General features: G+C 37.9%; 2 protein-coding genes across 3 annotated transcripts; both read right to left on the reverse strand.

Annotated features, from left to right (window-relative positions):
• On the reverse strand, positions 14,641 to 20,816 carry LOC109229329 (protein DETOXIFICATION 40-like). The gene is made up of 7 exons (XM_019394732.1): positions 20,205 to 20,816; positions 18,938 to 19,569; positions 17,108 to 17,164; positions 16,785 to 17,023; positions 15,859 to 15,977; positions 15,691 to 15,777; positions 14,641 to 14,882 (listed from the first exon to the last, which is right to left on the reverse strand). The coding sequence occupies exons 1-7, from the start codon at positions 20,538 to 20,540 to the stop codon at positions 14,817 to 14,819; spliced, it is 1,536 nt and encodes a 511-aa protein (XP_019250277.1). The 5' UTR covers positions 20,541 to 20,816; the 3' UTR covers positions 14,641 to 14,816.
• Positions 27,033 to 31,221, reverse strand: LOC109229330 (uncharacterized GPI-anchored protein At1g61900-like). Of its 2 annotated transcripts, none has more exons than XM_019394733.1 (8): positions 30,987 to 31,221; positions 30,176 to 30,361; positions 29,462 to 30,067; positions 28,943 to 29,188; positions 28,790 to 28,801; positions 28,066 to 28,209; positions 27,862 to 27,912; positions 27,033 to 27,391 (listed from the first exon to the last, which is right to left on the reverse strand). In XM_019394733.1, the coding sequence occupies exons 1-8, from the start codon at positions 31,039 to 31,041 to the stop codon at positions 27,321 to 27,323; spliced, it is 1,371 nt and encodes a 456-aa protein (XP_019250278.1). In that variant the 5' UTR covers positions 31,042 to 31,221; the 3' UTR covers positions 27,033 to 27,320. The 2 variants fall into 2 exon arrangements, with proteins under 2 accessions (XP_019250278.1, XP_019250279.1); XM_019394734.1 differs by lacking the exon at positions 30,987 to 31,221 and adding an exon at positions 30,676 to 30,969.

Here is a 59,881-nt window from a genome sequence, read left to right on the forward strand (position 1 = left end):
AAACCCATTAGCTAGGGTTGTGGCTCAACCCTAGTGTGGGTAATTAATGGGTGTGATTGTTTAATGCTTGAATGATGTTGGGTGTTTGCTATTTGGGTTAATTTTATGATTTAACTAGGATTTGGTGGTTGCAAACACTAAGTCTAGCTTAGTGGGTCTTGACTCTTCTTGAGAAAGAGTGTCATGACTCCAAAATTAACCCAACAAGGGTCCATGAGAATGGTAGTCCCAATTAATGGGTTAAACCTCGAGAGAGTAATTACCCAACTTGAACCCTAAGTTGCTTGGGCTTGTTGGCCTACCCAATTGGTCTCGAGAGAGTCAATTGGGCAAAATCACTCTTTCTACCGAAAGGTGTGAGAGTGAGTGCAATCGTGCAACGGTTATAGCATAAGCCCCATAATCATCATTCTTGTATTAGGAATCTCTACCCGTTAGTTGACCACCTAGGTAAATGCCACGACCCTAGTGTCTTTCTCTATCTTGCATACAACCTAGAATTAATATCTTAGCATAATTTAGTTATAATTAGTAGTTGTTAAATTGTAGTTGATAATCATAAAAACCCAAAAATGATAGAAGATCAATTAGAAGCAAACACGCATTTCTAGACTAAGCAAATATCCAACTCCCTTTCTAGCTCCCTGTGGAAATTGACCACGATACCACTATTGGGTAAAAGTATTAGCGCCCACTCTTCCTAAGGTTAAGTCCACTGCGATCAACGATAGGAGATGAATAAAGAGTAGTCTTTCCTAATACACTATAGCCTCTCGAAGATAAATACAGACGTCTCCGTACCGATTTACAAGACTCTATTAGGTTTGCCCATAACTTGTGAGACCTACGTGAACCTAGTGCTCTGATACCATATTGTCACGACCCATTTTCGTAATAGATCACGATGGCGCCCAACGCCATCGCTGGGCAAGCCAACGCGAAAAAATACAAATTTAACTTTCGATCACTTTAACCTCAAAATAGTTGAAATAATTCCTTAAGTTGGAAATAGATTAGAAATGATGATAAAAATCATGATAATCATACAACTCCAAAATAATAACGTCTACTAATGTGTGTGCCAAGACCCGGTGTCACAAGTAGTGGGCAACTAGTAGAATGTACAACCCAAAATATGCTACCCTACTGTCTGAACAGAATAGACAGCATAAATACATAAGAAAACTCCTTCAAGCTGTTGCACGGCACGGAAAGGAAAGCAGCTCACCGTAGGAGTGTCAAATCTGCTCAGTGGTGCGCGCCCGACTGGTAGTCAGATGTACCTGCCTCAGACCCTGTACAATTAAGTACAGAAGCATAGTATGAGTACATAAACAACATGTACCCAGTAAGTATCCCGTCTAATCTCGAAGAAGTAGAGACGAGAGGTTGACTCGATACTTACTAGGGTCAATTAATATGAGAAGAGTTTATAATAAGCATGGATATCTCAAGTTATTTACATTTAATAATCCTGGAGTAACAGTTCTTTCCCGAACACTAACAAGGATGCTTGTCTATAGTCTAAGCAATTATGTAACTCATCCCTTGAATAATTTCTAAGCAAAACATGCGCAAATAATCACCGTGGAACGCACGGCCCGATCCAACATAAAATAAACTGTGCACTGCCGAGGGTCGAAAGGCTCGAACCATAGATGCATCTATTACTCCGCTCGCGAATCACCCGCGCGACGCGGTCAAATAGAAAATAAGCTCATTAACAAGCAACAATAACAATTAATATATATATGAGGAGTAGTCATACACGGAAATACCAAGTATTCTCCTTTAAAAGACCAAACACAGGATAAGGGTCATTCTCTAGTCCCATTCTTCTTACTCAAAATAGTTCATACAAGTCCGAATTAATCAACACGTACTAGAATATCACGTAGAGCATGCTTATGGGTCCTAGACTACCCGGACTTAACATAATAGTCGCTACATACGGACTCTCGTCACCTAGTGCGTACGTAGCCCCGAATATAGTGACAATTAATTCAATTATTATACCTATGGGGACAATTCCCTCTTACAAGGTTAGAAAGGAGACTCACCTCGCTCCAAAGTGCACTCCAAATGCCAAGAACGAGTCCAAGCTCTCAATTCGGAGCCGAACGATCCCAAACTAGTTAAACGAAGTAGGAACTAGTTAATATAGGCTCATAGGATCGAATTCTAGCTATTTAAGAAATTTTCCAACCATTAACACAAGTTTTCTAAAAATCCAACCCCGGGCCCACGTGCACGGATTCCGAAATTTTTCGAAGGAAGTTGTTCTCTACAACCTAAGGATCAATAATATATGACTTCTAATTAATTCCATAACAAATTTCGTGGTTAAATTCAAGTTTTAGCAAAACCCTAGGTTTAGCTCAACCCCTTTGATTTTGCCTAAGTTCTAGTGTTTAATCCACCTAAAATACAAGTATTAAATTAAGGATGGGTGGAACAAACTTACCTCTTGATGCTAGGTGAAGACCTTCTCTCTAAAGCTCCCAAATCACCCAAAGGAGGAGTGAAAATGTAAAAAAAATGACTAGAACTCGTCTTTAATGAACCTCACTGGTTCAGTAATTTCTGCTTCTGCGGTCCCGCATCTGCGAGATTTCAACCGCATCTGCGGAAAGGGGGAGGGAAGGCTGGGACCGCATCTGCGGTCTGGGAGCCGCATCTGCGGCCTAGGATCCGCATCTGCAGTTCCTGGCTTGGCCCCCCCGGGCCGCTTCTGCGATCGAAGAACCGCATCTGCGGTCCAAGAATCGCAGATGCGGTTATGACAGAAGCAGCAGTTCTTCAGCCCTCTTTCAAAATTTTCACTTCACTTGAGCCTCGTCCGATTGACACTCGGGGCTCCCGGGCCCCGCCCGAACATACCGACAAGTCCGAAATCACGAGAAGGACCTACTCGAACCTTCGGAACACCCAATACAACACTAATTCTAGAATTCACCCCCTAAAATCAAATGAATCAAATTTATAAACTTCAAGTTCTTAATTTTCCTCCACCGGGCCAAAACGCCCTAAATCTACTCGGATTGACACTAAATTTTACGGGCAAGTCTTAAATGATATTGCGGACCTGTACCAGGCTTCAGAACCAAAATACGAGCCCGATACCTAGGAAATCAATGATTTCTTAGTTTCTTTAAATCCTTAAAAACTTCAAATTAACAATTTCTAATAAAAATTCACTACTCGGGCTAGGGACCTCAGAATTCTATTCCGGGCGTACGCCCAGGTCCCATATTTTCCTACGCACCCTCCGGGACCGTCAAATCACGAATCCGGGTCCGTTTGCTCAAAATGTTGACCAAAGTCAAACTTAGTCTTTTAAGAAATTCCTAAGGAATCAAATGGGCATATTTCACCCGAAACTCTTCCAAATCCCAAACCAACCATCCCAGCAAGTCGTAAATTAGCTAAAGCAAGCACGGGGAGATTTATTTAAGGGAACGGGGTTCAAAAAGGTAAAACGACCAGGTGGGTCGTTATAGAAGATCAATTTTAACTTAGTCTATTATATATATGGTGACACTAACATACGTAAGAAATAATGAACTTGACAACAAACATGTACGGTAGAAAGGCAATTGATATTAAAGTATTCAAGTATTCTTCTTGGTAGTTATTATTGGTATCATCTTCTGTTGAGTCAAAACTAAAAAATATTTTGTTTTTACCATAAAACTTAGCAATTAAACATTTATTTAGTTTATTAACATATTCATTTGTGCTAGCTAAGATAGCTCTTTAATTTCTATCATGTAATTTGCACAAATTGCATTTTAATCTAATGATAAAAGTATTTTTCTTATTAAATGCACTACTATTACCATTGAGGTTGATAACCAAGTGTTCTAGAAGAATCAAAACATCTTTTATTGGATGCTTGTCTTCATTTTCGACACGAAGCAATAAGTCACTGAATGTTGGATCTGCACTTACTTTTATATTTGCCATTTGAATATTTTTCATTTGAGGTCCTAAGTATAATTTTGGCAAGCTAGCTTTTACAGTTTCTGCTTTGATTAATTTTGGAACTACTGATCGTACTTGACAGAAATCACCTCCCAAACTATTAGTTTTCTACTAAAGGGTTCATTGATATCTAATATATCACTAAAACTTTGGGCTATTGTTTCGACCATCTGACGCTTAGCCAAAAGTACTTCATCCCATATTATCACTTTTACTTTCGTTATAAATTTAGTACTATTGATCTGATTTAATATATTTGTGATGGTTATTTCAGTTATTTGAAGAGGTATATCAAATCTAAAGTGAGTTGCACGACCTCGTACTAAAATCGTTGCCGGTACACCACTTGTTCGTATTGCTAACAATATCATGCCTCTTGATCTGACATTTACAAGTAATGCATGACATAGGAATATTATTTCGATTCACCGGAGGCATCTACAATGGATAATCTCGGTGTACAAGGATCAATTTATTATAATATAGTCTTGAAAGCTTAGTCTTGTTCAGGATTTAGCTTTTATTGTGCTTCCTCAAACACTTGTATGGCCTTCTTAATATTATATTTTTTCAAATTGAAAAATAATTTTACTCATATGATGAATTTAAAAAATAATTTAATTGGATTCTCTTGCTAAATAATTAATTGAAAGATTTAAAAATTTGGTTTTAACATAAAATATAATTTATTTTCTGTTGATTTAGATTCTTAATATTAGTTCATCTCATGTTTGAATATTTAACTGTCATTATAATTTTATCCACATAAATTTTATTTTGAAAGAGTAAAAAGATCGATGACATTCCACTTTTAGATCTTTCTGTTTGCAAAATCATTAGTAGTATTAGCTCTTACCAACATTTTTCTTTCTTTTCTCACACATTTATATTCTTAAAAAGTTTCTTAGTTGTTCTTTATTAATTGGGTATAATTTTCTATATTACACGAAAAATTAATAATAAAAAAATTATTTAAGTAGGAAAACAACTCAAATATAATATAATAATATATTATCGTGGTATTTTTTTCTCAATTTCAACGCTTTATGCAGTTCGTTTAGCATTACTTTTTTTTTGGTATAGAATATTACAAAGTGGTAATATATTACCAATATGGAAGATTCTTATGAAATTGATTTTATTAAACCTTCCTACATATTTTCAATAAGAATTTAATAGACAAGTATTAATTTTAAAATCTTAAACATTAAAAAGATTAACATATAAATTATTTTAGTTCAAAAAAATAAGTTATTGCAGCTATGTTCTTTCCCTATGAGTTGTTCTGTTTAATATTTTAGTGTTATTTTGGTCTATCAATATTATCTTCGTGCTTTTATAATAATATAGATTCTCCTATTTCTAAATGGATTTGGACAATATAATACGTTTTTAAATTAAATTAGTAATAGGAATTTTTTAAGAAGTATATCCTAAAACTAATAGGATTACAATGCTAATGCCTAAAATTTTAATTATGTCCTTTTATTGTGAGTTATTATGCTAAATATTAAAAGGTTATTTTTGTAATCCAATATTTTATTTATGATTTTATAATAATTGTAACGACCCGACCGTTTTGAACTCTATTGTGTCTTTCAGCAGTTTGAGGCCATGAGCAGCTTTAATTCAGGCATTATGACTTGTACGCGTGGTCGGAATTGAATTTCGGGAAGTTCGGAGTTGACTTGGAGAGAAAATTCTCATTTCGGAAGCTTTAAGTTGAGAGAATTGACTAAGATTGAATTTCAGAGTAAACGACCTCGGAATCGGGATCTAAAGGTTTCAGTAGGTTCGTATGATGATTTCGGACTTGGGCGTATGCCCGGATCGGGTTTTGGATGACCCGGGAGCGTTTCGGCGCCTATCGTGGAAGTTAGCATTTTGGAACAAATTTTATAAGTTTGGGTTGAAGTGCATTTCAGCGTTATCGATGTCCGTTTGGGATTCCGAGTCTGGGAGTAGCTCCGCATGGTGATTCTGGAGTTGGGAGCGCGATCGGAAGTGAATTCGGATGTCCGTGGAGCATTTTGGAGCCATTTGGCTAAAGATAGAAATTTGAAGGTTTTTAAGAAGTTTGACCGGAGGTGGACTTTTTGATATCGGGGTCGGAATCCGAATCCGAAAGTAGGAGTAGGTCCGTAATGTCAAATATGACTTGTGTGCAAAATTTTAAGTCAATCGGACATGATTTGGTAGGTTTAAGCATCGAAAGTAGAAGTTTAAAATTCTAAAGTTCATAAAGCTTGGATTGGTGGTCTATTCGTGATTTAGCGTTGTTTGATATGATTTGAGGCCTCGAGCAAGTCCGTAATGTATTTTGGGACTGGTTGGTAGTTTTGGTTGAGGTCCCGGGGGCCTCGGGCGTGTTTCTGATGCTCAACGGGTCGATTCTTGCCTTGTGAGGATTGCTGGTTTTCTGGTATGAATGCAGCAGGTTTTTACTCTATGTGATCGCGTGAGAGGGCCTGCGATCGCATAGTGCAGGATTTGGAGGCAGGTGGTATTGGCTTATGCGATCGCAAGGCTGTATATGCGATCGTGTAGAGGAAGAAAATTGGAGGGAGCTGGAATTTGGCCTATGCGATTGCAGGAAGTGCAATGCGATCGCGGAGGAGGAAAGGCTGGGGCTACAGGTTGAAGGCTTATGCGATCGCGGGGTTGGAGCTGCGATCGCACAGTGTGCGTTTGGAGGCTGTGATGCGTTTGGCCTGTGCGAACGCGGGAGCTGGCATGCGAACACACAGAAGGAATTAGGGAGGCAGCATAGTTGGCCTATGCGATCGCGAAGCATGCCATGTGATCGCATAGGAGGGTCGCCTGGCCAGTGCCATGTTTTAAACGGGAAATTTTCATTTCTTCTCCAAATTTCATTTGGTGTGAGCGATTTTGAGGAACTTCAAGAGGGGATTTTCATCACGCATCACTGGGTAAGTGACTTCCTTCCATTCCTAAGTTAAATATGTGATCTTACATGGAATTAGACTTGGAGATTTGTATAAAAATTGGGATTTTAAGGGAAGACCTAGAAATTTATATTTTGGATTTTTACCGCGAATTTGAGCATGAAAATTTGAATAAAATATATTTGAGTTAGTAAGGCTATGGGTAAAGTATATCTTCGAGAAATTTTGGAATCCGGACACGTGGGCCCGAGGGCATTTTGGTCAATTCATTGAGCGAAGTAGGGAATTCATATAGTTCGAATTGTTAACAAGTATTAGAGTATTTCCTCATTGGTTTGCCGTTATTTGGTTATTTTTGGGGTGTTGTGCATCAATTTGAGTCTTCGGAAGGGCGTGGAAGGCCGGTTATGGATCTTCGGAGCGAGGTGAGTCTCCTTTCTAACCTTGTAAGAGGGAATTGTCCCCATAGGTGAAATAATTGATTGTGTGCTCCTATTTGTGGAGGTTACGTACGCACGAGGTGACGAGAGTCCGTGCGTAGCTACTAATATGTGTAAGTCCGGGTAGTCTAGGACCCGAAAGCATGCTATACTTGGAATATTCGTGATCTTATTGACGGTTTAATTTCTTAAATCCTATCGAATTGGTAAATGAATTTCTAAGAGGATTAAACTTCACTTTCTTAAATCATTAAAAGATAATTGTCTTTTATTTGGATAAATGTTCCCCGATAAATTCTCAATTTGTTATTTGAGCATGTATTCGCGTCGCATGTATGGTACGCGAGCAGGGTGATTGTTTGTTTAAATCTGACTGTGCCGCATGTATGATTCGCGAGCGGGGTAATAGATGCATCTATGGTTCGTGCCGCTCGACCCTCGGTAGTGCACATTTTACATTTATGTTGGATCGGGCCATACGACCTCGGCATGAGTTGCACATGTTTGAATTACTTGTCTTGAGATTTATTGATATTGCCATCTGCTCTCCCCGACTTGAGGTAATTATTAATTAATGGACTATGAATCCGGAGACTTTTAATAAAAAGGAACTTTTACCTGTTTAGTAATTCATTTGAATCTACTGTTGTCCTTAATAAATCCGTGAGTCATCGCTTTAATAATATTATTATTTGACCATTAGTAAGTGTCGAAGTTGCCATCTCGTCTCTACTTCTTCGAGATTAGGCGGGATACTTACCGAGTACACGTTGTTTTCGTACTCATGCTACACTTGTTGTGTATTTTGTTGTACAGGTACAGATATTTCTATTGGCCCATTGGGCGTAGCAGCACGGGCGACCCGGAGACTAGGTGAGCTGTATTTCCTCGAGGCGACCCGCAGCTAGTATAGTCTCTCTCTCAGAATTCTATTTACTTTCTGTCCAATTGTGTTCCGGACAGCTGTTGTACTTTATTCAAATTCTTAGAAATTGCTCATGCACTTGTGACACCGGGTTCTGGGATGGTTACGAAGTATTTTGTATTAATTGCTTATCATTTAATTTGAATTGAAGCGATTATCTTTTATTTGGTAAATTGGGAGGAAAATCATAGATTTCAAGAGTATTAAAAAGAGAATTTAATTAAGTATTTTGGTTGGCTTGCCTGACAGTGGTGTCCGGCGCCATCACGACCCTTAGTGAATTTTGGGTCGTGACAATAATACTAGTTCTGAGCACGCGTGTTGCGCGTATACCTCATATCAGTGAGTATAAACCTTTTTAAAATCATATAAATATAAATTTTGAGGTAAAATTCTATAGATACACATGTAAAAATATATATGAATAGTTTTATTTGATGAAATTAAGAAAGTGGGGAGATAGAGAGCAAAATGAACACGAGGGGATGAATATGAAGTGTTCCTAAGGTTATTCGACAATTGATATAGTTCTATTTCAATGAAAAAAACAAGTAGGAATTTGCATTTAACTGTAAGCCCATCACATGAGAATTAAGAGTAACAACCTAATATATTTTTTCTGTTAAAGGCAACAAATATTTATTAAACAGCCATTCCAAAATAGTTTTGCATCATAGAAACAACATTGTTCTCTAAATGAGAAGCCTAAAAAAACTAAACATGAAGGATAAAAATCCCAAGTTTACACCTAATAGTATCTCTAAAGAACAAGAAAATGTTCAATGTTCTAATAGAATGTGCCTAATATCGAATTAATGTAATAAAGATGAACACACATATATATACACACGCGTGTAGGACTAAAACTAATTTGAGGCTTTTGCTTCACACCAAGATAACGTATTCAAGAATAGATACAAATAGAAAAGAATAGTATGAAATATGAATAACAATGTTTACACCTCTACACATGAGGGAGGATAGTTCTTCCTAGGTTATAAAAGAGCGAAGAGCAGAGATCTAGAATATAATGAAAAGATTATAAATTCACCTTAAATTGTCGGAGACTTTCATCTTTGAAAAATGTTGAATATATAGTTCAAGAAGTTGCATGTACAGCCCAAAGTGAATTTTGTTTGCTTCTTTTCGTCTCTGCTATCAACTTCATATAATGCTTTTAATGTCTTTTTCTATGTAGAACAAATCTTTCAACAATAGTAATAGTTGACTGAAACTGCAACAGTGTCACGATCCGGATTTTCTACCCTCGGGAGTCGTGATGGCGCCTACTAGTGATAGCTAGGCAAGCCAATCAACTGAATTATTTGCCTTGTTTCTATTTTTAAATCTATTAACAGTTATAATCCAACAATTAATAATCAACAAAATTTAACAAGCGAAAGACTTAATTTCAAGTTTAATAATACTGCTAATACCATTCCGTAACAACACTACCCAAGATTGGTGTCACAACTTCACAGACTGTCTAAGATTACTACAAATAAGGGTCTGAAAGAAATAATACAACACTGTCTCTGGAGATACAAGAAAGAAACAGGAATAATAGCTAGAAGGAGACGCCAAGGCCTGCGGACGCCTGCAGGACTACCTCGGGTCGCCTGATGGACCAGAAACAGCAACCTCACTGCTGTTCGAAATTTACAACACTGGGATCTGCAAAAAAGAGTGCAGAGTGTATTATCAGCACAACCGACCCCATGTGCAGGTAAGTGCCTAGCCTAACCTCGGCGAAGTAGTGACGAGGCTAGGACCAGACTACCAACAATAAACATGTGCAGTTAAATCATATACAGCAGAACAATACAAGCAGAAATGAACAGCTAAGGATGGGAGGGGGAAGCATGCTGCGGGAACATTGAATAATAATAGAAGAATAACAAATAAATATAAGGATCACCACAGTTCAATTGAAGATAGGAAGGGGATCATGATGCGGGGTACAACAAGTATCAACAAAAATCAAACAATTAAATGTAGAGAAACCATAACTCAGTTATCAATAAAAATCAGGAAATCAAAGACAAGTACACGGCATCACCCTTCGTGCTTTAACACTCTCTCACCAAAACAATGCACGGCATCACCCTTCGTGCTTTAACACTCTCTCACCAAAACAATGCACGGCATCACCCTTCATGCTTTAACACTCTCTCACCAAAATAATGCACGGCATCACCCTTCGTGCTTTACACTCTTCCTCACCCAAGCAACAATCACAAAGAAATTTGGACAAGGGAATCAATAACATCACAATAAAATCAAGTAACGACAGAAAATCGGTAAGTAAGCGTAAAGAACACCATAACTCAATTACCAGTAAAATCAGGAAAATCAAGGACAAGTGCACGGCATCACCCTTCGCGCTTTTACTCTCGTCCTCACCATGAAAATCAGTATAATTGGCACGGCATCACCCTTCGTGCTTTTACCTCACATAATCACTCATATAAAGGAACGGAATGGTACATCGTGCGGCACGGCATCACCCTTCGTGCTTTGCACTCTGCCTCACAAAATCATACACGGCATCACCCTTCGTGCTTCAACACTCTCTCACCAAAACAATGCACGACATCACCCTTCGTGCTTTACACTCTTCCTCACCCAAACAACAAACACAAACAATAAGGGCAAGGAAATAAATGAATCATAATATAATCCCGGCAAGGGAACAACATCAAAACAACAACATCCCGGCAAGGGAACAATATTAAAACAACAACATCCCGGCAAGGGAACAATACCATAATCCTCTTCTCGTTTTCATATTTACTTCACAACTCGATTCACAATTTGAGCCAATGCTCTATAAGGTTCAATTTCTTTCACAATCACGACTTGAGCCAACGCTCCTCAATGTTCAAATATTACCATTTCTTCCACAAACTTTGCCCAACAATAGCAATCATCACAAAAGGGCATAAACAATACAAACGGAGTCATAATAATCATAATATAAGACTCACGGGCATGCTTAACACCAACGTATTGATACTCGTCATCATGCCTATACGTCGTACTCAACAAATAACACATAGCAAATAGGACACAACTCCTAATCCCTCAAGCTAAGGTTAGACCAAACACTTACCTCGATGCCACGAATACAATTCACGTCTCAATTATCGCTTTACCCCTCGATTTCATCACCAATTCGCTCGTATCTAGTCACAAGTTACTTAATTACATCAATAAACGCTAAATGAATCAATTCTAATGTATGAAAATGAGTTATCTAAAGTTTTACACAAAAAGTCAAAAATCGCCCCGGGCCCACATGGTCAAAACCCGAGGTTCGAACCAAAACCCAATTATCCATTCCCCCACGAACTCAAATATATAATTTGTTTTGAAATCGGACCTCAAATCGAGGTCCAAATCCCCATTTTTTGAAAAACCTAGGTTCTACTCAAAACACCCAATTTTTCCATGAAAATCATTGATTTTAAGTTGAAATCATGTTAAAAGATGTTAATGATTGAAGGAAACGAGTTAAAATTGACTTACAATCGATTTGGAAGAAGAGTTGTTCTTGAAAAATCGCCCTAGGGAGTTTGTGTTTTGAAAAGATGTGAAAATGGTTGAATTTCGGCTAAGTATAAAAGTTGCAGGTCGCAGATTTGGGAAATGCGAACACAGGTTCACAATTGCGAACCCCGACCTCTGCTAAGTTGGGAATTGCGAAAGAAGTGTCGCATTTGCGACTGAGGTTTCGCATTTGTGACTAAGAAGGATCCAGGCCGGTGTCGCATTTGCGACAAACACTTCGCATTTGCGAAGAAGGCTGCCCAGGCCACCTCTCGCATTTGCGATACATGGCTCGCATTTGCGAGAAAATGCGAAGCCTGCAGGTCTAAAGCATACCACTAATTTCCTAAGTTAAGATTTCACTCCGTGGCCTATCCAAAACTCACCCGAGCCCTCGGGGCTCCAAACCAAACATGCACACCAACCTAAAAACATCATACGGACTTGCTCGTGCATTCAAATCGCTAAAATAACATCATCAACTATGAATGTGGCATCAAAATCATGAAATTTCCTTAAGAACTTCAAATTTCCAATTTTCTCAAAAACGATCCGATTCACGTCGTTTCAAGTCCGTTTCTTACCAAATTTCACAGACTTATCTTAAATCACATATAAGACCTGTACCGGGCGCCGGAACCAAAATACGGGCCCGATACCATCAAGTTCTAATCACAATTCATTTCCAAATCTCATAAATAATTTCAGAAAATAATTTTCTTTAAAAATTCATTTCTCGGGCTTGGGATCTCGGAATTCGATTCCGGGCATACGCCCAAGTCACATATTTTCCTACGGACCCTCCGGGACCGTCAAATCACGGGTCCGGGTCCGTTTACCCAAAATGTTGACCAAAGTCAACTTAATTTATTTTAAAGCCGAATTTCATCATTTTTCACAGATTTTCACATATAGACTTTTCAGCTACGCGCCCGGACTGCGCACGCAAATTGAGGTGATGCTGAAAGAGGTTTTAAGGCCTCGAAATGCAGAATTTAATTTAAAAACAAGTGATGGCCTTTTGGGTCATCACAGACAGCAACATAGTAACACTTGTTACATTCTTTTTTCCATTTTCTATGAAATAGACAAATAAGCATATAGAAATAATATTTAAAAACATGAATAAAATATTCTTTTGCAAGTCATATGAAATAAGCAAATTAATAGCAGTTACATAGAAGGTTAAATATCAACCAGTCATATAAATACAATCAAAATTGGACAAGATTTTTCTAGACAAAAAGAAAGGTACTCACTCGATTAGAATTTCCATGTATAATAAATGAGTCAATATATAGTTTCACTGAAAATACATACAAGAACTATAAACTACCACAACACTCACAAAAACTAACAGTAAAAGAAAAAAGTTACCTGATTTAACATTTGTAGATTGATTGCGTGCAAATAGTAAGTAGCTTTGCCAAATAAAAGAATAATATTCATTTATTGAAAAGAAATTCCAATAGACAATGATTTGACGGGGGAAAGAATTATTTAATTGATTTAGTTTTATAGAGTGACAGAAAAGATGACAAACGAATGAATACTACTCCCTCCGTTTCATATTATATGAGGTAGTTTGACTCGGCACAGAGTTTAAGAAAAAAGAAGAAGACTTTTGAAATTTGTGGTCTTAAAAGCTTCAGGGGTAAAAAGTTTGTGGGGTCATGACATTTGTGTGGCTATAAAAGCTTCTCATTAAGGGTAAATGGGTAAAACTAAAAAGTTTAAAGTTGAATTATTTTCAAATTTAGAAATGTGTCATTTGTTTTGGAACAGACTAAAAAGGAAAGTACCTCAATTAATATAAAACGGAGGGAGTAATAATTATTAGAAGCCGAAAAGACAAATATTGAATGGAATTCTAAAGGTTTGGGAGAATTTAAACATTTTTGCAATAATGTAAGGAAAATGAAAGGGCATCAAGGATTTGAATTGGCTTCACTAATTGATTGTACGGAAATTCACTCTTCTTATTTATCAAGGTAATGCAAATTTATTATTTTTGAAAAGTAATTTACTTTTTAGTACAAGAATATTATAGGAATAGTATTTAAGTGAAGGGTAGAATGATCATTCAAATTTTTATGAACATTTTCATCTTTCAACTTTTGACCTTAGCACCTTCCCACTTTTTGTATGATACATACATACATACATACATATATATATATATATGATAAATAAATAATAAATAAGTAATATAAATATAAATATAAATATAATTAATATAAATATAAATATAAATATATGATATATGATAATATTGTGAATTTTTTAAAAGGGAATTAAGTACAAAATATCATTTAATGAGAAGTAATTTTAATCTTAGATAAAGGATAATTTGGTCTTTTAATTTTTTGAAGGTTATTATAGTAAATTAACTTCACCTAAAAGTTTTCATACTTATAATATAGTATGATATCTACTAAGGAAGGAGTTGCTTGATTATGATAAAAAATAATTTCGTAACTTTTTTGTGATAAAGTAAAAAGTGGAATGACCATCCTTAAAATTATCAAAATTTGGAGATCACTTTTCTTTAGATTTTGACTTTTTCATATGGAGTTTTATGAATTAAAGAATATTTTAGCTTGCATGTTAATTTGACCAATTTGGTCGTGTGATGACAAGATGATGGACGTTAACTAACTTAAAACTATTCCTTTTCTATTTTCCTGTAGAAGAAAAGGCCAGCATATTTTGTTTATATTGGTAATTGTATACATGTACAACAATTGTTTTAGAGCAAGCTGGGTTATCTTTAGGGCGTTAAATTAATGAGGCATTTCTCTTTTAACGAAAAATAAAATAAAATTGAAAGGAGTTGTAGAAGGAAAAAGATTTCATTTCGAAATGGTTTAGCCAATTGAGATAACTATCATCTACGACTCAAGTCATTTAACAATTTCTCATGGCCAATTTAAAACATGATAATCATCGAAAAAATATGTCTCCTATTTGGTCACTTTTTTTTGCAAATGTAACCTTACATTAACGCTTTTCCTACTCCTTTGGAACAGGTTCTTTATTGTCTTCCCACTTATTCAACCTCCCTTGAGCTGCTTCAACCTGCAATTGATGAAATATACTCACTTTTAATTAGTTCAAGGAAAAGAATGCTTATGGTCTCTACTTTCCAATGGTATTTGCTTTCTTGCCATTACTATTTACTAGATACCCCTTACTCAAGATCCTAGTAATGGCCAGTCCATTGCACGAAGTATTTCAAGTTCATGTAGGCACAGGGATGGCCGGCCGCCGTCCAACGAGTGTGATGTAGGCATCCTACCCTGATGCAAACATCAGAGGCTGATTGCACCGATCGAATCGTGATCCAGTGGCGGAGACAATTTTTTTACCAAGGGGATTCATAATATTAAAAAGTAAACATACAAACAAGTCATGAGGATACAAAATCTACTGTTAATTATGCATAAAAAGTACTTTTGACCTTATATATACACGGTAATTTTTCGGCGAAGGAAATTCGGATGAACTCCCCTCTGCCACCTTAACTCCGTCCCTGCCGTGACCTATAGGTCACACGGAGACAATTTTACTGTTGCTCCAAGACTCCCTAATGACTGCCCATAAAGTTAGAAGTTTCCAAAATTGGTGTCAGATTCAAGGTATCCTCATAATGCAAATTATTCTCTATCTACAAATAATTCTCTAAATGTAGTGCAGGATAAACAGTTGGACGAAAGTTTGTGTAGCATTATGCAAACACCATCTAAGAGTCTGGACGTACAAAAAAATACAAGAAAGCAGAAAACTTTCGACTAAGTAGTGAATATGGAATCTGCTTCTAACAAAATCATACAATTACAAAACGCCACAAGGAAAAAGAAAAAAGAAAAAGGTAAGAGAGGTTTACCTCTTTGTTCCAATCAGTTCGAAAGGTGACCCACACCAAAATAATTGTTTGCATAAGTGTACCGCCCATCATTCCTGACCAGATACCCTGTATACACAAATAAAAATATCATTATTAGAATGGACTAGCAAATTTATTTTGCAAAAAGTATAAAATGTTGAAAATTACCTTAGCACCCAATTTGAAGTAAAATCCAAGAAGACAACCCAATGGGACTCCCACAATATAATAGCAGCCCACGTTAACATAAGCCACAAACGTTTGCCATCCACACCCAACAGCCACACCTATATAACATTCATAAATACGTATACTTTAATCTAATATGTAGCACCACAACAAAATTAATGTCAATCATGTTGTAAACACAAGTAATCTAAGAGCCCGTTTGGACATAAGAATTTTTTCACTTGAAATTCTTTTTCATTTTTTTTTGTTGAAAATTTTCAATTCTTATGTCCTAACGCCCACTAAATCTAATACAGGGGCGGATTTATAGGGAAGATTATGGGGCACGCTAATAAGGGCGGAAGGGGGTTCACCCGAACCCCCTTCGCCGAAAAATTACACTGTATATATAAGGCAAAATTTATTTTTTACCTTTATATATTATGTTTTGAATCTCCTCGACACAACCCAAAAACATAGCTTAGTGGTCAAGGGGATTCAAAATCTTCGTGAACCCATGGTTTCTCCGTAAAATTAGATATTTTATATATATATTTTTTAAAAATGGTACAGTCAAACCTCTCCATAACAGCGTAGTTTGTCCCGAATTTTTGTATGCTATAGCGAAGTGTTGTTATAGAGAACACATATTATAACATAACATAAAAATTGGTTCCGGAAAAACCTATCTTTTATGGTGAAGTGTTGTTATAGGGATGCCGTTATAGAGAGATCTGACTGTATAATATTAACTGTTGACACCCATGCTCGAAGAAGGCTGAATGGTGCATATGGATCAACTCCCACTTAATATATTTTTTGCTCTTTTTTTTTAGTAGCGTATTAATATACTAGAAATCCTAGATCTGCTTCTGATCAAATATTTAAGAATTTACAGAGTAAGAAGCTTAATGAAACTCTTTTACCAGATAAGACAGGCTGAATTCCATTAAGTAGAAGGGTGAGAGCAAGCAGAGGACAAAGATCTGAGACAGCTTCAGCCACAACTTCACCTCCAGTGAAGGCATAGCTAATGACGTGACGAAATGCAAGAACAGTAATTGCAGCAATGACAGAGATGATGCAAGCGCATGCTGTGACTATTATAACAGAAAATGCTGCTGATTTTGGATGCCCTGCTCCTAATTCATTGCTCACTCTCACACTGTTCACCATCATTTAACATTTTAAATATGTCAATAAACTATGGTTTTACTAGCATTTTTCTAGATTGAAAACTAAAACTGACCTTGCTGCTGCATTGAGTCCAACTGATATCATGAAAACCCAACCAGAAATTGTCATGCTTTTGTTGTTTTCCACCAAAATAAAGGAAAAAAACAACAAGGTTAGCTAATTGAATTTCTCTAACAACAGCAACAAATATAAGTACATGTGCAATTACTTCCAGACTCATGTTGCGCTATAATGACCAAATAAGTTGGAAATAGGTAGACTTTTGAATTTTTTTCCTTCTTTTAACAAAACATTCATGTCCCAAAGCATAATCTATTACTATGATTTATGATACTCAAACTGTCTCTAATATATACGGTGGTTTCACATATTGGTTCATCAACTTTTTAAGAATAGAATTAATAAACTTATAAATTATAGATGTAACATATAACAGTATTATATAATATTTCAAACTTTATTACTCCTATTTGTTAGTCTCCCCAAATGTATATTTCCTTCTTACCAATTTGTTTAAAAAATTTTTGTTCATTAAGCATCAATTTAACTAGTTCAAAGGCTGAAAAGAATATTAAGTAAAATTTGGATATTCAAAATCCTATACAAAAGCACTATAAATTGAGATCAAATCATTGATCTGAAGTTTCTGATAAGTTAAACCAAACGTGACAAGAAAGAGATAATAGAGTAAAATAAACTTGAATTTTTTTTCAACGGAATACGCAAAGTCCAAAAAGGTGTGTTCCTTTTTAACAGTGACATGGGGCTGCTTTTTATTACATTATGCTGCAGCCTACAGTGTTCTGGGTCTTTTAAAAAGGCATGTTTTTGGCTTTTGTGTGGGCTCAAAATGTGGAGTATATCAACTTTGTAGTTGTCGCAATTAGTACTGTTTTCATGTCATAGTCTACGATTTACTCTAAGTTTTAGCCACAATGATAATTTGTTTTTCTGTTTACTCCAGTATTGAGGATTTACAGAGAGAAAAAAAAAAAGATTTGAGTTTTTCCATAGCATGGAAAGCAGTTACTGTATCAACCATTGTAGACTGTCAATATATCAGCCATTCTTCACTATTAAAATATAGATAAACTGCAATGTATTAGCCATTTTTCTCCATTAGAATATAGATAGACCGAGACAAATATTCTCTATCACTAGAATATAAAAATAGTGAAATACTGTCAAAAGTGTCAGCCATCTTTCTTTATTACTACAACACAGAATGTCAGCCATTTTGTCTATTACTACAACATAGACGCAGACCTCAAAAGTTTGTTCACTAGGATAAGTAAAACAAAGAAAGACGACTGACCAGAGCACAGATTTCCATACAAAACAAAAGTTAGATCAAATCAATGTTTTAACTATTTTTTGTGGTTACTGCTAGAAATTTTGGCTTATGGCGGGCTTTAATAACATGTTTGTCAAAACTTCTAAAAATAACTTGTGCTTTTGGAAAAAGTACTTTTAACTAGAAATAATTTGTATTTTGACAAATTAAACAATTAGTGTTTGACCAAGCTTTTAAAAGTATTTTAAAAAATATTTTTCTTGAAAATATTTTTCAAAGAAATGTTTTTGGGAAGAAGTTATTTTTTTTGCTTCTACTCAAAGATATTTTTTTCCTTTTAAAAGTTTAGTCGGGAAAAAAATACTTTTGACAACAGAAAAAATAATTTTGACCAAACAGAAGTTTGGCCAAAGACGGTATGAGAACCAAAACCCTCCCAATTAAATGTAAATCAATGAAAAAAAAAAAACAAAGACCTTTGTCCACACTCAAACAGTCATTATAGCAGAACAATTAATGCTCAACAACGAGATATATAGGGGAAAGTGGGAATATTAGTATTAATTACGTAGGAAATATTTGGCTTACCAAATAGAAAGCGAATCCAAAGCTAATTCTGGATTTTCAAGAAGACCAGCTAGAAGAACAAGAACCTGAAAATACCATGTCTCTAAGCATAGCATCACCGCTGAAGCTGCTGATAACTTGAAGAATCCGTACAACCCAGAAAATGCCTTCAAACTGAACCCATTCCATGTTTGCTTACATTTCTCACTCTTCAAAATATATACAAATTGAGCTATCACTATAATCCACCACGACAAACTCAATACTAATGACGCCCCTAATAACCCGAGCCCAATCTTGTAAACTGCAACCCAACTGATCACTAAATGCAACACCAAAGTCGCAGCAGAAATGTAGGCACTTGGTAACACAATACTCTGCGCTTGAAGGAATTTCTGGATTGGGAAATTCACAGCGTAGGCGAAAATTTGTGGTATTAAACCATATACAAATAAGGCTGCTGCTGATGCAATTTCTGCCGATTCGCCTAGAAATATTAAAATTGGCTTGCAGAAAACGTAGACTAAAGTAAGTAACACTCCTGTTAGAGTGAGAAGAATTGTTGATCTTTGAAGATATACTCCTAACATATCGTATTTCCTCGCTCCATATGCCTGACCACATAGTGTTTCAACTGCACTTCCCATCCCCAACTGTTCAAACAATAACAAGCAAAAGTAAATCTTTAAGTACTAACTATACATAGCCCATAGGACTAATAAGGTTAAAAAGAAAACAGGATATATTTCGACGAAATACTCTGTATCATAAGAGGACTATAATAAGGAGCGGGGGCGTACCTAGCCTTCTAATACAGGGTTCAATTGAACCCATAATTTTTTGATGCGGTGCATGAATTCATGTATAAAAATCTACTAAAAAGTAGAACAAATAGCATATATGAACCCGTAATTTTAAAAAATACAATAAGTCAATGGTAAAAACTTTTTCTAGAAGTAGGGAAAGTAAGAGAAGAGTGAACTAAGACCCCCACGGATTGATAAGGAGATCGATGAGTTTTTAATCTTCCTCTACATGTATGAAATTACAGACGCACCCATTTCACATCTTAGGCCTAGCTGGTGTAAAAGGCGGCTCCCTAGTTAGTGCTATGCATGCTTCCCCGATAACTTCGAGTTTTATCAGGAAAAGCACAGAAAATGAATCTGCTAATGAAGGTTACAGATTTGGTCAAGGCTAAACCCATAGAATTTCAATCCTGGATCCGCCTCTAATAAGAAGGACGTTAGAAAACCAAACCATAGACAAGAAATGTTATGGATCATACCAAGAGGCCATAGGCGAAGATTTGAATGCCATTGTTACCAAGAGAAGCAGCTGCAAGTTCAAGATTACCAAGGTGGCCAGAGAAGATTTGCGTAGACATAGACATAAGATAGTTAATCATGTAAACCATTACAGCAGGAGCAGCAAGGAAGAAGAGGAGTTTCGTTTCGATCCACGTGGCAAGTCGCAGGCGACTCCAGAGAGGTAATGAAGTGTCCAAGAGTACCGTCTCTAGCTCACTACTGGATTCATGATTTTGCTCTGTAGACGGTGATAAAGCTGATGCCCCGTTGTTTTTTAGAAATGGTTGGTGAACTTCGCTCTTAGAGGAAGTCATAGTGGTGGGCTGGTGGTGGCAGGAGCTATGGAGTGGAGAATTTAAAGTGAGAAAAAGAGCGAACTTGTGGAAGTTGTTTAATTAGAATGGGTGTGTGTGTGTTTATAGACGATTGGATTTGGAGATGTGGGAAATTTTACATACCAAAACAACCAGCTGTCACAGTTGCATCTTTTCAACTTATGGAATAATTTGTATAGGAAATATTTCTAAGACAATGTCTATAATAACTGTACGGTAAAAGTTACTTGGCAATTCAAAAAAGAAAAAAGGATAAATTTCTTTACACTCATGTCAGTTTATTAAATTTGATCTTATTTAATACTTATGCGTGACTTACTCCAATCACACTCCTTGAATAGGTGTGAATTGGTTCCCAACACCGAGCATTGCATAAACAGCTCCACCAGAATAGGGATAACAATACAAGTTGCTGACGCATTAAAAAAGAAACACCGGAAAGTGTTTAAGAAGGAACTGGTAGAAGCCATATATGTGCAGGAGTGATATATCTTACTTGGAGAGCTAGGAATTGGAAGTTGTTTCGTGAAGTAAATGTACATAGTAGTGAGGTGATACGACTAATAAAGAGGGAGATTAAGGAAAGAGAAGAGATGATAAGTGCATCAAAGAAAGCACAGAAATGTAGAGTTGGTGTTACGACCCGGATTTTTCCCACTATCGGGAGTCGTGATGGCGCCTACTAACGGAGCTAGGCAAGCCAAACATTTCAGTATTCCCTGATAACACCTCAACAATATAAATATTACGAGTCATTTAAATAAAAGCGGAAGTCTTAAAAACATAGGTAAATGAAAACCAAAATACGGAAGTTTAACAGTTCTCTACCCAAGATTGGTGTCGCTAACTCACGAACTACTAAGGAGTGCTAAAAACAAGTCTGAATAGAAATACATCAATGTTTGTCTCGGTACAATAAAAACAAACTAAAACATAGAAAGGGACTCCGGCCTGCGAACGCCAGCTAGGCTACCTCGTAAGTCCCTGGACTGAAGTCAGCTCCCGATCAATATCCTACTGCTGTGGTCCAAAAGCTGCTCCGGTACCGTGATCTGTGCAAAAGAGCACAGAAGTGTAGCATCAGCACAACCGACCCCATGTGCTGGTAAGTGCCTGGCCTAACTCCGGCGAAGTAGTGACGAGGCTAGACAGGACTACCAAACCAACCTGTGCAGTTCAATATATATATGCAATAAAAGGAAAGAACAAAGAAATTAAACAGTTAAGAGGGAGGGGAGCATACTATGGGGGACTACAGTCCAGATATAAAGTCAACAATTTAAGTAAGAAACAGGGCAATAACAATAACTAATGAGAGCAGGAAAATCAACAGTTGCACGGCATCAACCTTCGTGCTTTTACCCTCATTCTCACCAAGAACAACCAAATAAAGTGCACGGCATCACCCTTCGTGCTTTTCCTCACATAACTCTCACATCATGGCACGGAATTTCCCTTCGTGCAAATATCATCAAAAACATGGCACGGAATGACCCTTCGTGCAAGTATAATCAAACATGGCACGGAATGACCCTTCGTGCAAATGTAATCAAACATGGCACGGAATGACCCTTCGTGCAAATATAATCAAACATGGCACGGAATGACCCTTCGTGCATTATCACTCTTCCTCACCCAAACAGTAGTCACAACCGAACGGGGCGAGGGGATAACAAATAATAAGAAGTGTCCCGGCAAGGGAAATACACAATTAAACAGCTAAATCCCGGTAAGGGAGCAACAACAATAACTTCCATATCCCGGCAAGGGAGATAATCAATATACTCAAGCCATCCCGGCAAGGGATTAATCATATCTCTTTCTATTTCTTTCATTTCTTACTCAATAGTCTTTTTTTTTTATCGTTTGAGCCAACACTCCAAAGAATTTACAATTCATACTTAATCCTCATACTCTTCACATTGCATATAATTCATCAATTAACATGGAAGAGTCATAACAATATCAGAATAAGTACAAACAAGGACCCACGGTCATGCTAGACACCGGTGTATAGATACTCGTCACCATGCCTATACACCGTACTTCACATTTAGCAATTAGCAAACAACACTCTAATCCTATTCCCTCAAGCCAAAGTTAGATCAAACACTTACCTCGAATGCTCCAAACTCAACTCAATCCTCTAGTATAGCTTTACCCCTCGAATTCACCACCAAACCGCTCGAATTTACTTGAAGGTATTAACAATGCTACTTGAATCAATTTGAATGCATGAAAATGAATTTCCCGAAGTTTGTTCAAAAATTCCCAAAATGCCCCCGGGCCCACGTGGTCAAAACCCGAGGTTCGAACCAAAACCCGATTACCCATTCCCCCATGAATTCAGATATATAAGTTATTTTGGAATGATACCTCAAATTGAGGTCCAAAACCCCCAAATTTAGGAACCCTAGTTCTACCCTAAATTCCCAAATTCCCCCATTAAAATCCTTGGTTTGAAGTTGAAATTATCATTAAGGATGTTAAGGAGTATAGAAAATCAGTTAGAAATCACTTACCAATCGTTTTGAAGAAGTAGAATCGTTTGGAAAATCGCCTCTTATGTTTTGGGTTTTGAAAAAGTGAAAAATGACTGAAAATCCTGACTTTATATACTGTACTGAAGACCCGGCGCGGACCGCACAAAAATACCTCGCGGCCGCGCCGAGGAAAGGGTGGGGAAACCATTCTCTGAACCTATCCAGCGCGGACCGCACTGATTTGGTGCGCGGCCGCGCTGGTTGAATGAAATCCCAAGGCCCCTCTCTGAATCTTCCAGCGCGGACCGCGCTGATATGGCACGCGCTCGCGCTGGTCGAATTGGGAGTCATTGGCCCTCTGAACCCAGCCACGCGGACCGCGCAAAAGTGCACCGCGGCCGCGCGGCTGCCAGCGCGGACCGCGCGGAAATGACCGCGGCCGCGCTGGGGGCCTGCAATACCTGGACTTGCAACACCTGATACTTTAAAGCCTAAGACCTCCCGGGACCTACTCAAAACTCACCCGAGCCCTCGGGGCTCCAAACCGAACATACATAAAATCTCAAAAACATACTCCGGACTCATTCGTGCAATCAAATCGCCCAATTAACATCATGAATCATCAATTTGGGTCTCAATACCCATGAATTTCTCTCCAATTCCCACAAAACATTAAGTTAAGCTTTTCTAGCTCAAAACACGTCAAATGACGTCCAAATCTAACCAAACTTTACACCAATTGCTTAAATCATATTTAAGACTTGTGCTGGGAGTCGGAACCAAAATACGAGCCCAACAGCACAGTCTTCTAAACAAATAACACCTTCCAATTCTTTAATTATTTTCAGAAAACAATTTCACACAACAATTCGTTTCTCGGACTTGGGACCTCGGAATTCGATTCCGGGCACACACCCAAGTCCCAAAATTTCCTACGGACCCTCCGGGACTGTCGAATCACGAGTCCGGGTCCGTTTGTCCAAAACGTTGAGCAAAGTCAAACTTAATCAATTCAAAACATCAAATTTATTATCTTTCTCACAAATTCACATTTAAACTTTCCGGCTACGCGCCCGGACTGCACACACAAGTCGAGGCAACCTCCAAGTGAGGTTTTCACGGCCTCGGAAGTACAAGGCGAGTGGGAAATACGGTGATGACCCCTTTGGGTCGTCACAGTTGGTTACTCAAATGGTCACTCAACTATCTCAAATTATCTCCTAAAGTCACTTTTCTTTCGTTTTTACCAACAAAGTCATTGAACTATGTCTATTGCACTCAGAAGGTCACTCAACTAGCTTTTCTAAATTTTGAATTGCCAAATACCTACCTCTAAATTATAAATATTTATCTTTTTTTTTTTAACTTTCTAATATTATGATTTCCCCTTTTTAATTTATATTAGGGACTTACCTATAGAATAAATAAATATTACTTATAAATTAAAAAAATAAAAAGTATTTAAGCATCTATAATGTTGGAATAACAAAATAATGAGCAGAGTAAAAAACAATTAGTTAGAATAATTTGTTCGTAATAATAATTTTAGTATTAATAACAAAAATTCAAAAATTTATTTACACAATTCAGAATGAAAGAAAATAAAGGTTGTAAAATATATATGACATGCACGTAATATAAGAATAATTGTTTAAATAAAGGTATTTTTAGAATAATACATTATATATTCTTGAAAATTATGCTCAATTATATTATATATATTCCATGCACGACTTAACATAACATATCTTACCCTATACAGATAGTCCCCTGCTTTCCGCTGACATAACTTTGTGTGGTCGGAAAGTTGGTAGAAACATAATAATATAATTGAGCATAAGTTTTAAGAATATATAATGTATATCATAAAAATACCTTTTCTTTAAATAATTATTCTTATATTACGTGCATGGAATATATTTTACAACCTTTATTTTCTTTCATTCTCAATTGTGTAATTAACTTTTTAAATTTTTGTTGTCAATACTAAAATTATTATTACGAACAAATTATTCTAATCAATTTTTTTACTATGCTCATTATTTTGTTATTCCAGCATTATAGATGCTTAAATACTTTTTATTTCTTTAATTTATAAATAATATTTATTTATTCTATAGGCAAATCCATAATAGAAATTAAAAAAGGAAAATTCATAATATTAAAAAGTTTAAGAAAATAAAAAGAAGATAAATGTTTATAATTTAGAGGGTAAAATAGGCATTTGGCAATCCAAAATTTAAAGAATCTAGTTTAGTGACCTTCTGAGTGCAATAAGCATAGTTCAGTGACTATGTTGTTACAAACGAAAGAAAAGTGACTTTAGTAGATAATTTGGGATAGTTGAGTAACCATTTGAGTAATAGACTCCAGAGATGTAGAAGGCTAGTTCCGGATATACAGTGTAATTAGAGGATTACTATGTTTTGTTGAGGCCTAAAGTTTGCATTCAGAACGTAGGTGCTCTTTATTTTGTAATGGTTTTGGAGGTGAATGGTAATATTTACATTTGTTAAGTGTTAACTGTGTAAAAGAGCAAATTCCACAAAGAGGAGAAAAAGATTATGTTGAAATACTAATTTTACAGTTTAAATGTTTTCAAGCAAAAACTTTATTGATACGAGGAACTAAAATAACAACGTTTACAGTAAATTAGGTAGGTATTGTTGTTTTCCAAAAGATTTTGTTTTCATAATTTAAATGTTTTTTTTTTACTAAAATCGTTATTATATGAGGAACTAAAATAAATTATATAAATATAGCTTTTTTCCAAAAGATATAAATTTACTAGAACTTAACCACGTCAAGGGTAATTTATTACTACACTATTGATCATAACTTACTGGTACTCTTTTTATAGAAAATTATTTTTCCCTAAATGGTTCAGAATGCCAACCAAAATTATTCCTAGTTGGTCATATTAATATGTACTAGTAATAAAAACTCTCTTTTCCAATGTTATGAAACAGCAATTGATGATTGAGTACATAACTTAAATTGTTAATTCAATATATACTAAATCTAAAATTTCAATTTATCTAGGAAATTTTGTCAATCTAAATGATGTAGTGTACCATTTCCTTTAAAACGTCAAAACAACAAATTAAATTATATTTTAAGACTTCGATTCATTTTATACTTGTTTTTGCTTGATTCGTTGTATGTGTTTTTAATAGAAGAAAGTAACATTTTGCTCAATGTTGCTAAAAGGAGCAGGTGGGAGATTCTCTGCACGGCAGTGGAGGATTCCCTTGAAAGGGCAGCAGGTCTTCCAAATTTGATGTGTGTTTATTTTTGGTTTATAATAAATTAACGTTAATACTCTTTATAGATAATGATGAAAATTATTTGCAGTGATTCTTTTCAGAAAAATTAGGGTCACGGGTTCAGCTCTATTTGGATGTAGGTAACGTGTACTAATCGTTTTCACTTTCTCTTAATGTGACTAACTTTGTACTTATCAATTATATGTATTCATTGTTTGATCTATAATAGAATAACTTCGTAATTCTCTCTGACAAATGACTGTAATTAAAAAAAAAAAAGAAACTTGTAAAGTAGCATAAAAGCGTATATCTTAATGCAACATGTCTTGAATTCGTATCTCTACTTCACTACATGTCTTGCTAGCTGCTAGAAAGTGCAGTGACACTCTGTTTTGGACAATATAAAATATTTACTTAAAAAAAAAAAATTACATGCCTAAAGTTGGTAGAATCTAATAGGGATGTGATGAGATGCTTAAATAAGGGTGTGTAGTATTATTCTGATAATCGTAAGTAATTAGTAGTGAAAATAATGTTGACATTTTATTCAGTTAACTTCCAAATTATGGCAGCACTGCACTCGCAGTGGATGGTACTACTCTTCCCTTAACCAGGGATGTCGAGTTTGAACTTGAGTATGGAAAAATAAATATTGCCAAATCATTCTCTAAATTTTGGTATATAAACCAGAATTTTGTCACTGTTAACGTAACAGTCAATCAAACAAAAAAAGGTTCAGTTTACTGATCAAGAAAAGTAACAGATTTGAACTGTGAATACACCACGTATATACAATCATCGCCAACCCAAGGTTTCTCTGTACAATATTTTTATTGCGACAAACAATATACGAAAAAAGAGAATGATGAATTATAGATAAATAATGCCCGTAAGAGCTGCAAATTTGAGCTCCTTGTGCTAAGATCTCTTTCGGAACATACAAACGGCGTCGTATACATGTATGCTGTATAGTATCGTTCTTGGATGAATATTCAAATAATCCAGAATATTTAGACGAGCAACTGGATGACCATTGATGAAACAAAAATCAGGGTATACACCATATCTTTGATGCTGATTCCTGAAATGCAATAAAAATTTGCAGATTTAGATATGATTATTATATGTTGCCAACAGATTATGGGCCGTCAAGTTATCCCATTTTAAATATTGTCAGATATAAATTTGCAGGAAATAACTGTTTTCATTAGAAAATTTATGACAAAACAGATTAGTGACGAGAAGTTTTATTGTGTGTCTCACACAACTTACATTAGTTTGAGGCTCCTTTTTGTCTCGCAAATTTGTGGACCCCAATCTTACACTTCTGGGTCCACAAAAATCTGGGTCCACAAAATTGTGAGACAAAAAAGATGCCTCATATAACTAGTGTCAGTTGTATGAGACACAAAATAAAATTTTTCGATAAGTGACGTTCTAATTCTACCCGGTGTTAATTGAGTCAGTGAGTTTCAGGATATTGGATGCCTAAAGCCAAAAACAAAAGTAGTAACAGCTAATTTACAAGAATGTAGATATTGTACATACTACCTTTACTGAGCTGAGAGGATGTTGCCTTGGGAAGTTCTGGAAGTGAAACAGCTGCAAAATTCATTTTGTTGTTATCAAAGTTAAATGACATTTGTTTGACAAAGGGATAATCAGAAGGAGAGGAAGATGAAAGTTCTAACATCTTTTTGCAATTGTAAAAGAAGCTAATTTCTCTATCTTTTTTTAAAGTTTTCTCATACATACTCTTGTTGCAGGTAGAATCAGCAACAGAATATGCTGAGGACCAAGGAGCTGCCACATTGTCATTAAGATCACAAATGAAGCCAATTCCTGAACTCTGGTCATATCTTAAATCTGTAGGCAAGCTGGGCAACAGGCATCCCGATTCTACAGTAAATTTCAAAAAATAACCAGTCAAACACGAAAATGAATGACACTGAATTATAAAGTTTCTACACGACAGTCGCAATTCTCTAAAGACATAAATATCATTCAATTGTTGAGCAGAAGGAAATACTAAGGAAATCAGAGAAGCATCATTTGTTCGTGTTGCTTTTCCTAGCTAAGACTGTCATATCATGTATTCCATATGTTAAACAATGTTGTACCTAATAAAAGACTATTATATGCCCCGACGATGAAGTGTATATAAGCAACAAATGATATGTTATGTGCCAGGAAAAAAAAACCATAATAAAGTTCAACATGTCAAATAAACCAACTCCAGACTGCTGAAGTTTGTCCCATACTTCTGAAGGATCAAAGATTAAACTAGTAATCCAAATCATACCAGATATTTCTACTCGGTTTACTTTCATTAGTCTTCTACTTTATATGGCAAGTCGGCAACATATAATTAGATTACAGAGTGCCATTTCATGGCTTCAACATAGACAAGCTTGTTGGGAATTAAATAAACTATCTAGTTGATGCAAAGACAGTCCTATAATTTAGAGTAATTCATTACCTTTTTCATCCACTGGTGTATCAGTATTGTGGCAAATGAAATCCAGGGTTCCACAGCAGTACGAACAAATTGAACACCCAAACAATGTCAATAATCTAATCAGTGCCTAGAGAAAATCATTGCAGGATGAAAAGATGCAGAAAAGGCGCTAACCTTGAATAGAAAAATCCTTGAGGTTTACATGGCAAAGGTCAAAAACATTGCTAGTAATATTAGCTTCTTGCAACTTCTTGCCAAGCAATGTAGCACAATTTAAAGCTTGGAGATTTGTAATGAAGCTCTGCTGTTGCATGTGCGACAAGTAACTATCCATTGCATTGCAGCAGGATGTCTGATTACTCGTTACCTCTCCACATTCTTTAGTAATGTCCTTTATTTCAGGAAACACCAAGGGACAGGCTACCATCACAAACAAACTAATAGTTCAGGAAAAAAAAAAAAAATAGGCCTAATTTTAAATATATGTATCCAAATTAAAGATTACACATTATGCATGGCCTTGGTAAAAAAATTTCGAGGCCAGAGTTCAATTGTTCAAATTTCAAATTATGCAGATTTGATGTTCAACATGTAGCTTCTAGTTCCTTATGATTTGAAAAGGTGTTTTAAAGAGGCAAAATTCTAAAGTTTCCAAGTTCTCAACAGTTTCATCCAATTTAATATTTGACTTACATTTGTTTATGTCACAGCTTGAAAGCGCTCTGATAATTCTATTAGCTGAAGAAGGATCAAATTTGCTGGCCAGCCATCGCAATACAATGCTCTTACAGTCACTTATAAGAGTTGATTTCTCAGGCAAGATAGGGGAGCCACTGAAGCTTGTCACATTTTTATGCCTGATAGCTAAAGTTTCAGCTGCAGCAGATATAGCATTTTGGCAAACTTGGTTGCAGCACTCAATAGTTGGATCTATTTTTTCACAAGCAGCCACCAAACCTGATGTATTTAAACTGTTTTCCACTTCGTTAACATCTATAACAGGACAAGAGGATTCTGTAAGGTTGGAGGGATCGACTGAACAAATCTCAAGAAGCTTCTCACTAGCACCTTGACTTTCAAGAATCTGTTCAACATCCGAAAGGCAGTGCCTAGCATGAGTCGCGTTCAGCGCGAGGCTTTGTGATTGAATACTAGCCTGCCCTACAAGAACCACTAGGCTGGCACCAAATTGAGGACAACATATCACATTAGCAAGATATGGAGCAAGTGAAGTCCAGCAATCAGTTGCTGTTGTTCTCAAAATAGTGTCTGCAGCTGAAAAATTGAATGCACAATGTCCTGAAAGTTAAAAACAGCACCATTCATCAGTGACCAGCTTATATCAACTCACTGGAGTTTTGTAGTAAACAATCCCTATGAGGTATTGTCAGTCTATATGTTCCATACCTGATAACTTTGGCACACCAGTATATGTAAATGGCATCAATGGTGAAGGTGCTTGCAAAGGAAACATAGATTCTGGAGCAATGCCAGGAGAGATGATTGGAGAGGCATCATTATTAGTTGTCCTCAACAAATCAGAGGCCGGAATATCACTATCTTGCGTGCACAAATATCCATGAATTCCTGAAACTGAGACATAGTTCATAGAGATGGCATAAATGATTGAACATCAATGAGAAGAAATATATCATAGCTAATGGAAATCCAAAAGGCTGTGAATTTAATTAGTGATGCACATCAAGGTGTTGGTTTCCATCAGGAAGGTCATCATTGGCGTCTTAAAAAAACAACATGCTTAATTATGAACAAATGCTTAGACCTGCCTACAACTCATTCTGCCACCTCCTTCCCAAGTGGCAGAAAATATGTGTTGGGTGTGTGCGAACAAAGTGTCACATGTAAAGTAGAAAAGAAAAAGAAGTTACTTATAAGGAGTTGGATACCTTTAATGGTGTGAGGTTTTTTTGGGGAAAACCGTGCGGGCTTGGCCCAAAGCGGATAATATCACACCATGTTAAGAGCATCTTTGGACCGTTTTAGCCCAACAATATGTTTGCAGAACTCATCTTGGTTTAGAGAAAACCTCATTTAAAAAAGTATGGCTGATGACTCCAGAAAGGTTAGACTGGCTTAAATTCTCATGAAGTACAATTCTTTTACATTACATCAAGATAATTTCCTCCTTAATTAAACAATCCAACATCTAATCAAGCATTGAACAATGACGAATCAAATAACATAGAAAACAACTTACAGAAAAGCAACACTAGAGAGACTTGAAGCAGGAGAATTTGAGACTCTGTTCTCATTTTTCAACTTTTGATCACTGACATAAATGGAAAAGATTGCGTGTGTATATATGTAAACGCTAAACACATATGTATTACGTTATTGGCATTTCGTAGTATAAACATATAAAGTACTATGTATTTCGTACGCTTAATTAAGTAATAAGCTACTTGTGTTCTGGGTATTTTCAAGATTAGTGAATACAGCTATAAGAGTGGACTTTTCTTGCAGTGAATTACGTACTGCTGGTTCCAATATATAGTTCACACAGAGAGGAGAAGAGGGGAACTAGCTAGCTGGCCGTGCTCTCGCTTTCAAATGAAGGTTAGAGTCACGTGCCGGCGATTCGGCCATATTAAGGTAGCTTAAACTGATTGGATTGCTTGAGGAGAAGAAACGGTGTTTCCTCCATAGATAGCATCTTTTGATTTTTGACTAGTCTGATTTCCGTCCCATGCGCGGGAGAGGTTAAGGAACTGTCCTTTTTTTTTTTTTTTTTTTTTCTTCTTCATTAATCACAATTTTCTTCAATAATTATATAGTATCTTTTAATCCCTCCGATCCATTTTAAGTGATTTTTTTTTTCTCTTTTCACACATATTAAGAGATTTACTGTTTGCATTAATTAATAATAAAATTGACCATATTAACCTTAATTTGCTCATTGGAAATATAACAAATTACTCTTACCCTTTTACTCCAAGCGCAATTTTGGAAAGAAGAAGTTAATTCCTTCTTGATATCTATCAAATATTGTGGACCATAAAAAAAGGCCAAAAAATCACTTAAAGTGGATCGGAAGGAGTACTATATTATTATCTTTTATGATTTACAACACTATTTATGTAGTTATAAATATATAAATTTTCAAAAATTCGAATAATTTATATCTAAATTAACACTAAGAATTAAGTTGTTTGACTCTAGTACTCCAAATTAAAATTTCATATTTATAAAACGTAATGGAGGGAATACGATGACTTTTCGGTAACATTTTTCTTTAATTAAGTTTCTTAGAATAATGGTTTGTGAAATTCGAACATATCACAATGAGTCGATGGGTTATTAGATCGAATAAAGCAAAAAATTAACCATTAAGTAGGAAGATGTATACAGTCGAAATCAGGTATGCCCGATTTCCTGGGCTCGAGGGATCGCCACAAGCCCAAGTTCAGGCAAGGTCGAGTTCAAGCTCGATGGACCAGACTCGAGCTCGAAGACAGAGTGCAATGTCCGAGGATCGAAGTGTGATGAGTATCAAAGCCGAGTGTGCTCAACTCTGAGATAATGCCGTTGCAAATTTGTAACAGAATGAGCAAGATTCCTGCCATGTCCCCAAAATCATGACGTAAATCCCGGAATAAATTTATACGAATCCGTACTAGGCGGTTAGACAGTTGACCCAATAAGATTCTTTACTGTGAATAGAAATGTACCTTATTTAGGGTTCCCCTATTATATAAAGGGGACCCCAATCATTTGTAAGGATCATCTAATCATTGGCAAAGAATATACTCTCTTACTTTTCTCGCTCATTATTCATCAGAATTGTCCTTTAGCTTTATTATTCTTGCTTTACTGTTCTTGATCCATCTCGAGGTCACTGGGCTCGAGGTCGATACTGCTTAGTAACACTGGTTTGATTCATTCATTTCTTTCATTTATACGTTATACTTCTTGATCACTAATTGGTATTGAACTAAATCACATATCTTTAAAACCACAAATCAAATTTAATTGTTACTCGTATTTTCGAGGTAAACGGTTTGGTGCCCACCGTGGGACTAAAGATAATAGTGATTATTTCATTACTGATTCTCATAACACACGTTATTTTTTACACTTTTTCTTGTCAAGAATTTTTTGATTCTCAGGATTAAACATGTCAAACTCGCAAAACGCATATGTTCATGACAACGAAGTTCTTGGATTTCATGGAAAAAATAACAATGTAAAGGTCGGTGTACCACCGATAAATCCTGGGGAAGTGACATAAAACAACAGTCCAAATCTCGTATTAATTGGGTCAATGAAGATGATGCAAATACAAGATTTTACCACATCTCAGCTTCTAATAGAAAAGACAAAACCACATTAGTTTCTTTAAGAATGATCTAGGAAATTAGATCGATAATCAAAAAGACCTATTAGATTACACACTTGCCTATTTACGGCTATGTTTACTACTAACCATGAGGTAACTAATTGGAATAGCATTAAACAAAGTCCTACTATTTTTGAAAGCATAGACTTGTTAGATTTAGATAAACCCCTGCTAGATAATGAAATTAATTAGATATCTCCTCTTACCTAGGCATCAAATGTCACAAATCTTTTGGCAGATATCTAGGATTCCCAATAATTGATGGTAATCCTAGTCACAAGAACTACCACCATATTATTATTGACAACATGAGAGCAAAGCTTTCAGGCTGGAAAACTAATAACTTAATTTAGCCGGTAGAGCTATCCTAATTTCGTCGACCCTATCTAGCCAACCAGCCTATTATATGCAATATACCCTATTACCCTCCAAACTAATAAAAATAATTGATCAAATTCAAAGAAACTTCTTGTGAGGCACAAATGATTCTAAAAAGAAATTACATATAATTAGTTGGGATGTTGTCACAAAGAAAAAGGAACGGGGTGGGTTGGGTCTAAAGAAAGCTAGTTCTGAAAATAAAGTCCTTCTACCCAGCCTAGCATGGAGGTTAGCCAATAATGCGTTGAATCTGTGGCAAACCTTTTAATAAAAAAATACACTACTAAGCCTAGTCATAATGGCTCCTTCATCCGGAAAAGCATTGTTAAGGGGTGGTCAATATGTCAGCATGGTATAACATGGACTATTCATAACACTTCTTCACTTAATATCTGGGAAAAAAAGTGGATCCCTAATTCTAACAACCTTAGAAGTTTTGTGATAGGCCCCCTAACTAAGCAAGAGTCGACCCTCACAATCAGAAATATTAGAACTGACAATAAATGGAACCTTAGTAAAATCTCCTTCAATATTCCTACTGAGATACTCCAAAGGATTACCTCTATCTTTTTATCCCCAAACAGTACCAAAGATACTCTTATATTGGACATTAATGAAGATGGATCCTTTACTACAAAATCTTGCTATGGGCTGATTGAAAAGGATTTGCCTACAACAATGAATTTTAATCGGATATAGAAACTTCATTGTCCTAATAAAATTAAATATTTTCTATGACTTTGCTACCACAATAGGCTACCTTGTAGAAGCTACCTAGCTCGTTTAGGTATGAATATTAATGACTAATGCACAATGTGCCGCAAGGAGCCGGAAACAATTGTTCATATTTTCCTTAAGTGCCCTATCGCCCAAAACCTTTGGAGTCAATTAGGTATAATCGCAACCAACTATCAACCAAATGGGGACAACTGGCTTTGATTTGTTGAGGACAACTAATAATGATGCCTTTCTAAACATAAAGGGGACCCCAATCATTTGTAAGGATCATCTAATCATTGGTAAAGAATATACTCTCTTACTTTTCTCGCTCATTGTTCATCAGAATTATCCTTTAGCTTTATTACTCTTGCTTTGCTGTTCTTGATCCACCTCGAGGTTACTGGGCTCGAGGTCGATACTGCTTAGTAACACTGGTTTGATTCGTTCATTTCTTTCATTTATACGTTATACTTCTTGATCACTAATTGGTATTGAACTAAATCACAGATCTTTAAAACCACAAATCAAATTTAATTGTTACTCGTATTTTCGAGGTAAACAGTTTGGCGCCCACCGTGGGGCTAAAGATAATAGTGATTATTTCATTACTGATTCTCATAACACACGTTATTTTTTACACTTTTTCTTGTCAAGAATTTTTTGATTCTCAAGATTAAACATGTCAAACTCGCAAAACGCACCTGTTTATGACAACGAAGGTCTTGGATTTCATGGGAAAAACAACAATGTAGGGGTCGGTGTACCACCGATAAACCCCGGGGAAGTGACAAATGTGGAACCAGTTGATGTTACTTCGCACATTGCTTTGGATGCAGATTTAGGCGCAAACCCCGGAGGAAGTGTACGCAGGGAGGCCCGATCTGGGGGTACAGGAACACAAGGTATAGGAGATGGGGGAGTCAGCCTCCAAGTTATATTCGAGATGCTGCAAGCTTAGCAGATTGCCATTGCTCAACTTCAGAGTTAGAATAAAACTCCGAGTATAGCCGATCCAGAAAACACTCGACGTGCTGAACCGGCGCCAAAGAGGTCAAACAAAAAATGGCACGGGGACTGATCCCACCATTATGAGAATGCTCGAAGAGCTCACCAAGAGGATCAAGTTCGGGGAAAAGAAGATTGAAGACAATGACAAAAAGGTGGAAACTTATAACTCCTGTTTTGACCAAATACCGAGGGCACCTCCTGTCTTGAAAGGTTTAGATGCCAAAAAGTTCATACAAAAACCATTCCCTCAGAGCGCGGCTCCGATGCCCATTCCTAAAAAGTTTCGCATGCCCGATATACCCAAATATAACGGGACAACTGACCCTAATGAACATTTTACCTCATATACTTGTGGGATTAAGGGAAACGACCTGAATGATGAGATCGAGTCAGTATTGTTGAAAAAATTTGGGGAAACTTTGTCGAAAGGGGCCATGATTTGGTACCAAAACTTGCCCCCGAACTTTATCGATTCGTTTACTATGTTAGTAGACGCCTTCGTGAAAGCACACGCCGGGGCCATAAAGGTGGAGACGAGGAAATCGGACATTTTCAAGATAAAACAGAGGAACGACGAGATGTTGAGGGAGTTCGTGTCTAGGTTTTAGATGGAGCGAATGGAATTACCATCGGCCTCGGATGACTGGGCAATACAAGCTTTTATGCAGGGTTTGAATGAAAGGAGTTCGATTGCGTCTCGACAATTAGAGCAGAATCTGATCGAGTATCCAGTTGTGACGTGGTCAGAAGTGCATAGTCGTTATCAATCAAAAATCAAGGTCGAGGACGACCAGTTGGGAGCCCCTCGGGTTCAGTTCATCCTAATAGATTGGCAGCCAAGCACCTGAGGGATACGGACAGAGAATCGAGGTCAAACAAGGAACGGTATCAGCCGTATGTCGATCGGAGTAACAACGGCTCGGGTCGTAACGCTCTTCGGAATGATCGGAGATGTGATCGAGGTCAAAGCTCTCGGGGACTCGCGAGTAAGAATGGGTTCGATAAACACATCGACCCCGCGGAGGCACCTCGATTGTCGGAGTATAATTTCAGTGTAGACGTATCAGGGATCATTTCAGCTATTAGAAGAATCAAAGACACCAGGTGGCCCAGGCCTATACAAACCGATCCCTCTCAAAGGAATCCAAACTTGATGTGTAAGTATCATGGCACACATGGCCATAGAACCAAAGTCTGTAGGCGGCTAAGGGAGGAAGTAGCTCGGTTGTTCAACGAGGGTCACCTTCGAGAATTTCTTAGTGATCGAGCTAAGAATCACTTCAGGGAGAGAGATGCAAGCAGGAAGAACCACATATGTAATCCACATGATCGTTGGCGGTGTCGATGTCCCACAAGGACCTGTGTTCAAACGCACCAAGGTGTCGATCACCAGAAAAAAGATGGACTCAGAGCTATGTGCCCGAGGATGCCTTATCATTCTATGACGAGGAAGTAGAAGGCATATCTCAGCCGCACAATGACGCCCTGGTAATTTCTATTCTTTTAAATAAAATTCAAGTTAAACGTGTCCTAGTGGATCCAGGTAGCTCAGCAAACATAATCAGATCGAGGGTCGTAGAACAGCTCGGCCTACAGGATCAGATTGTACCTGCATCCCGGGTCCTAAATGGCTTTAACATGGCAAGCAAAACAACAAAGGGAGAGATAATCCTACTAGTAAACGTAGCCGGGACCATACAAGATACAAAATTCCATGTCATCGAAGGAGACATGAGGTATAATGCACTCTTCGGGAGACCATGGATACACAACATGAGGGCGGTACCTTCAACTTTTCATAAGATGATGAAGTTCCCAACGGTGGATGGTGTGAAAACGGTCTATGGAGAGCAACACGCTGCAAAAGAAATATTTGCAGTCGATGAAGTGACGTCGATACCAGAGCCTTCGACCTCGAAGAAGTCGAGCACCAAAGGTAAGCAGGTGGCTAAATAGCAATCACCGCCCCTAGCCTTGACGGAATCGGAGCAACAGGTAATCGAAGACGAAGGAGAGGATTTCCTTACTCCTCGAACTTTTGTCGTTCCCGAAGAGTCCGATGCAACCAAGTCAACGGTCTAGGAACTGGAGCAGGTCATACTGATCGAATACATGCCCGAGAGAAAAGTATACCTGGGAACGGGATTAACCCTCAAACTTAGGAAAAAACTCAATCAATTTCTTATTGATAATATGGATTGCTTTGCTTGGTCCCATTTAAATATGACAGGGATTCCACCGGAAGTAACAACACAACGATTAAGCCACGACCCCAGGTTAAAACCGGTAAAACAAAAAAGGAGGCCCCAGTCCGAGGGGAAGCATGCACTCATAAAGGACGAGGTAACCTAACTTTTTAAAATAGGGTCTATTCTGGAGGTAAAATACCCCGAATGGTTAGCCAACGTAGCTGTAGTTCCTAAAAAAGGAAACAAAATTAGGTGCGTAGACTACAAGGATTTAAACAAAGCATGCCCGAAAGACTCTTACCCACTGCCCAACATTGATCGTATGATCGATGCCACAGCCGGCCACGAGATCCTAACTTTTCTCGACACCTACTCCGGGTACAATCAAATTCAGATGAACCCGGAGGACCAGGAAAAGACCTCGTTTATCACTAAATTTGGAACTTATTATTACAACGTAATGCCTTCGGGCTAAAAAATGCAGGAGCTACATACCAATGCCTAATTAACAAAATGTTCGAAGAATAGATAGGTAAATCGATGGAAGTTTACATTGATGACATATTGGTTAAGTCCCTGCGTACAGAGGACCATTTAACTCATTTGTAGGAAATATTCAAAATATTGAGGAAGTACAACATGAAGCTTAACCAGGAAAAATATGCCTTCGGAGTCGGCTTGGGTAAGTTCTTTGGCTTTATAATGTCGAATCGGGGTATCGAAATCAACCCCGACAAGATCAAGGCCATCGAGGATATCACGATCGTGAATAGTGTGAAGGCCATGCAAAGGCTAATAGGATGAATAGCTGCCTTGGGTTGGTTCATTTCGAGGTCATCAGATCGAAGTCATAGGTTCTTTTCCTTGCTCAAAAAGAAAAAGGATTTCGCATGGACCCCGGAATGCCAGCAAGCCTTGGAAGAATTGAAGTGATACTTATTGAGCCCGCCTTTGCTTCACACCCCGAAGGTAGATAAAAAACCTTACTTATATTTGGCAGTATCCGATATAGCGGTAAGTGGGGTACTAGTTCGAGAAGAGCAAGGTACGCAATTCCCTATTTATTATGTAAGTCGAACTCTAGGAGATGCTGAAAATAGATACCCACACTTAGAAAAATTGGCACTTGCATTGATAAGCGCATCTAGAAAGCTAAAGCCATATTTTAAGTGTCATCCCATATGTGTATTAACCACTTACCCCCTCCGAAATGTTTTGCATAAGCCCGAGCTATCAGGCCGGCTGGCCAAATAGGTCGTCAAACTTAGCGGGTACGATATTGAATATCAACCCCGAACGGCCATCAAGTCTCATATCCTAGCTGACTTCGTGGCCGATTTTACACCGACCCTCGTACCCGAATTGGAGAAAGAAATCCTGCTAAGATTGGGTACATCACCGGGGGTATGGACCCTTTTTATGGACGGTGCCTCAAATGTGAAAGGGTCCGGGCTTGGTATTGTCTTGAAGCCACCTACAGGTAGTACTATTAGACAATCTATCAAAACCTCTAGGTTGACCAATAATGAGGCCGAGTATGAGGCCATAATTGCAGGTATCGAGCTAGCTAAGAGCTTGGGAGCAGAAGTCATTGAAGCAAAGTGCAATTCACTGCTAGTGGTAAACCAAGTAAAGAAAAGTTCTGAAGTTCGAGAGGATAGGATGCAACGGTACTTGGATAAGCTGCAGGTAACTTTGCACCGCTTCAAGGAATGGACTCTGGATCATGTTCCTCGAGAACAAAATAGTAAGGCCGATGCACTTCCTAACTTGGGGTCCTCGGTTGAAGATGATGATATCGTCCCGGGGACTGTCGTCCAATTATCGAGGTCTGTGGTTGAAGAGGGTCATGCCGAGATAAATTCTACAAGTCTGACTTGGGATTGGAGGAACAAGTATATCGATTATTTGAAAAATGGAAAACTCCCATCGGACCACAAAGAATCGAGGGCCTTGTGAACCAAGGCTGCTAGGTTCGCGTTCGATGGAGATGGAACATTGTACAGGAGGACGTTCGATGGACCATTAGCGGTATGTTTAGGGCCGGGGACACAGATTATGTTCTACGAGAAATCCACGAAAGTACTTGTAGGAATCACTCCGCACCGAATCTTTAATTCGCAAAATTATTAGAGCGGGGTATTACTGGGATAACATGGAAAAAGATACTAAGGAGTTTGTCAAAAAAATTACAAGTGCCAACGGTTTGCACCGATGATCCATCAGTACGGAGAACAACTCCACTCGGTCCTATCACCGTGGCCTTTCATGAAATGGGGGATGGACATAGTCGGCCCTCTACCAATGGCCCCAGGTAAGGCTAAATTCATTTTGTTTATGATTGATTATTTTTCTAAATGGGTGGAAGCACAGGACTTCGAGAAGGTCAGAGAAAAGGAAGTTATTGACTTCATCTGGGACCACATCATATGTCGATTCGAGATGCCCGCCGAGATTGTATGTGACAATAGAAAGAAATTCGTCGGCAACAAGGTGATGGAGTTCCTCGAAGCGCACAAAATAAAGAGGATCTTATCAACACCATATCACCCGACCGGGAATGGACAGGTCGAGTCAACAAACAAAACTATCATCCAAATCTTAAAGAAAAGATTGGATGATGCAAAGGGAAAATGGAGAGAAGTTCTACCCGAGGTCCTCTAGGCATATCGAACAACATCGAAGTCCAGCATGGGGGCTACTCCATTTTCTTTGGTATATGGATACGAAGCCCTTATCCCTGTCGAGGTCGGAGAACCCAGTGCTAGGTTTTGACATGCATCGGAGGAGTCAAATCAGGAGGCTACGAATACTAGCCTTGAGCTATTAGATGAAAAATGAGAGGCAGCACTTGTTCGAATGGCCACGCAGAAGCAAAGTATCGAGAGACACTATAATAGAAGGACCAACCTTCGACATTTTGGAATCCGGGGACTTAGTTCTACAAAAAGTTACCCTCAATACTCGAGACCCGAATGAAGGGAAACTAGACCCAAATTGGGAAGGACCGTACCGAGTCCTTGGAGTTGTCGGTAAAGGATCTTACAAACTTATCACTATGCAAGGTGAACAACTGCCAAATAATTGGAACGTATCACTGCTCAAACAATATTATTGCTAAGATATGACTTTCTCTTTTTGTCCATTTAAATTTGAAACTAATCCGTTGCAGGTGATCGATCGAAGATGTCGATGACACCTTTCTACACGAAGGCCTTAGGTTTTAAAGCGCGCGTTGCACTCTTTTTCCCTTAGATCGGATTTTGTCCCAAATGGGTTTTACCGGCGAGGTCTTAACGAGGCAACAACTATGTGCTACCTAAGGAGAACTCAACAGTATCCAAGACTTCTTTTCAATCAACCTCGAATACTGGGGGGCATCACCACTGGAGGTTATATTTTCGAGGAAAATACTTCACACCAAAGAGGGCCTCGATAGGAGAACATTGTAATGGGCCAAACGGTCAGATGAACCATTTCCATGTAGAATAGTCGAGCCCCGACGGCAAAACATGTACGCATGTATCAATTATTCAAAGAAGCATTCTTTCTATATCAAAACACTTCGTGTCTCAAAAAAGTCCGCTATTATACGAGCTTCATACTTAAATTCTATGGGAAACGGCTCAAGATCCAGAATGCAAATGCACCCCGAATACTTGGGGACTGTCATCGACAGTCAACACATCCGAGTCATCGAAAACTCGAACTCATAAGACCTCAAAGAGGCATCCGCTCGACATAAAGGCCAAGGGCATCATACTCGGGGACTAACATTTCGAGCAAGCTCGAAAGGTTATCGAGAAACAAGTCCAAGAGACATACCCGAAGGCTACGGCCATATTAAAGGCTACAGCCATATTAAAGACTACAGTCATACAAAAGGCTACAGCCGAAATAATGCGGCTCGGAGCCGTCTAACTTCAACCATAAAATTAAAGGCCTTCAAACACTTTGAAAAACCGATTAAATCAGGCTATCCTCGGCAAAAGTAAATGATAAAGGGCTTCGATAAAATTATCCCTCGAACAATTTAAAGGCTTCGATGACATCAGCCTTCGAAAAACCCTCAAGAGGTATCTGATTATCGTTACACAAACGAATCACAAATGCGGTTCCAATCAATCGAACCTTCGTAAGACCCGACGGGTACAAGAAACACATAGTAAAGCATAGAAAAATTTTCACTAACTCTTTTAGCCGAAAAGAGACAAAAATTATAGCCACTTTAGAGTCCTAATTAGCCCAACTTAAAGAGCCTAAGGGCCAACCTAAAAGAGCCTAAGGTCCAATATAAAAGAGCCTAAGGGCCAAAGCATGCGGAGTTTGAGACTTTCTCACTCAGCTCGGACTCAAGGGTCCCATCATCCCGAGCTCGCGTCAAATCGACTTAAGCTTAGCTCGAGGATTAAAATAAATCTTAAGAGGTATTCTATTATAAAGATCGTCCACTGATCACTAAAAACCTAAGAGTTGTTATCAAAAAATTTCACAAAATAAAGACAATGCGAAATTCAGTACGAATTAGAGACGAGGTAAAGAAATTCTTTGTATTTATTTACAAAATATAATTACCACACCCACGAGGGGCCCTTGCACAAAAACACAAAAATAAAATAAAGGAACCTAATCTACTTCGGGGCCACATTCTCAAGAACTACATCTCTGGAAGCCACATCCTCGGGAGCTGCATCTTCGGGAGCCGCGTCTTCGGGAACCTCCTCCTCGGGGACTTTATCTTCATCTCCTCCGCTCTCGGAGCCACTAGCAGAATCCTCGTCATCAGAGTGCAAAGGGGCAACCTCTTCCTCCAAAGTCTTTGCTTTTTCAATGTCGGTTGAGAGGTCGAAGCCACGAGTGTGCACCTCCTCGAGGGTTTCTCTCCGGGACTGTCGCCTGGCATGATCGAGAGCACACGATAACCTAACTTCGTCCACAGTGGAGATCTGCTATGCCCGAATGTTAATGGCTTCAGCGTCAGCTCGGTACGAAGACACAAATGCCTTTGCATCAGATTTGGCTTTTGCAAGCTCAGCAGCAGATTTAGCTTCGAGCTCCTCGATTTTGCGGCTTCGAGCCAGGCTTTCCTCCTTTACACTTTGAAGTTGGCGTTCAATATAAGTCAGCTGCTCCCGAAGAGTATCTTTCTTGGAGGCGAAATGGTCCAAACATTGTTTCCATCCCAGGGTCTCCACATCCTTCATCTTGAGCTCCTCTCGAAGCTGCTCCACCAGATCGCCCTTCTGCTGGGCCTGCAAAGTTGAAGTGTTAGTCACATAATCGGATAAATGCATATCAAATCCTCAAAGGGTATATTACCTTTTCAATAAGCTCGGTCTATTCTTGATGAGCCTTCGCCAACTCAACTCGGAGATCCCTGACCTCCTCCTCTTTCTGTACATAAAGGCGCTTAAGGCCATCCCTCTCTTCCACAAGCTTCTTGATCTCGGCCTCATATCGAGCAAGCTCGCTTCGAGACTTGGAAAACGCTTCTCGATGGAGCATCATAGCCTTCACAAAAGGGAAAAGTAAGACTCAAAACAACAAGGATAAAGCGCAGGCGTAATTTTAAGGGCAGAAACTTACTTGTTTGAAAAGCCGCTGGGCATCATCAAAAATAAATAAAGCATCTAGGTCGGGACCATCTTCGACCACTGCAAGGCACTATCGAAAGATATCATTCCCTTCGTGGCTCGTTCCCACGTCGGGAGTTCTCATGTTCCGGGCATCTCGGAATTACCCCTCGGAGAACTCAAGACCAGGCGGCGATTCATCCACATTGATTATCCCAAGTGATCCACTAGGGACATTCTCTTCTCTTTGGAGGGCCTCGGAACCGGGACCCTCGGTCTCGCCCTCCAAATGACCTCCAAGATGAGGTGCTCTTTTGCTGCCCGATGGCTCAGGGACTTTGCTCGAACTCCCTACTGAGATTTCCTCAGTTCGAGAATGAACCGCATCAGCCACTATCGGTTCAGCGGTCTTCAAAGCGTCAGTGCTTCCTCTTTTCCGAACTACCAACAGATAGTCGTTATCTTCCCCCTCTTCAATCTCATCCCGAAGGCGTTGGGCCATTTCTGGAGACAGGGCCACGGTATCGGCCTTAGGCTTTTGAGCCTTGCTTTTCTTTGGCTTCGGGGAATTTGCAGGCGAGCCCCTCTTTCTTTTCTTTTACTTGGAGGGCTTCGGAATTTCTTCTTCACCGGGTGGGGGCGGCCGCATAGTAACGTCGTCTCCGAGGCCTACATAAAGATTAAGTAAGTATTTCACTAAGAAACATATGAATGCAAATAAGAGAACTCACCATGGTTTTTAGCCTCCCATCGGCCCTTGGCCAGATCACGCCAGCTGCGTTCCACGTATGAAGAAGTAGAGGCTAGTTGTCGTACCCAACCATCGAGGTCTGGGACCGCACCAGGAAACCAAGCAACAGCTACATCATCAGAAAGGGATTAGATCGAGAAGAGGATAAGGTCGAGAGAAAATAGGGAAATCAGAAATTAAAGTCACTATCGACAAACCTGTATTTACGTTTTATTTTCCATTCCTCGGGGAATGGCATCCTCCTAGCAGGAATCAGGTCGTAGGTCCTGATTCGGACAAATCGGCTCATCTATCCTCGGTCCTTGTCCTCATCGATACTGGAGAAGAGAGATTTTATGGAACTGCGTTGTAGCTTTATCAGACTACCTCGATAAAGGCGAGGGTTGTATAGCTTGATCAGGTGGTCGAGGGTGAAAGGCATCCCCTCGACCAAGCTCGAGAAGTATCTAATTAGATTAACGATACGCAAGAATGAAGGGTAGACCTGGCCAAGCGTCACCTGGTATTGTTGGCAAAAATCAAGAATTACTGGGTCTATGGGGCCCAGAGCTGGATCTACAGGACCCAACGTGAATAGGTAGGTATACACGCTTAAGTACCCTGCCTTATGAGTAGTGATGTCCTCTTCAGGGGAAGGGATCACTACATCTTTGTTCTTCTAGTTGTAGTCCTCTTTCACCTGCTCGAGCTCATTTTCGGTTATCAAGCAGATGTATCGGGACATGGGCTCACATCGACCTGGTGTCGATGCAGGTTTATCGATTTGAAATCGGAAGTTAGTTGGCACGGCGGGGGAATACACTCCTCCATACGAGGTGGCACCACCGCTCTACCTCTGGCCGGCCGCGATGATGAAGAAGTTTTTTCTTTCTAAGGGACAATTTTAGATATTTTAGCCATTGTGGTTTGTAAATTCAAGAGAAGAGAAGGAGTAGATGATGCAGTAAGAGCAAATTAATAGAAGGGTGAACTCAAAGAAGTTGAAGGAGTTAATGGGATTTTAAGAATGATTTGAGAAGTAAAGTTTGCAAAAATCGTGAAGTTGGCCTATTTATAGAGGTCGCTTAAGCGTGTTGGGGAAGCCAAATAGCCGACCATCACCTTCCCCCAATTAATGACCTTGGGAACTATGCGGAAACGACTTTTCAATAACTTCAATTGCTGACATCACGAGATTGACATCATGATCAAGGTATCGGATTCTTACTCTAAGAAACGCGGGGACTATCTGTATACGGTCGAAATCAGGTATGCCCAATTTTCTGGGCTCGAGGAGTCGACACAAGCCCGAGTTCAGGCAAGGTCGAGTTCAAGCTCGATGGACCAGACTCGAGCTCGAAGACAGAGTGCAATGTCCGAGGATCGAAGTGCGATGAGTATCAAAGCCGAGTGTGCTCAACCCCGAGATAATGTCGTTGCACATTTGTAATAGAATGAGCAAGATTCATGCCATGTCCCCAAAATCATGGCGTAAATCCCGGAATAGATTTGTACGAATCCGTACTAAGCGGTTAGACAGCTGTCCCAATAAGATTCTTTACTGTAAATAGAAATGTACCTTATTTAGGGTTCCTCTATTATATAAAGGGGACCCCATTCATTTGTAAGGATCATCTAATCATTGGCAAAGAATATACTCTCTTACTTTTCTCGCTCATTGTTCATCAGAATTGTCCTTTAGCTTTATTATTCTTGCTTTATTGTTCTTGATCCATCTTGAGGTCACTGGACTCGAGGTCGATACTGCTTAGTAATACTGGTTTGATTCATTCATTTCTTTCATTTATACTTTATACTTCTTGATCAATTATTGGTATTGAACAAAATCACATATCTTTAAAACCACAAATCAAATTTAATTGTTACTCGTATTTTCAAGGTAAACAAAGATCTAATAATCATGTGTCTAACAATGAAGATAAAATTAAATCTTGTAACTGCAGATTGTTTGGGATGAAAAATTATATTAGCCCAATGAAATATATAAAAGCTAAGTGATTATACGTGAAATTAAAATGAGATATATTTATAATTGATGATACTCGAAATCATATATAGTGTTGTGACCCTCTTATTATGATTTTCCATAGAAGATACTCCGCAAACACACCAAATTATGTATAGTGCTTGTGCAAAATGTATTCAGATAGCCATGGCGAACGAAAAGGATACGTAACTGGCTGCAAGTTCAGGAATTATCAAACCATTTAATAGGCTCAATTCAGACACAAATCAGTACGTGCAGGGGCAGAGCTACACATAGAGCCGTCAATATTTTGGGCTAGCCCAGCCCAGCTCATAATTTAACAGGGTTGGGCTAGAATTTTTAGAGCCCATTTAAAACGAGGTTTTTAAGCCCGGCTCGTGGCCCATGAGGCTTCATTGAGGCTGGGTTGGGTCGGCCCGTGAGCCTAATATATTAATTTAAAATATATAAAATATAAATTGTTTACTGCCTTTAGCGATGGAAAGTCAGAATTGAATCTTTACTTGGAGGAACCAAAGTTTGATCTTGAGAGTTTGAAGAGATGTATTGGAAGGACTATTTTAGAAAATATCCCGATCTTCCAGTGACGGCACGTGATGTACTTAGTATTCCTATTACTACTGTAGCATCATAATCAACATTTAGCATTGGTGGACGTGTTCTGATAAAGTACAGAAGTTTCATCCATCATGAAAATGTCCAAACACTTGTTACTACTCGAAATTGGTTGCACGATTTTTCCCAAACTCAAGCTGGTAATTTTTTTTATGTTAATTTGACTATTATTAGTTTTTAAAATTTTAATATTCTTAATATTTTATTAATTAATATTGCATATGAATTGTAGATGTAAATGAAAGTGAAGATGTTAAGACAATCTTGTCACAAACGGATTTAAAAGTGTGTGATGAAGATGATGTGTTGGATATCCCATAAGCATCATGACGTTCTCTTGAATAGTTTGTTTTGACTTTTGACTTTTAGTGAAAGAAATATAGTCTTGTCTTTTACCTTTTTAGTATTTATTGTGATGTACTGGAACAGTATAAAAAGTTATTAAGTTTTGCAAAAAAATTTCAATAAGATATTTTTTAACTTCTAAATATTTATCTTTTTTCTTAGGCTAGCACTTAAAGAAAAAATATAAAATTATATTTAAAAAATGATGGGCCGGCCCGTGGGGGCCCGCGGCCCACATAGGGCTGGGGTGGTCTGACCATTATGAGGCAATCAAAATGGTGGGCTAGCCTAACCCAACCCGTCAATTGCTACAACCCACTTGGGTTGGGTTGGGCTGGGCTAACCCGGTCCAACCCATATTGACAGCTCTAGCTACATACCTCCAAAGGGGTGTCAACTAACACTCTTTTGCCAAAAAAAATACACTGTTCAGATAAGTTAAAATTATTTTTTTTATGTATATATACTATGTATTCAATTCCCTTAACTTTTTTTGTGTATTTATTTCTCTAAATTTTGATATTCGTTAGTGAAAATTCAGGCTCCGCTACTGAGTACGTATCCCTGCTGGCTGATTATGCATGATGTTAAAAGACTAGAAATTTGTAAAACTGAACGTCATGCATCTAGAAAAAAGCTTATGGTACCATCAGCATTATTATTAATACATATTACTTATTATAGATCTCGTTTAGTGTCTCCAGCTCGCGTCAAAATGACAATATGGGGACATGAGTGCCCAATTATTATTGGACACCCATTTGGTGAATTGCCGTCCTTTGGCCACTTGCTTATTTCCGGCTTTGAAATGGCCCCTTTTTTAGGTCATTGTTCAGAATTTGTGTTAGGAGAAAAAAACCCGACCATAATTGGTTTGGTTTGGTTTTAACTAAAGAAAGTCAAACCGAAACCAAACCAAACGACGTTACATATATAGAAATTTTAGATATATTTAATATATAAATATACTTGTTGTGATGTAATTTGTAAATATTTCTTAAACTTTTTCATAATTTTATCTTTTAAGGTATTATTTCAAGGTTGGACTTAGAACTTTTGAATGTTCCAATAAGTTTTTAGCCATTAATATTAGTAACTTAAATAATGTTAACAAAAGCCCAAACCAAAATCAAATCAATACTAATGCTAACAAAAGACATTCAATTCAATACTACGAACGGCACTGTATTGAATATCTATTTTTTGTTTTGCAATAATTTAGATAAAAATGCATAACCTCTTTTTATCTTTTCTTTAGCATTTAGTCATGTAATTAATACTCCGTTATTGGTCTACTTATTTTAGCATGACTTAGTACTTTCAGATTATGTTTATTTTTATTATGGCTTTTTAATTAGCAATATTTATATTACATAATTTTATTGTCTTTATTGTTGAATATTTTAGGATAATGCTATGACACATCTCATATTTTGTATTATTTTCTTGGAAAATACCTTATATAGTTGTATCTTACTAGGATTGAAGAAATATTTTGAGCACAAGTTATATGTTTTGTGCTACGAAGATTTTACTGGAAGAAAACCCAAAAACCCAAAAATCCGAAATACCCGAAAACCCGAGAAAAACCGAGATTGAAAAATACAAGTTTTATTGGTTTGGTTTGGTATTTAGATTTAATAACCTGACACAATTGGTTTGGTTTGGTAATTGCAAAATCCGGACCAACCAGACCTATATACACCCCTACTAACAGGTTCATTAATTGAAACAGAAAGAGAAAGAGAATCATCTATAAAATAAGGAAAGAATTACATTCTATGTCAGCCGGCCCAATCTCAGAACCAAAAATAGCCCATATTCTAATACTTTACCCGACATAGCCCATTTTATAGATAATGCATAAAAATGATTTCATCAGTTAACCTAGCGTGGAGAAGAGAACTAGACAGCCTCCTTTATTCATTTTTTCTTCTTTCTTCAACTTTCAGAGTGCAGTCAATCGTGAGGTCGCCGGCAAAGTTAACGATGTCTTCGAAAAATAAATATGGCGGTGGAAAACATCTTTTACCCATTTTTTCCCTTCAATTTTCAAGGTAAAGAGGTCGACGACAAAGTCAGTGAAGTCATCGGAAAATGAATCTCCGGTGGTCGACGATAATTTCAGACAATTTTCAAGTTATTGAGATGATGTTCCAGTTATTTATCTTCTTTTATAAAACAATTTCATCTCCATCTTCTATCCTCTTTAATTTTCAGATCTAACTTCCTCTGAAAAACTCTCTTTTGATATTTTGGTACTAAAATAGAGGTGTAATACTGAACATAAGATGTGTTCTGGTATAAATATTATGTAACCACTATTTATATACACTTATACATTATTGTATAATTGTGTATAAATGTGTATATTTATATATAAATGTGTATATATGTTCATAATTATTTATTTCTCAATGTATAAGGATATATATACATTGTCATTATATAAGAGGCCTCCATGGAAGTTTGACACTTATCTTCTTCTTCTTTCTCTTATTCTTTTGATATACATTATTATACATTCCATATACAAGTTTATACATCATTATACATGTAATGCATATGTATAATCAAATTAATTTTTTTCATGTTTTCTTACTTTTTCTAGAATAATTCATGTATAAATCTAATTTCCTTGTTGATTCTCCGCCAAATCACGAACTTGAGCAATTGTTTCTAAATTTTACCATATAAGTAGAATCAGCGAAATATTGGGGGATAACTTGCAGCACTAAAGACAAATTGGGGGAGAAAGATCAAAATTAGATGACGGAAGAATTAGAAAATCTCATGACTTTATCTAAATAAGATAATTGTCCTGATTAAACTCCGTTGCCGAATAAAAAAGCCAGAAAATACTCGTTTTTCAAATATTAGCCTATTATTTTTGGGCTACAGATTTGTAAAGTTATGACTGGGCTATTATGTTACAAGTCAGATGTGTGAGTTGTATTTATGTGAAATTATCCCTAAAATAAGTGATACAAAAAGGGATAACTGGCGAAAATTTCACGTTATTTCCTTGGTGACAAAACAATTACTTCACACGCAAGAAAGAAGCTTCCAAGATCTCGCAAGAAAGTAGTACCATACTGAAGATTTAGACTCCGTTTGGATTGACTTAAAAAAGTGATTTTTCAGCAAAAATAACTTTTAAGCCAAAAAATAATAAGTTGGTTTTGCCTAGCTTATTGTTTCGATTTGTTTTAAGTAATTTTTAATTTATTTTAAATACTTTTTAACTTTGCCAGATACCGAAGAAAAAAACGGTAAAGAACTTAAAAACTAATTTTACCAGCTTAAAAGCCAATTCAAATTAAACACCCTTTAAAGTGATAATTAGAAAATAGAAAGAGTGAGATGCAGTAGCTGTGTATGTACCTAATCCCCATGTGAAGTTGCCTTTAAACAAAAACTTCTTTCTCACGCGGCTGATGCCTCTAATATTTCAACTGCCCTTCAGTCACGGGAATTCTTCGTCGCATTATTGCATTTATACACTAGTTTTTGCTTCACATGCCCCTAATTTCATATCTTTGTATATAATGTCAAGCCCTAACTAAAGCAAGCAAGCAACCTCAAATCAGGTATAGTCAAATATCTCTATAACAGTTTCATTTGCTCCGATATCTTTTGGCTGCTATAGTGAAGTGTTCGTTTTATGCTAATATTAATTGGTTAGCTTCATAATTGAGTCTTTATCTTTGGCTATTAATTTAGATTGCATATCTTATCTCGGAAGATTTTGAAATATATAATTTGTAGGTTAAATCTTCAGAATTTAAATGTCATAAGCACAAATTGATAAAGATTTTTATGGTAATTGGAAGAATCTTAGGTGCTCTTAATTAATGAAGAGGTGGTTGGATGCCCTTTTGTCCTTTTCCTGTGTGGTACGTGGCAAAAGGAAAGCAAACTATTGTCTACAAAAAGATTCTGCATAAAGGACAAGGAACAATAGAGGGGAAAAGGATGGGGGAGGCCATTGGTATATGCTTAAATTGAATTTGGGACCAATAGATTAGATTACTTAATTATTTTAGAGATTTGAAGGAGTACCATCATAGTAATAATCAAGCAATCAATTATATTTATGATTAACATAAATGGAAAATTTTCAAATATGAAAATTGTAAGATCTTTATAGTTTCGTCACTTCCAACAACACCCAGCTGTAATCCCACAAATGGAATTTAGGGATAGTATGTATTTACCCCTGTCTTCAAGAAGAAAAAGACTGAAAGACCCTCGGCTTAGAAAAGATAAAAGGAAGGGCAGCAGTCAGCACACCAATTAGAAAAACCAAGCAAAAATACAAGTTTTGTCACTTCCATCTTGCTATGAGCCTTCATTAACATTCCATGATCCACAAGGAGGCATGAAAATATGGCAAAGTGCACAAACAATCATTTTTAGGGATATTGTTTAGGGATTAATCAATACTAATTTTGTCTTGAAACTATGAACTAAAATTATTAAATTGAGGACAATTCAGAATATTTTTGTCCAGAAAAGGTAGATTGGAAAACTGAAATTGAGGATACATTAACTAATTCATAAATAGCAACCTTTTAGAGTGGTTGTCTGGTGTCATTTCTGTATGAAAATACGCCAAGACATCTAAAAATCCTCGTATTTCTGCATATGGGTATAATTTCCAACTTATATAGGGTACGTCGATCTAAAACAATATGGAGCAGCTCTTTGATAACTTTTTACATTTCATTGGAGATAAATAATTCAAAGCATGAGAAAAAAAATATTATCATGCTGTCACTCAAAACTTGTACTTCAATGGAAAATGTGGCCAACTCAATTAGAAAGTTTTGGAGAACAACTCCTTTAGTAACCAATAGTTGCAAATTTCTACCGAAACCTAGCTAATGTCCATACATAAAATTAAAGATCGTCAAATTATAGTAGCCTAATTAATTGTACATTGTGTCTTACTACATAACTAAAGTATATAAAGTTTTTTGGATTGGGGCAAACAATTCTAATTTGTTGAATTAAATATCCTACATTTATAATAAAGATTCGACATGCGGAGACAATTGTCATGAGTAACCTGCGAATCGAATTGAGTTGTCTGGCCGAGGTCGAGCAATGATCATCAACAAGGCCGAGGTCGAGCAGTGATCATCAACAAGGCCGATGTCCAGCATTGATCAACAACAAGGCCGAGGTCGAGCAGTACAGATAGAAGTAACGGCTAGTTTTGCTTTGGAATCTTCAAAGGGAATATTCTACTGAATATTCTCTCTAATTGTACTGTTTAGGGCTCCTTGGGATATCCCATATAAAGAGTATGAGAGATAAGAAAAAGGTGGGGACTGGAACAGAGAACTTCTCTAAAAGCAGACTCTCTCTCTCTAGAAAAAATACAAACACATCTTTCTAAAGAAATTAGATTATCTGTTATCCCACACTCCCCATCAGATCCGAAAAGAGCCCTAAGATTCTTGTATTTGTCTATCATTCATCTTTATCGAATGAAAGAAGATCCGCCTCACTCAAGATTGGGTGAATCTTCTCCTTTATTTATATTTTATTGCCATTTAATGTTATTTGATGCATGGTCTTTTCATGCTATTAGATCCGGCCATAACTACTACCAGAATTTGTACTCAACTATATGTTTCTATTCATGTTATCCATCTCAGATCTAGAAAATTATCCTTAACTAGGATTTACCCTCTATCTTCTTATTTAATTAGTTTAACAAAAGGTCTCATACTTTTTGGTCAAACAATTTGGCTCCGTCTGTGAGGATTTTCTAGTTAAAATTTTTGTTTACTCTAGATCTGAATTCAATTCTAGTTCAACTTTATATTCATTGTAGCGTCATCCTTTCGTTACAAATGCAAACTTGAGAAATTCGTAGGCAAGCTCTTGAAATAGTTAGACCAATCAAGATTGGTTTTGTGCACCCAAGATTGGGTTACAAATGCGTCGGGATCGGGACTAGGACTCGAACTCGAGGTCCCAACAGGCGAAGTAATTTGCCAGTCCATAAGATACCCAGATATGACTAACAACGAAGCCGAGCACGAGGCCGTGATTGCAGGTCTAAAGCTAGCACTTGAGTACGGAGCAGAACGAGTCGTCCTACGGTGCGACTCTCAGCTCGTTGTCAATTAAGCCGCAAGGACTTTCCAAATCAAGGAACAAAGATTGCAAAAATACCAGGTCAAAATCTGCAAGCTGTTACCCGAGTCCGATGAATGCCAGCTCGACCAAATCCTACCGAATATCAAAGCAGACAGCCTTGCCAAATGGTAGAGGCCACTAAAGATAACCGGTGAAGGGAACGTGGTCACTCCCCTCTACTCGTCGACTGATCAAATCGAGGTAACGAACGATTTCATTTAGTTTTAACTGACTATTTTTCTAAGTGAGATAGAAGCAGGCGCATTCTCCCAGATATGCGAACAGGGAACGATCGGCGTCATATAAAAAAAATATATTATGTGCCGCTTCGGCCTCCCCAAAAAGATCAGTTGCGACAACGGACCCCAACCCATCAAGAAAGAGGTCGCCGAATTCTCCGAGAAGTAGCATATCACAAGAATACTCTCCATGCCATACCACCCAGCAAGCAACGGGCAAGTAGAATCCTCGAATGAATCGATACTTGTGACGACCCAAAGGGTCATCACCTGTATTCTTACTCACTCTGTATTTCTGAGGCCGTGAAAACCTCACTTGGGGGTTGCCTCGACTTGTGTGCGCAGTCCGGGCGCGTAACCGGAAAGTTTAAATGTGAATTTGTGAGAAAAATAATAAATTTTGATATTTTAATTGATTAAGTTTGACTTCGGTCAACGTTTTGGGCAAACGGACCCGGACTCGTGATTCGACAGTCCCGGCGGGTCCATAGGATAATATGAGACTTGGGGGTGTGCCCGGAATCAAATTCCGAGGTCCCGAGTCCGAGGAATGAATTTTTACATGAAATTGTTTTCTGGAAATAATTAAAGAAATTGGAAAGTGATATTCGTTTAGAAAACTGTGGTATCGGGCTCGTATTTTTGTTCCGACGCCCGGTACAAGTGTTATATGTGGTCTAAACAATTGCTGTAAAGTTTGGTTAAATTTGGACGTCATTTGACGTGTGGTGAGCTAGAAAATATAAACTTGATGTTCTATGGAAATTGGAAGGAAATCATGGGTATTGAGGCCCAATTTGATGATTCATGATGTTGATTGGGCGATTTGATCGCACGGATGAGTCCGTAGTGTGCTTATGAGTTCATTTGCATGTTCGATTTGGAGCCCCGAGGGCTCGGGTGAGTTTTGAGTGGGTCCCGGAAGGTCTTATGCTTAGAAACATTCTGAAGTTGCAGGTTCAGGGGTTGCAGGCCCCCAGCGCACCCGCGGTCAATTCCGCGCGGTCATCGCTGGAAGTCGCGCGGCCGCGGTACATTTCTGTGCGGTCCGCGTGGCTTGGGTTCAGAGGGCCAGTAGTCCTAGGTCTCCTTGCGCGGCCGCGTGCCATATCAGCGTGGTCCGCGCTGGGAGATTCAGAGAGTGGTAGTTTTGGTCCATTCCTCCAGCGCGGCCGCGCACTAAATCAGTGCAGTCCGCGCTTGGTGGGTTCAGAGAGGGTCATTTCCAGTCCCTCAGCGCGGTCGCGGTGCACTTTTGTGCGGTCCGCGCTGAGCCTCCAGTAGGGTATAAAAGGTCGGGATTTATGGTTATCTTTCACTTTTTCAAAACCCAAAACATAAGAGGCGATTTTCCAAACGATTCTTCATCTTCAAAACGATTGGTAAGTGATTTCTAACTTATTTTCTTTACTCCTTAACATCTTTAAACATAATTTCAACTTCAAAACAAGGATTTTAATGGGGGAATTTGGGAATTTAGGGTAGAACTAGGGTTCCTAAATTTGGGGTCTTGGACCTCAATTTGAGGTCCGATTCCAAAATAACTTTTATATCTGAATTCATGGGGGAATGGGTAAACGGGTTTTGGCTCGAACCTCGGGTTTTGACCACGTAGGCCCGGGGGCATTTTGGGAATTTTTGAACAAACTTTGGGAAATTCATTTTCATGCATTCAAATTGATTCAAGCAGCATTTGTTAATACATTCAAGTAATTTGTGATTAGATTCGAGCGGTTTGGTGGTGAATTCGAGAGGTAAAGCTATACTAGAGGATTGAGTTGAGTTTGGAGCATTCGAGGTAAGTGTTTGGTCTAACTTTGGCTTGAGGGAATAGGAGTAGAGTCTTATTTGCTACTTGCTAATTGTCGAGTACGATGTATAGGCATGGTGACGAGTATCTATACATTGGTGTCTAGCATGACCGTGGGTCCTATATTGTGATTTCCATGACTTCCTTGTATTATTCATGCCTTGGTGATTATTTCTATTTGTTGTGCAATGATGTGGAAAGAATCGTGACTTATGGATATTGAGGAGCGTTGGCTCCAGTCGTATAGCGAATTGCGAAAGTATAAGTGATAATTGAACCTCTAGAGCATTGGCTCGAGTTGTGAAGTGAATTGTGAAGTAAAAAGTGAGGAGAGAAAAGATCATTATGTTGTCCCTTGGTGGGCCATTGTCGATTTGTGGTTCCCTTGTACTGTGTTCTTAATTGATATTACGGACGCTTAGGTTAATGCTTCCTTGTGTTGAGTGATGACTAAGTTATAGCTGAGGTAGTTAAGTGTTGTCATAGGTTGGTTATAGCTGAGGTAGTTAAGTATTGTAATAGGTTGGTTATAGCTGAGGTAGTTAGGAGTAGCAACAAGTTTGATTATAGTTGTGGTAGTTAGATGTTGTAATAGGATTGATCATAGTTGTGGTAGATAGGTGTCGTAACTGGATTGATTATAGTTGTGGCAGTTAGATGTTGCAACAGGATCGGTTGTAGCTGCGGTAGTTAGATGTTGGGACCAGTGCGGTTATAGATGTTTCTCCCTTGCCGGGACATTTGATTTGACATTTTGTTCCCTTGCCGGGAAGTTATTATGTTGTTGTTCCCTTGCCGGGAAGTTATACATTGTCGTCCCCCAGCCGGGATTATTTTGTTATATTGTGATTGATGAAATGAGAGCGTATGGTACGCCTACCACGTAATATTATAAAATGGGATCGTGTGGTACGCCTACCACGTGATATTTGAGGATCAGGTTTTACGCCGCAACAATGATATTTGAGGATCGGGTTGCAGGCCGCAACGATGATATTTGAGGATCGGGTTGCACGCCGCAACAATGATATTTGAGGATCGGGTTGCACGCCGCAACAGTGATAATTGTGGATCGGATTGCACGCCGCAACAATGATATCTATGGGTCGGGTTGCACGCCGCAACAATGATATTTATGGATCGGGTTGCACGCCGCAACAATGATATACGTCGGTCGGGTTGCACGCCGCAACAGTATTGTTATGTATTAGGATCGGGTTGCGCGCCGCAACAGTTGTTGATTCAAGTGTGTTTATTTTGGATATTTGTTTCTTGGTTCGCTGTAAATTCTTGGGCTGCTTCTATCTTTATATTGAGGTTTCCTATTTGTAACCGTTGCCTCCCCACAGCATGTCCCTCCCTTCCTTATTGACTGTTTATTTCCTGTATTTCTTTCCGTTGTATATATATATATATTTGAACTGCACAGATTTATCTGGTAGTCTGGTCCTAGCCTCGTCACTACTTCGCCGAGGTTAGGCTAGGCACTTACCAGCACATGGGGTCAGTTGTGCTGATACTACACTCTGTGCTCTTTTGCATGGTATTGGACAGCATCCGTAGTTGAAGGGCTTCTTTCAGTCCACCCGGAGACCCAAGGTAGACCTGCAGGCGTTCGCGGGCCCTGGCGTCTCCCTCTATCTTCATTCACTATTTCATTATCTTTTGTTCAGAGACAGTTTATTGTATTTTTCTTCAGACCTTGTATGTAATAGATCTTAGATAGTCTGTGACACTGTGACACCAGTTCTTGGGTAGAGACTTATGTTGTACTCTGCATTTTATTCAGATTCTTTAATTTAAGACTTCCGCTTAATTGTTAAATTCTATCATTTGCATGCGATTGCCGATATTTGTTAAAAGAAAAAGTAATTAAGGTTTGGCTTGTCTAGCTCCCACTAGTAGGCGCCATCACGACTCTCGAGGGTGGGGAATTCCGGGTCGTGACAATACTAAACAACATGAAGAAAAAATCCGAAGACGCCAAGAGACCATATAGACTGGGACTGGATTGCCAGCCAAGAAAACATGTAAATCTCTCCGATATATATAGGCAAAGCATGAGTGGATGAAACTCACCACATTTTCGCCAAAGCGACGCTGCATCAATTAAACAAGTTACATTCGACTTCGTTCTAATTCACGCCCATACGGCCCCCGATCATTATCAAACAAAGGTTACATTCGACCTCGCTTGAATTAACCAACATGCGACCTCGCTCGAATTAACCAACATTCGACCTCGCTCGAATTAACCAATATTCGACCTTGCACGAATTAACTAACATTCGACCTCGCTCGAATCTCACATTCGACCTCTCTCGAATTAACCAACATTCAACCTCGCTCGAATTAACTAACATTTGACCTCGCTCGAGTTAGCATTCGACCTCGCTCGAATTAACAAACTTTCGACCTTGCTCGAATTTACATTCGACCTCGCTCGAATCTCATTCGACCTCGCTCTAATTAACTAACATTCGACCTCGCTCGAATTAACTAACATTCGACCTCGCTAGAATTAACTCACATTCGACCTCGTTCGAGCTGGTTAAGACATATTTGACAGTCCAAATTAGTTGATTGACATTTGACCTCGCTTGAATTCAACTCGCATTCGATCTAGCTCGAACTTGAGTCACAGCTAAACCTCGTTCGAATTAATTATGGCAATGTTTGACTTTGCTCGGACTAATCAAGGACACTCGATCACGTTCGAATTAACGCCTACCAATGATTCCTTTAAAACCATCAATCGAGGAAAACGTTCAAGAAAAAGAAAAATAGAATCAGAAATAAGCAGCAAAAGTAGCATTCCAAATCAAAGGAGGTATCTGAAAGGCATCTTACAAGGGTTGAATCGCTCGTCCAGATCTGAGGACGCGGATGACCTCCTCCGATGCTGCCATCCTTACCAAAGATGCCATCCTGGCCTCGTTGGCCTTCTCCAACTCTACTGTCTTCTCGATCAACTCATCACTCGAGTCATTGGCCCTGGTCGAACTCTGCTCAAATTCAGCCCGCAAGGATACCACTTGGACCTGAAGTCGACACCCTCAGTCGCGATCCTCACTATTCGACCTCCCCATCCAAATTTCTCGAACTACGATTAATGAAGTTCGCTCACCGAGCTCGACCAAAACACGACCTCGATAAGCGGATAGACTAACTGTATGGGTCAAAATCAAATCAGAGAAATTCGACATGCGGAGACAATTGTCATGAGTAACCTGCGAATCGAATTGAGCTGTCTGGCCGAGGTCGAGCAGTGATCAACAACAAGGCCGAGGTCGAGCAGTACAGATAGAAGTAACGGCTAGTTTTGCTTTGGAATCTTCAAAGGAAATATTCTACTGATATTCTCTCTAATTGTACTGTTTAGGGCTCCTTGGGATATCCCATATAAAGCGAATGATAGATAAGGAAAAGGTGGGGACTGGAACAGAGAACTTCTCTAAAAGCAGACTCTCTCTCTCTCTCTAGAAAAAATACAAACACATCTCTCTAAAGAGATTAGATTATCTGTTATCCCACACTCCTCATCAGATCCGAAAAGGGCCCTAAGATTCTTGTATTTGTCTATCATTCATCTTTATCGAATGGAAGAAGATCCGCCTCACTCAAGACTGGGTGAATCTTCTCCTTTATTTACATTTTATAGCCATTTAATGTTATTGATGCATGGTCTTTTTCATACTATTAGATCGGGCCATAACTACTGCCAGCATTTGTACTCAACCATATTTTTTTATTCATGTTATCCATCTCAGATCTAGAACTAATTATCCTTAACTAGGATTTACTTTCTATCTTCTTGAACAAAAGGTCTCATATTTTTTGGTCAAACACACAGTCCGATACCTATATTTTATTTATTGTTCTTCTTCGACCAACCTTTTAACATGTGTTTGTTATATGATGCTAACAAAACCGCATTTCTTACTTGAATTTAAGTGAATATTCGCTCACTTTTGTATACTAAACAAATCTCTCTTTCTCTTTCTATTAATATATTAAGGAGTATCTTTTGGTAGTTCTAAGGGGCGGAGCTAGTGTTTTGGTAGGTTATGGGTTTGGTCGAATTTACTAATTTTAGTTCAAACTTTATATTTATTTTAAAAAATTAATCAAGTATATTATAAATTACTAATTTAAAACTTAGTAAGTAACTAAAATGATTAAAATTTCGAATTCAGTAAACTTGGCTCCGTAATTTCTAACAAATGTATAAAGCATAGTTTTTGTTCTTCCAAAAACAAGGCGAAACAACCGGCAACTCCATGTGCTCCTTCTCTTCTCCGTCTCTTTATATTTCAAGATTCTAACCTCCACTACCTTCTCTTCACAAAAACTCTAATAGTCATCTTTTTTTTTTTCTTCTCTAAATATCTCCAAAAACCCAAATGGGAAATTGCATGAAAAATAGTAAAGCTGATATTCTAGTTCAAGATAAAGAGAAAGTTGAGACACCAATTGAGGAAGCACAAAAGGCAAAGGAACAAAGCATTAATAAGAGAAGAAAAAGTGTTAGTATTAGAGTAGATGATGACAAAGAAGAGGGCCAAGAAATGAAGAGAAAAGGTGTGGTAAGGATTAGGGTAGTAGTGACACAAGAAGAGTTGAAGCAAATATTGAATGGGCAGTTTAATTATTCCTCAGCACACGAATTCTTAAGGAAAATAAAGTCAGAAAGTAAAGGTAGAAGAATAAGAAGCAGGAGAAGAAGATTATTTCAAGATGGATTTTCTGAGAAAATGAGAAGTAACACAAGTTGGAGGCCAACTCTTGAGTGTATTCCAGAGGACCACTAATAATGTTCTGAATATTTCCTCCTATTTTTTTCTTCTTTATCTTGTTGTGGTAACAGATTTTGAGGTTGTTAATATTTGGCTATATCCTTCTGAATGAGCACAGTCTAAAGGTTAGTTTCTTTTTATAACTTTCTTTTTTTCTATTTTCTTTTTTTTTTTTTGGGGGGGGGGGGG

The sequence above is a fragment of the Nicotiana attenuata genome, chromosome 7 (assembly GCF_001879085.1).
Source record: "Nicotiana attenuata strain UT chromosome 7, NIATTr2, whole genome shotgun sequence".
Lineage (NCBI taxonomy): Eukaryota > Viridiplantae > Streptophyta > Magnoliopsida > Solanales > Solanaceae > Nicotiana > Nicotiana attenuata.

What these genes read in the sequence shown, in the direction of transcription:
- LOC109229329 (XM_019394732.1), bottom strand. Translation starts at nt 20,540, where the DNA reads ATGACTTCCTCTAAGAGCGAAGTTCACCAACCATTTCTAAAAAACAAC. An exon ending in GGACTCAATGCAGCAGCAAG is followed by an intron (nt 17,024 to 17,107) that starts GTCAGTTTTAGT and finishes GATGGTGAACAG; the next exon opens with TGTGAGAGTGAGCAATGAAT. An exon ending in AATTCAGCCTGTCTTATCTG is followed by an intron (nt 15,978 to 16,784) that starts GTAAAAGAGTTT and finishes AATGTTATATAG; the next exon opens with GTGTGGCTGTTGGGTGTGGA.
- LOC109229330 (XM_019394733.1), bottom strand. Translation starts at nt 31,041, where the DNA reads ATGAGAACAGAGTCTCAAATTCTCCTGCTTCAAGTCTCTCTAGTGTTG. An exon ending in AAGCTGTGACATAAACAAAT is followed by an intron (nt 29,189 to 29,461) that starts GTAAGTCAAATA and finishes TTGTGATGGTAG; the next exon opens with CCTGTCCCTTGGTGTTTCCT. An exon ending in TGATTCTACCTGCAACAAGA is followed by an intron (nt 27,913 to 28,065) that starts GTATGTATGAGA and finishes TGAATTTTGCAG; the next exon opens with CTGTTTCACTTCCAGAACTT.